The sequence below is a fragment of the Orcinus orca genome, chromosome 13, assembly GCF_937001465.1.
Source record: "Orcinus orca chromosome 13, mOrcOrc1.1, whole genome shotgun sequence".
Taxonomy (NCBI): domain Eukaryota; kingdom Metazoa; phylum Chordata; class Mammalia; order Artiodactyla; family Delphinidae; genus Orcinus; species Orcinus orca.
This window is the reverse complement of record NC_064571.1, coordinates 13,010,110-13,071,057: the sequence shown is the minus strand read 5'-3', so window position 1 is coordinate 13,071,057 and position 60,948 is coordinate 13,010,110. Positions and strand designations below refer to the sequence as shown.

Here is a 60,948-nt window from a genome sequence, read left to right as displayed (position 1 = left end):
CCTCTGTTTTTATCATGTGCTGTTTCAAATCTTTTTGGTGGGGGGACTTCTCTAGTGGCGCAGTGGATAAGACTCCGCGCTCCCAATGCAGGGAGCCTGGGTTCAATCCCTGGACAGGGAACTAGATCCCACATGTATGCTGCAACTAAGAGTTCGCATGCCACAACTAAGGAGCCCACATGCTGCAACTAAGGAGCCGGCGAGCTGCAACTAAAGGAGCCCTGGAGCCGCAACTAAGGAGCCTGTGAGCTGTAACTAAGGAGCCCAGTTGCTGCAACTAAGACCTGATGCAACCAAATAAATAAATAAATATTTTAAAAAATCTTTTCGTTGGAATTTCAGGATGTACATCCTTTGACGAAAACTTTTAAAAGACATTCTTAAGCCTTGCTTTTCATATGCTTATTCTGTCTCTTCGATCATTGTAAATTCCTTCAAGAATCCCCCCTATAAAAACTGTCCGGTACCTAGAATGGGATCTGCCTTGAAACCACTCAATGTCCTTGGCCTTTTAGAGGTCTGCCTCCTTGGAGAAGCCACAGTGGGACAAAAGGACAAATATGCCAAACAAGAATTGCGGGTTGTGGTTTGCCCTGTAAAGGGAATCACACTTACACAGACTATACTGAAAAACGCATTCAGCAAAATTTCCCTTTACGCCATAACTTTTAGGAATATCCCTATTGTGTAAAGTGAGACTTTCCTGTGATTTCCTTTGGGCCCCCCAGTGAGTTCTCCTTTCCTGTGACACGGTAGAGTAGAAAATCCTGTGGATTACGTGGCAGGGAGTGGCACTAACTTGAGGGCTGATGTAATCAAGGAAGAACTCAAAACTTATCTGCAAGGCTGGTTCCTAAGTCTCCTGTGTTGGCTGTAAAAGCTAATCATGTTTGCTTGTCCTGTGTCCCTGTGTCCTTATGTCCCTTGCCCTCTGAGGGTTGGAGGCTTCCAGTTGGCTTCAAAGTCAGCCTGACACTTCAAAGTGAAATCTGTCTCCAGCAGCCCTTGGCCAACTAGCCACCCCGACCCTGCAGCCCTGCATTCTCTCTGCCTTAGAATCATCAGCCCCTTAGAGCCAGAATGGTCACTCCACTGACACCCCTCCAGGCTCAGCTCCACAGTCCCTCTCCATATAGCCCTCCTGGGGGTTCTGTTCCTCTAGATTGACATCCCCAATCATCACTTCTATTTGATTCCATGAATTCTATCACGTTAAGAGTGATAAAATGCGGCTTCCACTAATTGACTACTAAGTAGGTGCTTTCTCTGAAAATTCTTCCTGAATTCTCAAAGCAATACTCTAAGGTAAGCATTATTATCCCCATTTTTCAGGAGAGAAAACTAAGGTAATAAGAGATTAGTAATGGCTACCTGGCCATCCAAATAGGAAGTTGCCAAATAGGAGCTTGAACCCCGTCTGCTGGACACAAAGCTTATGAGCTTTTTTTTTTTTTTTTTTTTTGCGGTACACGGGCCTCTCACTGTTGTGGCCTCTCCCGTTGCGGAGCACAGGCTCCGGACGCGCAGGCTCGGCGGCCATGGCCCACGGGCCCAGCCGCTCTGCGGCACGTGGGATCTTCCCGGACTGGGGCATGAACCCGCGTCCCCTGCATCGGCAGGCGGACTCTCAACCACTGCGCCACCAGGGAAGCCCAAAGCTTATGGTTTTGACTTTTGTTTTTTCCACATTATAATTTTTAAAGGTATATCTTGGTTATTCTGATAAAAATTCTTCTAAACCAGAGCTTAACATTACCCTCTCCATGGAGCACGGGTCTAGAAAATGTTGACAAGACAATAGTCCAGGTGCTATTGACCTCTTGAGTCATTGATGGTTGGGTTACTGTTGGTTTAGAAATGTCCTGTTACTCTAGGTCAAATGACTGGATAGTCCATGTGCATGAAGACTGATCTCGAAGAAATGAAACGTCCTGAAGTGGCTGCTGAGCCCTTGTCCAGCAGAGGCGCCACGCAAAGCATAGTTTATTGAATTCTAATTCTTTAAAGCTAGTATCTGCTGTTCTTCCTGTATTGGATTTACTGGAATATCCAATTTGGGCCGCTCTGGAAGCACTCACCTGGTGCTTCATGGTGACTGCATGCATAATTCTGTTCCCTCCTCCAGGGTAGACTTTCCCCAGTCTCGGATCCCAACGAAGCCACAGGCATCGGATAATTCATCTTCTTCTTGACTCTTCACTCAACAAGCAATACTCTGACCTACGGTGTGAAGTTCCTGCAGGGGTTATATTTTGAATCTACAAAGGAATTCCCTGTCTAGTAAGGAGCATGAAGAGAGTCAAAGCTGCCCTTTGAATAGCATGAAGTTTAAATAATACTTCAAAATGTAGGGGATGATTGAATTAAGAGTAAGAAGTAATTTTAAAAATTTATTTATTTATTTATTTTATTTTTATTTGGTTGCACTGGGTCCTAGTTATGGCAGGCGGGCTCCTTAGTTGTGACATGCATGGGGGGATTGTGTTCCCTGACCAGGGATCAAACCCAGGCCCCCTGTATTGGGAGCACGGAGTGTTAACCACTACGTCAGCAGAGGAGTCCCAAGAAGAGATTTTCTGGTCAGGAAAAGAATCAGGATAGTTTCATGAACAGAGAACAAAAAAATATACTGTTGTTGAAGAAAGGCGTGTCATTTGGGGAGGAAGGATAGAGAGGAGGATGGAAGAGTCTATGTAGGGGAACCGGAGATGGGAGCTGGAGAGGGAGGCCACAACCAGATGGTGATGGGGAGGCTGGACTGTATTCCCTAGCCTATAGTTTCCCCAAATGGGATATATATCAGTACAAGAGATGATTTTAGATGGGATATAGATGGACAATTTACATATTAATAGTTTTGCACTTAGTCGAACATGTATTAGAAAAATATACATCAACGTATGACCTCATGAATATTATTGCCTTGGATAAGGTCAGGTTGTTTTTTTTAAGGAGTCATTTAGAGAAAAATAGTACATAACTAACAGTACAGGAGTCCAGGGTGGAGAACAGATATTACCCTAGGTATTTCAAATGCAGGAATTGAATATGGGAGATTGGTTACCAAGGTGATGGAAGAGCTGGAAGAGCAAAAGGGAATTCGAAGCCGCTGATGCCTCTGGGCTGGAACCCAGGGGTCTACACCTGGTTCTACAAGGTTGGAGGTTGCTGGTACCTTCAGTTCTGGATCCACCTTGACCAGGCTGCTGAAATCTAGAGCCACTGCACTCCTGCTGTCACAGCAGCAACCACGAGAACTTCAAGTAACTGCTGCGGAAGGAAGAGTGTCTTCTCCTGCTGATTTCCAGTTGCCCTCTGGTTGGGTGATTGCCATGCCCTACGTCCTAACAGAAAAGCAGCTGGCAAAGGAGTTCAGAAAATATTATCTGTAGACTCCAGCCCCCAAAACACAGAGCCGAGTGGTGAAGTGGGGGGAAGGGGCCAAGAGACACAGGCAAAAAAAAAAAAAAAAAATCTGGGCACAGGACATAAGGAGATGTGACAGCAATAAAGTAGGGAAGCTGATATGCTAGTGACAAAATTTTAGATATTGCTATGCTAGGTGATGGAAAGTCAACCAAAGTTCTTAAGCAGAGGAATGCTAATCAGATTGTGATTTTGGAATATTACTCTCTAGGTAGCGTGAAAGACGGGCTGGATGGAGAGAGAGCTGGAGGTGGAGAAATTGGTTAGGAAACTCCTGCAAAAATTCTGGCAGGAGAGGAGAGGAGCTGAACTTGGGAGGAGGTGAGAGTGTATGAATTGGAGAGCTATTCTGTGATTGTAACTGAGAACATTTGGGGATCCATTAAAGGTGGGTGAGAGGGAATGGGAGGAGTTGAAGATGCTCCTGGAAGCCCCAGTTTGGCTTACCATGGCGATGTTAACGCCATCCACACAGGTGGGAGATGTAGGGAGAAGACAGTCATCCTTGCCCCTTCCCTTTCCCCTCCTCCTAGCTGGAAGTATTTCCTCCTCACTCTGAACTCTAGTCACTATGCCTCTCTTACTGTTTGTACCACTCTATCTTACAACCTTTCCTAGGTTTTTTTTTTTTTTTTTTTTACATCTTTATTGGAGTATAATTGCTCCACAATGGTGTGTTAGTTTCTGCTCTATAACAAAGTGAATCAGCTATACATATACATATGTTCCCATATCTCTTCCCTCTTGTGTCTCCCTTCCTCCCACCCTCCCTATCCCACCCCTCCAGGCGGTCACAAAGCACTGAGCTGATCTCCCTGTGCTAGGCGACTGCTTCCCACTAGCTATCTACCTTACATTTGGTAGTGTATATATGTCCATGCCTTTCTCTAGCTTTGTCACAGCTTACCCTTCCCCCTCCCCATATCCTCAAGTGCATTCTCTAGTAGGTCTGTGTCTTTATTCCTGTCTTATCCCTAGGTTCTTCATGACATTTTTTCCCTGAAATTCCATATATATGTGTTAGCATACTGTATTTGTCTTTCTCTTTCTGACTTACTTCACTTTGTATGACAGACTCTAGGTCTATCCACCTCATTACAAATAGCTCAGTTTCATTTCTTTTTATGGCTGAGTAATATTCCATTGTATATATGTGCCACATCTTCTTTATCCATTCATCCAATGATGGACACTTAGGTTGCTTCCATGCCCAGGCTATCGTAAATAGAGCTGCAATGAACATTTTGGTACATGACTCTTTTTGAATTATGGTTTTCTCAGGGTATATGCCCAGTAGCGGGATTGCTGGGTCATATGGAAGTTCTATTTGTAGTTTTTTAAGGAACCTCCATACTGTTCTCCATAGTGGCTGTACCAATTCACATTCCCACCAGCAGTGCAAGAGTGTTCCCTTTTCTCCACACCCTCTCCAGCATTTATTGTTTCTAGATTTTTTGATGATGGCCATTCTGACTGGTGTGAGATGATATCTCATTGTAGTTTTGATTTGCATTTCTTTAATGATTAATGATGTTGATCATTCTTTCATGTGTTTGTTGGCAATCTGTATATCTTCTTTGGAGAAATGTCTATTTAGGTCTTCTGTCCATTTTTGAATTGGGTTGTTTGGTTTTTTTTGTTATTGAGCTACATGAGCTGCTTGTAAATTTTGGAGATTAATCCTTTGTCAGTTGCTTCATTTGCAAATATTTTCTCCCATTCTGAGGGTTGTCTTTTAGTCTTGTTATGGTTTCCTTTGCTGTGCAAAAGATTTCAAGTTTCATTCGGTCCCATTTGTTTATTTTTGTTTTTATTTCCATTTCTCTAGGAGGTGGGTCAAAAAGGATCTTGCTGTGATTTATGTCATAGAGTGTTCTGCGTATGTTTTCCTCTAAGAGTTTGATAGTGTCTGGCCTTACATTTAGGTCTTTCATCCATTTTGAGTTTATCTTTGTGTATGGTGTTAGGGAGTGTTCTAATTTCATTCTTTTACATGTAGCTGTCCAGCTTTCCCAGCACCACTTATTGAAGAGGCTGTCTTTTCTCCATTATGTATTCTTGCCTCCTTTATCAAAGATAAGGTGACCATATGTGCATGGGTTTATCTCGGGCTTTCTATCCTGTTCCATTGATCTATGTTTCTGTTTTTGTGCCAGTACCATAATGTCTTGATTACTGTAGCTCTTACAGTCTGAAGTCGAGGAGCCTGATTCCTCCAGCTCCGTTTTTCTTTCTCAAGATTGCTTTGGCTGGGCTTTGCTGGTGGCACAGTGGTTGAGAGTCTGCCTGCCGATGCGGGGGACACGGGTTCACGCCCCGGTCTGGGAAGATCCCACGTGCCGCGGAGCGGCTGGGCCCGTGAGCCATGGCCGCTGAGCCTGCGCGTCCGGAGGCTGTGCTCCGCAACAAGAGCAACGGGAGAGGCCGCAACAGTGAGAGGCTCAGGTACCACAAAAAAAAAAAGATTGCTTTGGCTATTCGAGGTCTTCTCTGTTTCCATACAAATTTTGCGATTTTTTGTTCTAGTTCTGTGAAAAACGCCATTGGCAGTTTGATAGGGATTTCACTGAATCTATAGAGTGCTTTGGGTAGTAGAGTCATTTTCACAGTGTTGATTCTTCCAATCCAAGAACATGGTATATCTCTCCATCTGTTTGTATCATCTTGAATTTCTTTCATCAGTGTCTTATAGTTTTCTGCATACAGGTTTTTTTGTCTCCTTAGGTAGGTTTATTCCTAGGTATTTTATTCTTTTTGTTGCAGTGGTAAATGGGAGTGTTTCCTTAATTTCTCTTTCGGATTTTTCATCGTTAGTGTATAGGAATGCAAGAGATTTCTGTGCATTAATTTTGTATCCTGCTACTTCACCAAATTCACTGATTAACTCTAGTAGTTTTCTGGTAGCATCTTTGGAATTCTCTGTGTATAGTGTCATGTCATCTGCAAACAATGACAGCTTTACTTCTTCTTTTCCTATTTGGATTCCTTTTATTTCTTTTTCTTCTCCGATTGTTGTGGCTAATACTTCCAAAACTATGTTGAATAATAGTGGTAAGAGTGGGTAACCTTGTCTTGTTCCTGATCTTAGTGGAAATGGTTTCAGTTTTTCACCATTGAGAACGATGTTGGCTGTGGGTTTGCCATATATGGTCTTTATTATGTTGAGGTAAGTTCCCTCTATGCCTACTTTCTGGAGGATTTTTAATATAAATGGGTGTTGAATTTTGTCAAAAAAATTTTTTGCATCTACTGAGATGATCATATGGTTTTTCTCCTTCAATTTGTTAATATGGTGTATCACATTGATTGATTTGCATGTATTGAAGAATCCTTGCATTCCCTGGATAAACCCCACTTGATCATGGTGTATGATCCTTTTAATGTGCTGTTGGATTCTGCCTGCTAGTATTTTGTTGAGGATTTTTGCATCTATGTTCATCAGTGATACTGGCCTGTTGTTTTCTTTTTTTGTGACATTGTTGTCTGGTTTTGGTATCAGGGTGACAGTGGCCTCGTAGAATGAGTTTGGGAGTGTTCCTCCCTCTGCTATATTTTGGAAGAGTTTGAGAAGGGTAGGTGTTAGCTCTTCCCTAAATGTTTGATAGAATTCGCCTGTGAAGCCATCTGGTCCTTGGCTTTTGTTTGCTGGAAGATTTTTAATCACAGTTTCAATTTCAGTGCTTGTGATTGGTCTATTTATATTTTCTGTTTCTTTGTGGTTCAGTCTCAGAAGGTTGTGCTTTTCTAAGAATTTGTCCATTTCTTCCAGGTTGTCCATGTTATTGGCATAGTTGCTTGTAATAATCTCTCATGATCCTTTGTATTTCTGCAATGTCAGTTGTTACTTCTTTTTCATTTCTAATTCTATTGATTTGAGTCTTCTCCCTTTTTTTCTTGATGAGTCTGGCTAATGGTTTATCAATTTGGTTTATCTTCTCAAAGGACCAGATTTTAGTTTTATAGATTTTTGCTATTGTTTCCTTCATTTCTTTTTCATTTATTTCTCATCTGATCTTCATGATTTCTTTCCTTCTGCCAACTTTGGGGGTTTTTTTGTTCTTCTTTCTTTAATTGTGTTAGGTGTAAGTTTAGGTTGTTTATGTGAGATTTTTCTTGTTTCTTGAGGTGGGATTGTATTGCTATAAACTTCCCTCTTAGAACTGCTTTTGCTGCATCCTATAGGTTTTGGGTCATTTTGTTTTCATTGTCAATTGTCTCTAGGTATTTTTTGATTTCCTCTTTGATATCTTCAGTGATCACTTGGTTATTTTGTAGTGTATTGTTTAGCCTCCATTTGTTTGTATTTTTTATAGACTTTGTCCTGTAATTGATATCTAGTCTCATAGCATTGTGGTCAGAAAAGATACTTGATACGATTTCAATTTTCTTAAATTTACCAAGACTTGATTTGTGACCCAAGATATGATGTATCCTGGAGAGTGTTCCATGAGCACATGAGAAGAAAGTGTATTCTGTTGTTTTTGGATGGAATGTCCTATAAATATCAATTAAGTCCATCTTGTATAATGTATCATTTAAAGCTTGTTTCCTTATTTATTTTCATTTTGGATGATCTGTCCACTGGTGAAAGTGGGGTGTTAAAGTCCCCAATTATGATTGTGTTACTGTCAATTTCCCCTTTTATAGCTGTTAGCATTTGCCTTATGTATTGAGGTGCTCCTATGTTGGGTGCATAAATATTTACAGTTGTTATATCTTCTTCTTGGATTGATTCCTTGATCATTCTGTAGTGTCCTTCTTTGTGTCTTGTAATAGTCTTTATTTTAAGTCTATTTTGTCTGATATGAGAATTGCTACTCCAGCTTTCTTTTGGTTTCCATTTGCATGGAACGTATTTTTCCATCCCCTCACTTTCAGTCTGTATGTGTCCCTAGGTCTGAAGTGGGTCTCTTGTAGACAGCATATGTACAGGTCTTGTTTTTGTATCCATTCAGCCAGTCTATGTCTTTTGGTGGGAGCATTTAATCCATTTACATTTAAGGTAATTATCGATATGTATGTTCCTATTACCATTTTCTTAATTGTTTTGGCTTTGTTATTGTAGGTCTTCCCCTTCTCTTGCGTTTCCTTCCTAGAGAAGTTCCTTTAGCATTTGTTGTAAAGATGGTTTGGTGGTGCTGAATTCTCTTAGCTTTTGCTTATCTGTAAAGGTTTTAATTTCTCTGTCGAATCTGAATGAGATCCTTGCTGGGTAGAGTAATCTTGGTTGTAGGTTTTTCCCTTTCATCACTTTAAATATGTCCTGCCACTCCCTTCTGGCTTGCAGAGTTTCTGCTGAAAGCTGTTAACTTTACGAGGATTCCATTGTATGTTATTTGTTGCTTTTCCCTTGCTGCTTTTAATATATTTTTTTGATAGTTTGATTAATATGTGTCTTGGCATGTTTCTCCTTGGATTTATCCTGTATGGGACTCTGTGCTTCCTGGACTTGATTAACTATTTCCTTTACCATATTAGGGAAGTTTTCAACTATAATCTCTTCAAATATTTTCTCAGTCCCTTTCTTTTTCTCTTCTTCTTCTGGGACCCCTATCATTAGAATGTTGGTGTGTTTAATGTTGTTCCAGAGATCTCTGATACTGTCCTCAATTCTTTTCATTCTTTTTTCTTTATTCTGCTCTGCAGTAGTTACTTCCACTATTTTATCTTCCAGGTCACTTATCCGTTCTTCTGTCTCAGTTATCCTGCTATTGATTCCTTCCAGAGAATTTTAAATTTCATTTATTATGTTGTTCATCATTGTTTGTTTGCTCTTTAGTTCTTCTAGGTCCTTGTTAAACGTTTCTTTTATTTTCTCCATTCTATTTCCAAGATTTTGGATCATCTTTACTATCATTACTCTGAATTCTTTTTCAGGTAGACTGCCTATCTCTTCTATATTTATTTGGTCTGGTGGGTTTTTGCTTGCTCCTTCAACTGCTGTGTATTTCTTTGTCTTCTCATTTTGTGTTTGGGGTCTCCTTTACGCAGGCTGCAGGTTCATAGTTCCCGTTGTTTTTGGTGTCTGTCCCCAGTGGCTGAGGTTGGTTCAGTGGGTTGTGTAGGCTTCCTGGTGGAGGGGACTTGTGCCTGTGTTTTGGTGGATGAGGCTGGATCTTGTCTTTCTGGTGGGCAGGACCATGTCCAGTGGTGTGTTTTGGGGTGTCTGTGAACTTATTATGATTTTAGGCAGCCTCTCTGCTAATGGGTGGGGCTGAGTTCCTGTCTTGCTAGTTGTTTGGCATGGGGTGTCCAGCACTGGAGCTTGCTAGTTGTTGAGTGGAGCTGCGTCTTAGCACTGAGATGGAGATCTCTGGTAGAGCTCTCGCCGATTGATACTACATGGGACCGGGAGGTCTCCAATGGACCAATGTCCTGAACTTGGCTCTCCCAGCTCAGAGGCTCAGTCCTGACACCCAGCCGGAGCACCAGGACCGTGTCAGCCACACGGCCATGTACGCGGGGAATTTCTTGCCTTTTGGGAAGTCTGAGGTCTTCTGCCAACATTCAGTAGGTGTTCTGTAGGAGTTGTTCCACATGTAGATGTATTTTTGATGTATTTGTGGGGAGGAAGGTGATCTCCGCGTCTTACTCTTCCGCCACCTTGAAGGTCCCCCTCTCATTCCTTTTTTAGCTTTAGATATTATCAGTGACTCATTATCATGGAAGATTAGGATCATGAGGCTTATGTGGTGGTTTTCAGGTGCGCAGCTGGGCACACCTGTGTCGTCTTGCTGTCAGGGAATGCCCCAGACGTGCCCCATATCAACTGCCACAGAAAGTCCAGCCGCTGGGGAAGAAGCTTTTTCTTCCTGAAGGAGGATGTGAGCAGAACATCACAGTATCCTCCGCATTTAGAAATTTTTTTTCTCCTCACTGGGTGGAGCGTGGGCGGGACACTCAAAAGTGATAGAAGGTGGTCCCAGCTGGAGATCATGAAAAAAATTTAAGTATAACATCACCAATCTGTACACCAGGTACCTGGCCAGGAGGTAGGGGGGACACAGTAAGAAAAAATAATTCTCATGGCAAAATTCTAGTTCTGCCAATTTTCTAGGAAAACATCAGGCAGTAATTTCCAGTCTACCATGGACACCAATATTCCAGTATTTGCTTGATTTTTCAATCCTTTAGGCGCATGGATATGTATGTCATATACAATTTTATGAATTAAAGTAAAAAACAATGGAAAACCCTATTGCCATTCCCAGGACGCCTCCCCGTGCCTCCCTTCCCCGCATCAACCAAAATCGGAACTGGGGCTGACAGCAGTAAGCCACGGTAGCCGGTCCTCTTGACCGAATACTGCCATCTAGTGGCAATGAATGTAAACACCCTGGTTTATGCTGGAATCAGGAACCAGAGAGTTGGAACACAGGTTGGCAGTACCAGGCGCGAGAGAAGGGAGCCACACGCTCTGTATCACTCAACTTTCTGCATGGCGTGAATGGGTAGAAAGAAGCCCACTTCTGTTCCATCTAAAGCTGTAAATCCGAGTCGCTCAGGCTAGACCAGGGGCCTCCTCCTCTGTGAAGCCGTGGCTGCATCTCCTGAGCCCCAACTCTGTGTGCTGAGCCAGGCCTGTGCTTGCTTCCCCTGCAGCACTTCTCGGTTGGGCTGTGTGTGTCTTTCTGTCTGTCCCTACCCCGCTGCTCTGCAGACTATGGGATCCTGATGGGCAGAGCCTGGAGCCTGGCCCAGTGCCTGGTACTTTTTTAGGTGTCCAATATACATAAAATATCTTTAATCATACATCATATATATATATATTATGGAATAAAAATGAGTGAATGGCAGAGTAAGTGTTCATCACTTTAATAATGTCAGTTCCAGAGAATGAGAGCTCTACTCCTCTTAAATCATTTTCTAAATGTGGAGGATACTGTGATGTTCTGCTCACATACTCCTTCAGTATGGAGGCTGGGAACTGCTGGGAGAAGACCTTCGACCCACAGCCTTCTTTGGAGGTTGTATCAGCTGACGGTACAATTGTAGACAGCGATTGTATCAGCCTCGTCCAAGGTCATACCTCCCCCACGGGGTAGCCGTGTCCAATGACTGACCAATGCAGGAGTGATTTATAGAATCATATCTGATTCCTGAAGACACTGTGATGTCTCTAAGATCTGCCCCCAGGGACCTAGTGTGCCTCCGTCCCCAAGCCCTGGCTAACTTGCTCCATTTCTGCACCAGGGGAAACCTCCTACAGCTTGGGATACACCTCCAGCATTTTTGCTCCTTCCTTTCAGGTAGCTCAGCTGAGCATCATAGGTTTTTAAAATGTTTCCTGTGTTTTAAACTGTTCCCCTTCCCTCTGTGCCCCTGTGTGACTCGCATTGTTTCCTGGCCCTGGTGCTTTCCCTCCTTCCCTTGGCAGGTGTTTTCCTGACTCTGCTTGTGGAGTCGTGTTGTGAGATAGATGGTCAACAAGTTCCGAGTCTCCCACAGAGTATTCAGACAAATACTTCCCACCTTCACTCTCTGCCTGTCATTCTACTTAGGAAGAAGCTGCTAGACCAAGGTGGACAAACGTTTTCTGTAAAGGGCCAGATAGTAAACATATTAGGCTTTGCGGGTGTGGGTGAAAAATGTCACCTGTCGTATCAGTAAACAAAAGATGTTGGGGCCATCAAGCCGTTGGCCACTGCAGCTTCCACCCACTGTGCACCCTGAGGGGACTCAGGATGGAGAAAAGCAAGATAGTGTCCCTAGACAGCTGCGGTGCACATCGAGGGAATGATTTCAATGAGCCCAGACTTTTACATCTTCCCATACATAGAAAAGCGCTCAATTCATTAACTTGAGATGTCTGGTTTCCTTTAATTAATAGTAATCTCTTAATGTTCCGACTACCTGGTCTTTGTTGCAAAAACTCCTATATATCCTGGCTTCTCCCTTACCTCTTCAGAGCAGTCCCTCAGAGCTATCTGAGAGGCTGCCTCCCGGGCTTAAGTCTTCAGCCAGTCCACCGAATGAAACACAATTCTCAACTTCTGTGCATTTTTTTTTCAGTTGACACAGGCCATAGGGTCTATGGTGCAGATTCTCCACTCTGTTGTCTTAGTGCAAAAGCAGCCACAGGCGGTACTCAGATGAATGGGCACAGCTGGGTTCCAGTAAAACTGCATCCAGAAGAACAGGCCGTGGGCCAGATTTAGCCCGTGGGCTATAGTTTGCTGACCCCTGTCCTAGACAGTCAACATCTCCTCCCAGCCTCGCCTTGATCTATGACTGACCTGCCCGACTCGTGTCCCATGTTGTCTCAGGCTTGTTCTCTGTGACCCTGACCTGTGTCATCCACATGCCGTGGATAATACCTGTGTCAACTTGACGGTCACTTATCGTTTTGTAACTCACCTGAAGTAATAAATTATTATATGTTGACCTTACTCTTTTGTCTTTCTATAATTTGTTGAGAAAGACAAAATAGAGTAACCACACTCAGAGCAGCATTTTTTGCGGTACGCGGGCCTCTCACTGCTGTGGCCTCTCCCGTTGCGGAGCACAGGCTCCGGACGCGCAGGCTCAGCGGCCATGGCTCACGGGCCCAGCCGCTCCGTGGCACGTGACCACTGCGCCACCAGGGAAGCCCGCAGCATTAGTTATTAAAAAGAGTTAACTGATTGTTCTCATTCCCGGTCAGGGTGCTGGTAAGAACCTTGGGACCAGGAGGAAGGGAAGGTGTCAGGGTAGAGAGAGGGAAAAGCATCTCCGTTGCTGTAGTAATGTCTTCCTTAAGCAAATACTTTACGGGGCATTTACTATATGACAGGCACTGTCTGAGCACAGGGGATACATCAGAGAATGGAACAGAACTATTCCCTGTTTTCCTGGGAGCTTCCATTATGGTGAGGAGAAACCAGTGACCCTCTAGAGTGTCTGATGGTGATATTTATGGAGAAGAGTAAAGCAGCGTAGAAGGATAACTAAGTACTGTTTTAGACCAAGTGGTTTTGGAAGCCCTTTCGCATTAGGAGACCTTGGAGCAAAAACCTGACTGCACCGAGAGGAAGAGCATTCTGGGAAGAGGACAGAGCAGTTGCAAAGACCTGGAGTGACACCATGTTTGTCACGTGTTGGAAGAGGTGGGCACCATTGTGGCCCGAGCAGACAGAGCGAGGAGGAGAGTATAGGGGATGAAGTTAAATGTTAACGCTCTTATATTTCTAATTGCCTCTAAAAAGGAGCTGTTGCTCCAATTATTTCCTGAAATATGAATCCAGGCTCATTGTCATGAAGGACGTCATGCTCTATACTAAGAGCTCATGACGTCACTAACCCCTTCACGAACTTCCGTGTTGGACATTTTTAGGTGTCCAAAGGCCATTTCGAAGCACTGTAAGGTGAGCATTACCCTGAGTCAATCTTCCTCACCACCCGTGAGAGGGTCCCCATAAAAAGCTTCCTCTCTATCCCCCCCAAACACTTTTCCTATTGCCATTTTTGCCTTTATTCAAGGCAGCTTGTTAGCTCATTATTCTTCTTTTATTATTTATTTATTTATTTATTTTTGGCTGCGTTGGGTCTTTGTTGCTGCGCGCGGGTTTTTCTCTAGTTGTGGCGAGCGGGGGCTACTCTTCGTTGCAGTGTGCGGGCTTCTCATTGCGGTGGCTTCTCTTGAGGAGCATGGGCTCTAGGCACACAGGCTTCAGTAGCTGCAGCACTTGGGCTCAGTAGTTGTGGCTCGCAGGCGCTAGAGTGTAGGCTCAGTAGTTGTGGCGCATGGACTTAGTTGCTCCGCGGCATGTGGGATCTTCCCGGACCCGTGTCCCCTGCACTGGCAGGCGGATTCTTAACCACTGCGCCACCAGGAAAGCCCTCCTTGTTCTTCTTGAGGGTTTTTTTTTTATTACAACGGTCAAATGCAAAACTTCTCTAAATATGCCAACAGATCACTTGAATCAGAGTCACCTGGGGCACTAGTTAAAAATAAAGATTCCTGGGTCCCTGCCACTGACTTTCTGAATCAGAATATTAGAGATGGCACCCGGGAATCTGCATTTAAAACAAACTTCTTAGGTACTTGCTACTCAAAGTGGAGTTCTCAGACCAGCAATATTGGTCTTGCCTGGACACTTGCTAAAAATGCAGAATCTCACGCCCCACCCCGGATCTACTGAATTAAAATCCATATTTAACAAAATCTTCAGGTGAAGCTTTGGTATATTAAAGTTTGAGAAGCACAGGCCTAAATGATGTTTATACGCCTGGGAGTGTGAGAACCACTGACCTAACGCCATCAAAAGGTTCTTAGAATAGGGTCTACATTCGGGTTTGGGCCATGGGAAATGGTTGCTTGGCTCACCCAGAGGAATAAGAAAGTTTCACAGCCTGCAGATTCCCTTTCTGCATTTAAGATCACTTCAGTCTATGCGGATTGTCTAATTCTCAATGTATGGAACTGCAAAAGTGCGTTCTCATGCTGAAGCTTGAAACTTTCTTGCTGACCATTGTTTTCCAGGGATGTTTAACACGGCCACCACTAGTGTGATGGAATTTCACACTAGTATCCAATCAACTTTTGTAGGCTGGCCTTTGCTAAATGAGTTACCAGCGACATCCAGATGGCTAATATTTTAAACAAGTCAATTTTGTTTTCTATGCATTTTATTCATTCATTCAATAAGCATGTACTGAGTGTGGCCAGTAACTGTTCTAGGGGAGAGAGTGGTGGATACAACAAATAAGGTCCATGCTCTCATAGAGCTTCCATTAGAATAGAGAGGAGAGAAAGACAGCCAACAAGCACATGAGTCTGAGAGCAATAAATGCTATGAAGAAAATAGAAAAAAGAGCAACACGAAGTAATATTAACTGCAGAACTGTTTGTACCCTTCTCAAATGTATTCTACAAGTTTATCAAAAGTTATTGAGTAAAACCAGTTATCAGAACATTAAAAGGCATCTGATTGTTATTAATTAGGCACAATTACTGCTATTCCAAATAAATTCAGAAATGGAGGAAGTTATTTAGTATGATAGAAAAGGGTGCATAACTAATACATATAAGAACCATACAGGGACTTCCCTGGTGGTCCAGTGGATAAGACTCTGCCCTTCCAGTGCTGGGGAGGTGGGTTTGATCCCTGGTCGGGGAGCTAAGATCCCACATGCCCCGGCGTGGCCAAAAAAAAAAAAAAAAAGAACCATACATATAAGAAGCGTCCAGCAATAGAAGATGCTTTGTTGGTTACGAGTATTGTAACAAACTCTGCGGCATCTTATGGCATTTTTGCCATGGGTCTCAGTTTCCCTGGCCTTTGAGTTATTAAGTACACTTGATGCAGGGGATGGAAACTCTTTGCAGGTCCCTGCCTGACCTATATTCCTCTCTGGGAATGGCCCCTCTGGCCGCTGTGTGAATTCCATGACAACAATCTCTAAGCTGAGCAGTGACCAGTCAGACTTTCTCTTTCAGGAATTTGAGACCCACTCAGACTGGAGTCAGTCGACGGCAGGTGCGTGGACCTATATGGATGTGGACACCATGTGTGGGCCAAAGTTTGGAGGGCAGGTAACTTGAGTAAGCAGAGACCACAGGTTTAGGAGAATGTCATAAATAGAAGGAAGGTAGCAGAAGTAACGGCAACACCAGAGGGCGGCCATTCCCTCCATCCCCATGACGCCCAGTGGGACCACCTACAGTGACCAAGCCCGGCCTAGAGGCAAGTCTAAACCTTATCCGGCATCTGTCACATCCAGTTCCACAAATTTTGCCATCTAAGTGGGTCGGGTCCCGGGAGCAGGGACGTGAGTCCAAGGGCATTTGGCTATATCTGGAAGACATTTTTTCACGTCTTGCTTTTTTTCTTTAAAATAAATTGGGGAGGCATTTTACCCTAGAATATATCTGTGCTTAATAAAAAGTGTTTTCCTACAATACGATGTCATGTATCCCTGTGGATTCTGAATTCCTGATTCACTAACCCTAGTTTGAGAAACAGTTCGTCAGCCTTCCAGTTTTCGTAGGTGGGAAGCATGAAGCCCAGAGACGATAAGGGCCTTTTCTTCTTTGCATCTTGCGCTCAGTTTTCTACCCTGAAACGTGCGACGATGTGGTGCTTCCGGGTCTTGCAAGGAAGATTTAAGAGACTGTGAATAAAGCGCTTAGCAAAGTGTCAGAAATGCAAACTAAGTGAAGAATAAATGGTTTCCCTCTCGTTATCATTCCCTGCCGCTCCCTCCTCCACCTCTTCCCACGCCGCTTTCTTCCGCCTTTAGCCTCCCTGCCAGGTGGCCAGGCTCATCCTCCGACCGGAAGCCTGGCCGCTGCCCCCGCGTCCGCGCGCACGTCCGGAACCAGGCACTCTCGCCGCGCCCGATCCGCCTCCCGGGCCGCGCCCCGCCACTCCCAGAGCCTGGCACCAGGTAAACGCGCCTGGCCCGGACCCCGCAGCCCTCCCACTCTCCCGCCCAACCAGCCGATTCCGGGGCGGGGATTGGGGTTCCGCCCCCCCGCGAGCGGGCGCCCCAGCTGCCGAGCCTCCAGCACGAGCGCGCCGGCCCCCGGTCCCCTTTCCGGGTCCTCTTCCGGCGATCGCGGCACCCTCTCCGGGGTAATCGGTAGCGAAACTTTTGAGCTCTGGAACTTTCGCTCAACCCGGATTTCAGCGTGGCTGGATCGGCCTCCCTAACCCCTTTCTTCAGTTTCTAGTTCGGGCGCTGCGACTTGGAGGAACCTGGGAGGGTTGAGGGTTCCCGATGCTTTGCACTTTTGGCAGGATTTCTGCAATTCTCAGAGAGCCCCGACACTGAGAAGTCTGCGGGGTTTTCAGAGGCTGGGAGTGGAGCCTTATCCCTAAGACCTTATCAAAACCGTCTTGGCCCAAGACCAGGCCAGCCGGAGGACTGGTGCCCAGTGACCTTGGAGAGGCCGGCGCCTGCCGTGGGCGTATCGGGGCCTCCACCCCACGGACCGCAGTACGAGGTCAGCGATCGGCTGCCAGGGGTTCGGCCGCAGAGGTTTAAGTCTTCCCCATGGCCTCACCCCTGCTCAGAAATCTCTTCGCCTCCTGGAGGAACCCTTCTTGAAACGTTTCCTTGTCTTGCGGCGCTCTCGTTTCCCTTGCTTTTCATCCAGATTATTGGTGAGAGTTTTTCTGACCTGTCTCCACTCTGGAATACGGCCCAGCGGAGTCACAGGGGCAAATTATAAAATCGTGCGCCAGAGGCCACTTAGTTCAGTCCCCGTCGGATGCTTGGAGCCCCCATACAGCCCCCATACAGCAGTCCAACCAGAGTGCCTGATTTTTTTCGTCAGCTTCTCCACGTCCTGTGGCAGCGGCTTCTACTTCAGGGCTTCTCTCTCCAGTTTACCTTACACTGAACCCAGTGGTGTATAGCGCATGTAGCTTTGCCGTGTTGGCCTCAGAAGGCTGCCCCTTGGGGTCTTTGGATAGAACGGCGGCGGCGGCCCTTCCTGGTGCAGACAGCCGCCCGTGTGCTTATCAGTCCACTTCTTCCCACTGACATGTGCAGAGCCCGGCCTCAGGCCCTCTCCTTTGTTTCTGGGCCAGGTGGAGGCGGGAACGGAGACCAGCGCCCCGGGAAAGTGCATTCCGCAGAGATTTTCTTTCGCACTTCTCTGTAGCTCTGACTGCCCTCATGCTTGCCACGGCTTCTCTGTGTCAGAGTCACAGTCTAGGGAACCAGAATTCCTCCAGGTCAATGCTAGCTCATTCCCTTTCTCATAGGTGGAAGGCTTCAGGTGGCTTTGTCCCCAGAGGGCAGGGGTTCCCCTCTGGCCCTGGCACAGAAGTAAGTCCAAGCTGGTACTGAGAGTCAAATTCATCCCCAGAGGTGTTGTGGGGATTTATAATCAGAATTCACAGCCATGATCCAGAGAAAGGTGTTCCGAGCTCAAGCCTAGCTGCTTAACATGGTTCTTGGCTCCTGGGAACCTAAGTGATGTGAAGTGTGACCAAAGTTAGGCCTGGGGTGCCCTTGGACCCTATCCCCTTCCATGCTAATCAGAGTTCTGCCAGGACAGGACCAGTTAGCCGGGCCAGATGATAGTAAGAGTAGCATATCAGCACTTCTAACTATTTTAGGATCGGGCTGAGAGGTAGGGCACTGCTTTTCACCTGGGATGACTAACCGTACTAGTTTTCCTGGGACTGAGGGGTTTCCTGGGACTTGGGGCTTTCAGTTGTAAAACTAGGAAAGTCCCAGGCAAACTGGGATGGATTGGCCACCCTGTTCTTCATCCTTGCTTCATATTAGACCCACCCAAGGAGCCTCATGTAGAGATTTCAATTTAATTGATCCAGGTAGAGTCCCAAGTAGGGGTATTTTTTTTAAACACTCCCAGGCCGATTGCAACAAACTACCAGAGTGGAGAACCATTAGGTTATAGGCAGCATTGCTAAAAATCCATTGAAGGTGATGATTATTTTTTTAGCAGAAGTAGATACATCTCTCAAAAGGGAGTGTAATCAAGTGTGTCATCCTCTCCTTATCGAGGGGGGTATCAAAATGACACGTGCCTTATTATTGTTATTCCTTCTCCCCACCCCAAGGACTTCTTCCTCATCAGTGAGGACCAAGTGTTCTCCTTTCCCAGAATGCTCCCGTACCCCCTCTCCCGTGGCAGTAGGTCAGTAGAATGACCTCATTTTGATTGGAGAGGTCAGGATTTGCGCAGTCTCAGGTGAAGCTGGCCTGAGATTTCACAGAGCCCCAGCCTCCCATGGATCATGGCCCAGGGGCTAGCCGAAGGGGCTGGGTGTACTTCAGCATTGTCCCATGGGGTACTGAGCTTGGAGATCAAGTGTCTCTGGGACTGTTCTCTCTGCAGGCCTCCAGGATCATGTGGTACGTCAGTACTCGGGGGATGGCCCCACGCGTTGACTTTGAAGGGGCCCTTTTCTCTGGCTATGCTCCGGATGGGGGCCTCTACATGCCCGAGAAGCTGCCTCAGCTGGACAGAGACACCCTGCGTCAGTGGAGTGTGGCCTCCTACCCCAGCCTGGTGAAGGAGCTGTGTAGCCTCTTCATTGGCCCCGAGCTCATTCCAAGAGATGACTTAAATGGTGAGCAGACCCTGCCTTTCTACTCTCCCATCTCACTCTTCTGCCAGCCCAGCCCACCGTGGAGTTGCAAATCCATCATTTAACCCCTAGGAGGTCCCTAGCCACATTTCCGAAACTTTGGAGTTTTTTCCAGACTCTGGAATCCCAGAATTGGAAATATCCCCAAAGTGTTCATTCATTCCAGCTCCCACCTCCAGTGAGATGAATGCCAAAGTGATCTGCGGAGATTTTTTTTTTTGCTTATTTTTTAAAAACTCTTTCAAGGGATTTTGCTATTGTCCTGAGATGCTTGAATGTGGGGTATTTCCTTCCTGCATATAAAACACCCAGACCCTCAGATTGCTGTTTTATCTCCTTTAATGGTAATTCCAGAAGGGACTTTGAGAGTGTTCTGGTCCAGCTCATTTCAGACTGTTATGTGCCTACAGATTCTCTGTGGGAATATCTTTAAAATGCAGGTTCTGATTCAGTAGGTCTAGGGTGGGCCTGAGAATTCTACATTCCTATCAAATGTCCAGATGCTAATAGTGCTGCTGGTCTGTGGACCAAATGTAATGGTGAGAGTTTGGGGCTGAGAAGAAGAGGACTCAAAATGTAGTTCGATGACCCGCACTGATGGTGTTGCCTGGGTACATATTAGAATTCTCAGACTTCTCTGACCTACAGACCCCAAACCTGCATTTTAAGATCCCAGGTGATTGGTTCACTAATTAAAGTTTCAGAAACACTACTCTAGATGACCTTAGCCTTAGGTAGGATTCTAAGTAAACCATCTCAAGGTGCTGGCATCACAGGTGTGAGATTAAGTAATGCAAAAACAAACAAATAAGTCTCTGTCTTTAGGAAGGAAAATTAGAAGAGATGAGACATTTGCTTTGTTTCTTATGCAATTGTTTAATTGAATCTCATTGGAATACATGCACACAAGAAATCCAAATGATGAAGAAATTTATAAAGTAAAAAATGAAAGTCTTATAGCACCAATTCTGGTCTCTGGGGCCATTACTATGAGGAATCCAGGAACAGTTTAGTTCATGCCTTTTCAGACATTTTTCCTAGGATTAAACAATTATATTCATACACAGTATCCTTCATGATAAAAACTTCTGGTCTTTTTATCTGGTAACAAGGGAAAGAAACTTCAAATGTAAAAGTGTAAAGAGACTGAGAGTGAACTCGAGGGACAAGAGAATGGCCTTTAATCACCGTCCAACGTCCCCTCTCTCCCCTCGCAGATCTGATCGACCGAGCCTTCAGCAGATTCCGACACAAAGAGGTGGTCCATCTATCCAGACTGAGGAATGGGCTGAACGTGCTGGAGCTGTGGCATGGGGTCACCTACGCGTTTAAGGACCTGTCCCTGTGCTGCGCAGCACAGTTCCTGCAGTACTTCCTGGAGAAGAGGAAGAAACACATCACCGTGGTTGTAGGTGTGCATCGTGGCCGTGCGCCCTGGAGCCCTACCGTGCCCCAGCTTGCCAGGGTCCAGCCACAGGATGCCCTCCACTGATGTCTCTCGGGGAGTGTGTTATTGGTTCTTCCAGAGCAGGGTTCTTTTTCTTAAATTGAAGTATGGTTGATTTATAGTACTGTGTGTGTGTGTGTGTGTGTGTGTGTGTGTGTGTACAGCACAGTGATTCAGTTATACATTAACTATCTATCTATCTATCTATCTATCTATTCTTTTTCAGATTCTTTTCCCTTATAGGGTATTACAAAATACTGAGGACAGTTCCCTGTGCTCTACAGTAGGTCCTTGTTGGTTATCTATTTTATGTATAATAATGTGTACATGGTAATCCCAACCTCCTAATTTATAGAGCAGGGTTCTTAAACTTTTCTTGTGCCACAGACCCTTTTGACAGTCTGGTGGAGGCTGTGGAACCTTCTTAGAATAATATTTTAAATACATAAAATACACAGAAGATACAGTGCCAAGCTCACAGATGCCCTGATTTCTATCCGTGGACCCCTTGGAGGTTCAAGGACCCCAGATTAAGTACTGGGTTCCTACCCTCCAGGATATTGCCTCACTTGGCGACAGTGCTTTAGGGGCCATTGCTTTCCTTCTCCATCTCCCTCGTCCTAAAGAGGAGGGTTCCTCCTTCTTCCCATCCAGGAACTTCTGGGGACACAGGGAGTGCTGCTATCGAGAGTGTTCAGGGGGCAGAGAACGTGGACATCATCGTTCTGCTGCCCAAAGGTCGCTGCACAAAGATTCAGGAGCTCCAGATGACGACAGTGCTGAGAGAGAATGTCCACGTGTTTGGAGGTGAGTGGTGGGACAGAGGCTCCGGGGACAGCATGGCTTTGCCTCGAGTGGTCTGTTTTGGGAGATGGGCTGGAACAAAACTAGTCAATCGACTAGCTGACCATCCTTCCTCCTCCCCTTTCTCTCTCCTTCCCTTCCTTCATCAGTCATATTTAGAGGTTGGTGTATGCCTTGACTTAGCTCTGAGCAGGCTCGTGGCTACACAGTTTCAGAAACTACTGGAGGTGACAGGTGTGTAAACCAATACTGACAGTACAACCGAGGAAGTGCAGGTTGAAAATCATACCCCAGAGAATGCCACTTCCCTGCATGTGCACCCTGCTGGTCCATATCTACAGGCAGCTACCCAGAGTCATAGCCTGAGCCAACTGACTTGGGTTCTGTCCCAGGGCACTGAAGTTCAGACGGCAAAAACACGTTTAATAATTATTTTTAAGAGAATGTGCCGTTGCATGTTGGCAGCTCATGCCCTCCCTTGCAGTGTTGAATCAACTAAGCTATGCACTTGGTTAGCAGGTCTAAGTATTTAAAATAAGAAGCTACTCAGTGGGACCCATCGCTAGTGACCCCCCTTCCTGAGCCACATCACGAATCGTAGCGTTCGTGTTTGCAGAGAGGCAAAAAGCCATCTCCTTAATATCTGGCCGTCTGTTCTGAGTGCGTTTAATCATTACGGAGTTCAAGAGTGTAGGAAGGCGGGATGGGTTTGAGTGGAGTCATACTTTTTATTTTTTATTTCTACCTCTGACACCCTACGACCCCCCAGGTAGCCCCAAGGAAGGGGTTGGAATATGAGCAGTAGGGGTCTTGGTGAGGTTTTGTGCACTGTGGCCTTGGGCAAGCTGTCCAGGTGGCCTGGCTTGGTTTGGTCACTCACCTGGCAGGACAGCAAATGTGGTGGCAGAAAACCTTCCTTCTATAACTGGCCTGGCCTCCTGTTATAAGCCCATAGGTGATGTTTTTATAGAACACCAATTTTGTCAGGGACCAAAAGAACAGTGAGAACGAACCTTACCCATGGGAGTAGCATGAATATTCTTTGTCTGTTTGTTCAAGAGCAAACAAAAAGCCCCTTCTACTCTTTTCTTTAGCAAGCACGTACGCATTCCACTGAAAAGTTTATGGTTTAGCTGAGGCGGGTGTTGGCAAAAATCTTACACATTAGCCTTAGTAATGAATTACCCATATCTGGCTGCATTTTCCTGCAGTCACGACAAGATTTTAATGTACAAGGTTCAGGTTCCTGAGTGTCCCTGTTACACCCTAAGCACCAAAATTGCTCTTTATGAATCTAGGACTGTCTTTACCTAGAATCAAAGCAGAGAAGAGCTTTTCGTACCTCTAATCTGCACCTACGCCCTTCTCTCCTTGTCCACAGATGTTGGAAGGCTTTGACCTAAGGGCATGTGTAGAAGTGCCCTTCCTGACCATGGGGTGGAGAATGGTGCACATTTGAAAAATAGTGGCAGGGACTTCCCTGGTGGTCCAGTGGTTAAGACTCCACGCTTCCAGCATAGGTGGCGTGGGTTCGACCCTGCTGTGTGGCATGGCCAAAAAATTTTAAAAAGAAGAAAGAAAGAAAGAAAGAAAAGAAAAATAGTGGCAGACACGTAGATGGTGATGAACACAGTATGTCATAAATGTGCTATTGCCTGAGGCCAAGGGCATTTCTGTTTCATACGTGTTCCGCGCTTCAAGAAAATAAGGCAGGAACCTTTAAAGGACTTAGCTTTTGTTTCTAAAACGGGACTGTTCAAATTCTTCCCTTCCTTTCTGGAATCTTCTGATTTGGTTTCCAGGAGGACGTGTGTTAGTTCAGGAGCTAACGGTGGGCATGTGTTTTCTGTTGGGCTGGTGAGCTCAGGGAGTAGAGATGGGCCACCTGGATTGCTGTGTGTTGGACACTAATGTTTTCTAAAGTCATGCATTTCCATATACATTGTATACTTGGTTCTTCTTAAGCACAGGATAGTCAGCAAGGGCTAGTTATATATTACTTGGGATGTTTTTGGTTGGAAGTAACAGAAAATCTAACTCAGACTGGCTTGAACAGGGATAGTTTTCAGCTCATGTCCCTGGAAGTCTACAGGTGGGATAGGCTCCCGACTGGCTGGTTCACTGGAGCCAGGTTCTCTGCTCCATCTTCCATTCAGCCTCATTCCTCTTGTGGCATATGATGGTAACCAAGTCTCTCTTCCTGTGGTTCTCTCTTAAAAACAGTGAATCTTTTCCTAGCACCCCAGCAAATATCCCCCCTGTACATGGATCTGGAGTCAGTCCTGCAGCCTCATTACTGCTACACGATGAAGGGTGGAATGAATAGTAACCTCAGTGCCGGCCTTCCCTGGTGGCACAGTGGTTAAGAATCCGCCTGCCAGTGCAGGGGACACGGGTTCGAGCCCTGGTCCCGGAAGATCCCACATGCCGTGGAGCAACGAAGCCCGTGCACCACAACCACTGAGCCTGTGCTCTAGAGCCCGCGAGCCACAACTACTGAGCCCGTGTGCCGCAAACCCGAGCACCTAGAGCCCGTGCTCCGCAACAAGAGAAGCCACCGCGGTGAGAAACCCGTGCACGGCAACGAAGAGTAGCCCCCGCTCGCCGCAACTAGAGAAAGCCCGTGCGCAGCAACAAAGACCCAACTCCGCCATAAATAAATAAATAAACAAATTTATTTAAAAAAAAAAAATAACCTCGGTGCCTACTCTGGCATTTCCCCTGATAATCTTCCCCCACCGTCCTCCAAGTCTGGACCCAGTGGAGAAACAGACCCAGGTTTCAGACAAGAGAACAATATTGGCTGGATTGCTGGTTGGGCTGGGTTGAGGGATGCAACTTGGACTAGGGACCCACGTGGGAAGAGCGACTCTTTCCCTCCAGCCCCTGATGGAGGACGGTGAAGTAAAGCCCAGCCTCTCACCATCTCACAATCTGATAAACCATCCCCGGAGACTGGGGAAGAGGGCATGGAATACAAAGAGGAATTCTCCCCCAATATCCCAGAAAGCTGACATTTTCTTTCGTTTTAGATAATGGTAGAAACATTGGAAATGTGACCCCAAGGATATGAGACATGGTTTGAGTGAAGGTCCCAGCAGGATGGTCTCTAGGAGTACATGCTGACCTTATGGGCACGTCCTGGCCCCCGGGGGGTCCTTCATGATAACTCCCTCTCCTCTCTCCTCTGACAGTGGAGGGGAACAGTGATGAGCTGGACGAGCCCATCAAGGCTGTGTTTGCTGACGTGGCCTTTGTCAAGGAGCACAGTCTGATGAGTCTGAATTCCATCAACTGGTCCCGGGTCCTCGTGCAAATGGCCCACCACTTCTTCGCTTATTTCCGGTGTGCACCAACCTTAGACTTGCACCTACTGCCCCCCGTGGAGGTGGTTGTACCATCGGGGGCTGCCGGTAGCCTCGCAGGTAAGGAGACCCCTGGGCGGAAATGGGCTTTCCAGAAAAACGCCTGTGGTCCCCATCCTCCCAGCTGCACTTTGGTTGAGGATAAAGGTTGGGTCCTAAGTGATGGGAAATGACACACAAGAAGCTTCCAGAAAACTTGCCCCAACTCCCTGGGGGTGACATCCTGGCCTCTTGCCACAGGGAAAGGAGCATGGGTTAACCCCGAGGTGCTCCGGCTGCCTGATCTGATGTGTTTGCTCAGCAGAACGTGGGGAGACTAGGCCAAGGTTCAGCCGCTGGCCCGGCTGGCAGTGCCCTCTGCCAGGAACGTGGACTTTCCTCCCAGCTCCAGCCAGCTGCCCGCTCTGAAGATAAGGGCTTGCCTGGCACGGCGTGTTTTCCCTGGAGACCGTGTGATGTGGAAAGAGTACTGGACTTAGGCTTCTGTGCCAGTTCTGTCCTTTACTCGCTAAACGTCTTGTCTCTTAGATTCAGCTCCTCAGCTATCAAAGATTGGAACACTTATCATATCTCTCGCAGAAATAAGATTCTTTATGCGTGTCTGTGAACTTTATGAGGGTCAAGAGCTATAGAGCTACGTGGCATTCAAATCATTTCCTATAACAATACTTAACATTTATCAAGCACTGACGATGCATCAGGTACTGCTCTAAATGCTTCTCTCGTATTAACCCCTTAAATCCTCACATGCGCCTGTGAGGGGGACGACACTATTATTTCCATTTTGTAACGAGGAAGCTGAGGCACAGAGAAGTTGGTCAGCCTGCCCCTGGTTACACAGCAGTCAGTCCCAGAGCCAGGATGGCAGCCCAGGCAGGCTGGCTCCAGAGCCTGAATCTTCACAAGCATGCCTCCTGATTGGCATGACTTTTTTTCTGATGGTTCTGTTAGTGGCATCGCTTCTGATGGGCATCCGGGACAGCTTAGGTGAGACCATGAAAGTATCTTAGCGGTCAGGAGTCTTCCGGACTTCAGCTAACACAGGGATGGAAAGAACGGCAGGCTGGCTGTTAGACAAGGATGGCTCAGCCTTCTTCCCCATCCATGGCTGCCCATTTGCATCACCCTCCAGGGAGCGATGCCACCTGCACACGTCCCAGTATCTGCCACAGTGCCTGGCACAAAAGCAGTGTTTGCAGAGGGGACTCCGATCTAGCCCTGCTCCATCAGGAACTAGCTGCTTGACCATAAGCCCCTGCATCCCTTGAGCCTCCGTCGCTCCTCTGTCATACAAGGATATCATGATGTTTACTGAGGATCACGTGAAATAAGACTGTGAATGTGCTTTGCAAAATTAAGAGTGATGTTGGGTGGTGCGGTTATCCTTAACTCCTTTCACCTACTCATCAGAGATAGCCATTCATGGCAGTAGGAACCTTCCCCCAAACCACGTTGCCTTTCTGGGCTTTCCATCTTTCAGGGTGAGGAATTCCTTGTTTGTTCCATGCCAATAGACACCGCTATTAGGGCTGCTCTGTGCCCCCTCAGTCCCTTTCCAGGGGACGCAGTCTGAGGGCGCTGGTTCTAGGAGACTGAGTCAGGGGACTCAGCATGTGCTCTAGACTTAGACAGACCTAGTTCAAATCCTTCGTCTGCCACTTAGCAGGTTTTGGATGGGTCATTTCAACTTCTCAGAACCTCCATTTTCTCTCCTGCAAATGGTGGCGAGCACGGGAACAGTGTCAGGGCACAGTCACCTTCTCCTACTCTTTCCCTCTTTTTTTGGTAACGGCTTCATTGCTCTATGATTCACATATCATACAATTCACCCACTTAAAGTATATAACTTAATAGTTTTTAGTATACACAGATTTGTGCGGCCATCACCATAATCAGTTTTAGAACATTTTCCTCACCCTAAAAGGAAGTCCTGTTCCTTTAGCAGTCATTCCCCATTTCCCCTCATCCCTCCCAGCTTTAGGTAGCCACTAATCTATTTCGTCTCTATAGATTTTCCTATTCTGGACATTTTATATATATAGAATCATCCAATATCTGACCTTCCTTCACTTAGTGTAATGTTTTCCAGGCTCATCTATGTTGTAGCATGTATCAGTACTTTATTCCTTTTTACGGCTGAATACTAGTCTATTGTACAGCTATAGCACATTGTGTTTATGCATTTATCAGTTAATGCACATTTGGATTGTTTCCGTTTTTTAGTCGTTATGAATAATGCTGCTATGAACATTTGTGCTTAGGCCCTGCTTTCAGTTATCTTGAGTATATAGAAACTAGGAGTGGATTTCTGGGTCATATTGGAACTCTGTGCTTAACTTTTTGAGAAACTGCTGGACTGTTTTCTGAAGTGGCTGCACCATTTTACACTCCAGCCAACAGTGTATGGGGGGGGGGTTCCAGTTTCTCCACATCCTGACCAAGACTTGTTATTATCTATCATTTTGATTCTAGCCATCCTAGTGGGTATGAAGTGGTACGTCACTGGGGTTTTGGTTTGTGTTTTCCTGATGACTAATGATGTTGAGCATCTTTTCATGTATTCATTGGCTATTTGTATATCTTCTTTGGAGACGTATGTACTCAAGTCCTTTGCCTAATTTTTAATTGGGTTATTTTTATTGTTGAGTTGTAAGAAATCTTTATATATTCTGGCTTCAAGTTCTATGTCAGGTATATGATTTGTAAATAGTTTTTCCTATTCTGTGGGTTGTCTTTTCATTTTCTTGATAGTCTCCTTTGAAGCACAAAAGCTTCCAAAAGCACAAAATCTTCTTAATTTTGATGAAGTCCAATTTATCTACTTTTTTTTCTTGTGTTGTTTGTGCTTTTGGTGTTGTGTCTAAGAGACCATTGTTCTCCTCTCTTAAGCTGGGTTCATCGCTCAGAAGATGGGCCTGCCCATCCACCTGGTCGTGGCAGTGAACTCCAATGACATCATCCACAGGACCGTCCAGCGGGGAGACTTCTCTCTGTCTGAGGCCGTCAAACCAACCTTGGCATCAGCTATGGACATTCAGGTGGGGCCTGTGAGGCGATGTGCAGGTCTGACCCAGGTGTTGGTTGGGTGGAGGTGGACAAGGGCTGAGGTCAGCGTGACCCTCGGGACCCCGCCTTTCTGCCCAGGTGCCATACAACATGGAGAGGATCTTCTGGCTGCTCTCTGGCTCTGACAGCCAGGTGACAAGAGCCCTCATGGAGCAGTTTGAAAGGACCCGAAGTGTGAGTCTACCCAGGGAATTGCACAGCAAGGTCAGTTACCACCCATACACCACGGAGAAGGGAAAGGGTGCAGCCACAAGACCAGACTTGGGGTTTGAAAATCTGTTCAAGGAAAGGGGATGCTTGTTTCTTGAGTACCTACTATGAGCCTGGCACACCTGCCGTCACTTCATGTGGATTTCTTTGTTGAATGAGGAGAGGCAGTAGAGGTTATTGGTTTAGAGTCAGGTGGGGCTTAACTCCAAGCCAGCTGTGAGACCTTGGACCAGTTTCTTAAATTCCGTGCTTCAATTTCCTCATCTATAAAATGGGGATAAAGAGAATGCCTGCCTCATAGCATTGTTGAATTTTAAGTCAAATAATACCCATGAAGAACTTTGTATACTGCCTGGCAATATAGGGCTTAATATATTAACTGTTGTTTTTATTTATTATTGTTGATTTCCAATAATAACTGGAAGCCACTTTTCCCATCCAGTATGAGCAGAGACTATTGTTCTATTAGCTTTTTTTAAAAAAAAAAAAAAGAAAGAAGGAGAAATTTTATCTCCTCAGATGGGTAGGAGCCTAGGGAGGGATTGCTTTTATTTTAAGGTAACCTGGCGATGAAAACTTATTTAATATAAAAAAAGAATTTCATATGTTGAATTTGCTTTTAATTTTCTCTGCCACATTCCCACCAAATCGTCATCCAGACTGTGTATATCTCCAATGCCTAGGACCTCACTACCTCACATCAGCTGTAATCATTATGAAGTTCTTTATATCAAGCTAGAACCTGTTACTTCTTAGCTTGTGCACTGGTGAGCCATCTGATCCCCATACTTAAAGAGAATCTTCGTTTACCTGCTAAGCCTTCCTTTAGCTGTCCCTTACATGACGTAATTTTCAGTGGTCCATGTCCATCTTAAAGGGTTGTCTCCAGAACTAGATACACCCACACAGACTGGAGTGGAATTTCTGTCTTCTGGAATCTATGCTTCTTTTGATGCAACCTGTCTTAATTAGTTTGGACTGCTATAACAAAGTACCACAGACTGGCGGCTTAGAAACAACACAGATGTACTTCTCACAGTTCTGGAGACTGGAGGACTGAGGTCAGGGTGCCATGGTTGAGTTCTGCTGAGGGCCCTCTTCTGGGTTGCAGTTGTCTGCCTTCTCATATGTGGAAGGAGATTTAGCTAGCCCTCTGACCTCTTCTTATAAAGACGCTAATCCCATTCATGAGGGCTCCACCCTCGTGACCTAATTACCTCCCAAAGGCCCCACCTCCAAATACCATCATATTGGGATTAGGGCTTCAACATATAAACTTGGGAGGGACACAAACATTCAGACCATAACACAGCCAAAGTTCAACTTATTTAATGGTTTGTATTGACATCCACAATCCTTCTCCTCATGTAAATGAGGTGCTCCATGAAGACAGACACCATATCCCCCAATTCTTCATTCTCTCCCCCGCTGTACACGTAGAAGATATTCCAACTGCTGGAGCAACATTCATTCATTCATTCATTCACTCACTCATATTACATATTGACCATGAGTCAGGAGCTATGCTTGGTGCTGGAGATACAAAGATAAATAAAACACACGCATTGTCTTCTGTGAACCCTAATGGGTCAGGAAGGTATCTAAACAATTTATAATGCCCTCTGGTCTCTATTGGTTGCAGTTGAGTATATGCAGGGTTTTGGGCACATTGTAAGCATGCGTGAATTTTCAGAGAATGATCAAATAAACCATCTACACCAAGGGAGCACTGAGAAGGGAGTCTTCCTCTGTCTAAAGGTAGTGGGGAGTTTTCCTAAAGGAGGTGCCACAAGAGCTGGGTGGGAACTGACGGGAAGCTATTCTCACATCCACAGGAAGGGGGCGTGCCAACAACAAAGCAGCAGGAAGGCTTGAGTGCCCTTACCCTGTGTTCCGTCCCATTGTTGAACAAGACTACATACACTAATTTGCTGATTCATGAGCCAAATCCTAACTAAATGTGTTGACCTGAAACTCAAAGGTATCCTTCCCCTAACTTGAGTGAATCCATTTGAAACTGGGAAACGTGGGAAACCAGATTTTTCTCTGAGCTGGATCTGAGCCATTCAATCTGAACGTTTCATTCGAGTTTCTGGTGAATATCTGGCTATGTTACGTGGTGGGAATTTTCTCCCCTTTTCCCCACTTCCCCTCAGCCCTGATTCCCACCCCTCTGACCCTGAAACCTGTCAGCTTTCAGAGGCAGTAATTTCTCAGTCAGTGTCAGACGAGGCCATCACCCAGACCATGGGCCGCTGCTGGGAAGAGAACCAGTACTTGCTGTGCCCTCACTCGGCCGTGGCTGTGAGCTACCATTACCAGCAGGTGGACAGGAGGCAGCCCAGGTACAGGTGGTGGGTGCCTGTGTGTCGGGGGGACCCCTTGGCTTTCAGGGGTCCTCCTCTTCCCCAAGCAGGGGAGAGAGGAATGTGAACAAATGGACATTTTTTTTTTTGGCTGCCCCTTGCTGCACGTGGGATCTTAGTTTCCTGACCAGGGATGGAACCCACGCCCCCCTGCAGTGGAAGCACAGAGTCTTAACCACTGGACCGCCAGGGAAGTCCCACAGATGGCTTTTATGAGCATGATGGGTGCTGCGTGGAACTGTGTCTTGAGACTGTGGTCCTGGAAGGGGGAGCTGGGCCTCCAACAAGGAGGAGCAATTTGCTTGCAGAGATAAGTTCAAGGGACCAAACACGTCTTTTTCTCTCTCTCTTTCTCTGCACCCTACCTCTCCCCTTCCCCTGTTCCTTCTTCTCCCTCCTGGCCTTCGTTCTGTACCTGTCCCTCTGTCTTCTGTCTTCCGCCCCCTGTTCCCACCTGCCCTGCCTCCGCAGCCCTCCCCGCTGTTGTCTGGCTCCCGCCTCTGCAGCCAAGTTCCCGGAGGCCGTGCTGGCTGCCGGGCTGACCCCGGAGACTCCCGCGGAGATCCTCGCCCTGGAGCACAAGGAGGCGCGCTGTACCCCGATGCGGAAGGGTGACGACTGGACGTGGATGCTTCGGGACCTGATTGAGGACCTGAGCCGGCAGCGGCAGGGGCGCTTCCGGAACGCGCCGGCATAGCCAGGCTTCCTTTAGGCTTCGGACCCTGGGAGGTGTCCCCTCTGAGCTGCCTGGTGCACCTTCTCTCCATGCTTCGGACCCTGGGAGGTGTCCCCTCTGAGCTGCCTTGTGCACTTTCTCCCCATGCAGGTGCAGGAGTTTCTCAGGGGGCTGCCCAGCTGGGTCTGGAGCCAGCGGGCTGTGCGCTGTTCCCTGGCTGCTCTGTGCTCTCACCGTGGCTGGCTGGCCGTGTTGGGCCTGGTCACCGGGGAGGCGGGGAGGCGGGGAGGGAGTCGTGGAGGATTGCTGGGGGTGCACCCCCAGGGCCAGACAGTGCAGGAACATCACTGCTTCCTGTGGAACTCTAAGGGCCTGCAAATGAAAGGTCTGGGGCTCAGGGGCAACCTTGGCTCCAAGATTTTGGACCCCCAGATCCTAAAACCTGTGCAGGTGGGGCCCGCTGCCTCCATTACCACAGGTCTGGCTCTGAGCCTTAGTTTATCTGGTCCCCAGGTCAGATCCAGACGTCTTGGCCACAGGGCTTCCACCCTGTCAAACGTTGGGAATCCCTGGAATAAAAGTGCAGGTTCAGTGCGATGGTGACTCTGCGTGCCCTGTGGGCAGAGCCCGGTGCCTGTCAGGTGGTAATGGTGGTACCATGGTGTCCCTCATCCATCTGCTGCCCCAGGTTGCCAGCAGGGCAGGTGGCACAGGAGCTGGGGTTCAGGATCACCAGATCCAGGCCATGTAGGAAAGCAGGGACCTCAAACTAGGTCAAGTTGCCCTGTTGCTCATGTACCAGGTTCACCATCCTTATTAAACCAAGTCACAATCATAGCAGCGAGAAGCAATGGTCCCTCTTTAAACACTAAATAAAGTCCAAATGCCTACATTTCCACAGGTACCTCCATAATCACGCTGCTTCAGAGAAGTCAAGTTGTTCTTTCCACTGAAGACACGACTGACGCTCTCCCCTCTCCATGCCTTTGACCCTACACTTGCCTCTGGGAGACTGTCCTTCTTTGATGAACCCACAAGTCCCATCTCACAGGCTATTTGTCTTGGTTCCTGGTACTTGTTTACTGTGTCTTTACTCGTCAGCGCAGCTGGAAATAAGGACTCCTGTTTCCTGACTCTGGCAGAACTCCAGCTGTAGCTTTCTTAAGCTGTGTATTCCCTTCTGCCCTGTTTTATGGTTATCCACTTGAGACATTATCTTCCTGTCTCTAAGCTCCTTGAAGATAGGAACAATTGTTTAACGCAAGGGCTAAAACTTTTTGGATTTGCCCCTATTGATTAAAAATCTTTTAATATGTTCTCCCAACATATGTGTACTAAATTATGTATAAACTACACAAACCGTGAGCTAAAATAGACATGAAGGAATAATAACAACACCTATATTTATCTTTTCTCCCCATTCTCCAGTGGATCGCCTGTGGGCCTGTCTTTGGCAGTCCTGGTTGAACACAGTGCCTGGTACATTCCAGAACCAGCAGGAACCAGGGGCGTAGCTCCCCTGTGATTGCACATCTGCCAGATACTGTGCGATGACTCTCAAAGTGTGGTCCCTGGGTTTATCCAAAATACACTGTCCTGGCCCCTACCCCAGACCTTCAAAGGCAAATCTGTGGGCGTGCGTGTGCCATCTTCAGTCCTTACAAGTGCCCCAAGTAAGTTTCGACCCTCTCACTCGGGAAACCTTGGCCAGAGGCTTTAAGTGTATGAATAATTCTCTTCCACAGGGAGATAGCCTTTTCACAAGGGCGTGCTTTCTTCCTGCTACTGTTTTCATGATCTAGCCTGCACTGTCCAGTTCAGGAGCCACTAACCATATGTGACTGTGGAGCCCTTGCAATGTCAATAGTCTGACTGAGGAACTGAATTTTAAATTTTATTTAAGTTTAACTTACATTTAAATTTCAAAACTATTACTTGATTCAGTCATTGGAAAGCTTTTAGGTATGATAGGAAAAATGCAGATATGTGAATCTGCCTTTTGAGCTGTGAAATTTATGAAGTACATAAAATACAGATAAGTATTTCCAATGAAAATTCAATGTTCTGATTGACATGTGTCACAACTGTAAACTGCATATTGGATTTCAAAGGCTTCCAATGAAAAAAATCTAAACTATCTCATTAATAATTTTATACAGATGACCTGTTGAAAGGATGATATTTTGATGTATTGAGTTAAATAAAACACGTTATCAAAATTAATTCCGTCTTTTTCCTTTTCCTTTTCCAGGGACATTTAAAGTTATATATGTGGTTCGCCTTTGTCTCGCGTTGTATTTCTACGGACAGCAGTGATCTAGGCTTTGGGTACACATGAACACACGGCAGATAGTTGTGGATTTAGTTATATTACTGGGTTCAAATCTCATGTAGATTGAGGGAGGGGGTTAGACAAACGCAAACACGTGTACGTCAACACAAGCCTGAGGCTCTGGTCTCTGGGGGCCCCTCTGGAAGGCAGTTAAGGCAGGCACCGCGTGGAGGTATTTTTGGCCACTAGAGGGCGCTGTTACTACCACTCTGAGGGCCGCTGTGAAAGGAGCCAGTGGGCATCTGGCCTCCAACGCTGCCTTTCCCGGCCCCCCAAGTCTAAAGGAGCTTCTGGGCCACCCAGCTTGATCTCTGCCTGCTACCTCCACATCGGAACCACTAGCCGCGCATCTACTTGATGCCCAGGGGCTGAAAGGAGAGGCCGGAGGGCATCCTCTTACTGGAAAACTTGACATCGAAGCATGGCATTCAGTACGTAGACGGCAGGAATGCTGGACGCACAGGAGGATGGGCGAGCATTCCTAAGGGAATGACCGTGACCCTTACAGCCATCAGCACCTGACAGCTTCCAAGACACTTTAATATCCACGAGAGCATACCTGATGGAGCCCCCAGGACCCATTTATCTATTAGGCAAGACCAGGCTGATACTTCGGGGTCATGAGATACTTAGAGGCCCGTGAAAATATTTTTATTTCTATTAAAAGAAACAATGAATATAATCCGGCTTGGATTATATTCATCTTTATACCAACAGTTTAGTAAAAAAGAACTTTAAATAGTTTTTGTAGAAGAACCCCTTGAAAGCAAAAGTGCCTGGAGCCCACGAAAGTCATAATGCGGCCCTCATAGGACCCGCTCTACGCCAGGTAATACTTCACCAGAATCAACTAATTTAATGCTGACAAGGAAGCTGTGAAATACGTGTTGCTACCATCTGTGTTTTAGAGATGAGGTAACCTGTCAGGGTGGTACCGCAAGGGAGCAGAGGGGCTGGGACTTGAACCCAGGCATGTGGCTTCAAGTTTGACGTGTACTTTCATCTTATCATGTTGCATGGAGCTGGTCCATTCTGCTGTGGCCCGCCACTCTCCATCCTGCCCCAGGCCGTGGCCCTTCGGCGGGGTCCTCTTCCACCCTCCCTTTCATGGGTGGATTTGGGAGCGTGGCCATGATGCTCCAGGAGGTCCACCAGGGGCTGCTGCAAACCTGCTTCCCAGGTCTCTGCACGGGCCCTGGCACCCACCTGCTGCATGCGGCCAGAGCCAGTGTTTCCTTATTCTTTGCTGCCGCATTTCTGAGGGTCTCAGGGCAGTGCTGGGAGTTACAGGGGGTCACAAAACCCTTCACCTTCTGGAGGCTTCGGAGTGATATCCAACTCTGAGAGCCCACTGCACCTGTGAGAGGAGACCCAGAATAAAGCCATTGGACACAGCACAAACAGACATGAAACATGAACTACAAGATATTCTGGCCACAGGGAATCTTAGGGCTGAATGGAGGAGAGGACAGGAATGAGATGAAGTCTGAAGAAACATCCACCCCTGTGAAAATATACACAGGCACACAAACACAGACAGACACACACACACATGCAAATACATACCTACATACACACTCATCCCCCTCAATGGAAAAAGCAAGGATCCTGGTACCAATTGAAATTAGAATCAGGTTGAAGTTGTCCTTCTGAGTCATCCGCTAACTGGCGGTGTGACCACACACAAGCCATTTCATCTCTGTGAGCCTCAGTTTCCTCATCAGCTCATTGTAACACTTACCTCGCTAGTTTATTTTGAGGATTGAGATCATGTATTTCCAATTCCTAGGTAAATGCTAAAATGCCATACAAGTGCTTCTTACTAACATAATTTAGTCTGCAGTGAACAGTTTAGTACTTTTAAGCTATCTTGCGTTTTTTACTAATTGCTTCCCGGATTCGTCTTCTCTTGCCTCTTCCTGAAGGATGAAGTTCCTTCGTGGCCCTGCGGTGCTGGGACAGCTCTGGGTGCAGGGTTGGAGTTGCCCTGGCCTGCTCAGTGCACCCAGCGACAAGCCCTGTGGGGGTCATTTGGGGGTTGAATGTCATGGATTAGTCAGTAGGGGCTCTGCTGGGCAGTTAACAAGCCTCATTAATTTGCAATGATGAGGATGGTGCGATGATTCCCTTTCCTGAGCACTCATGATGGGCTGAGTCCTTTGTAAAGCTCGTTCCAGACATTGGCTCCTTCAGTCCTCACAAGGACTGTATGAGAAAGTACCATTAGGGGCTCCATTCTAGAGATGAGGAAATGAAGCTCAGAGAGGTTAAGTAATTTTCCCAAGGCCACCCAGCCAGTGAGTCCTGGAGGAAGGATGTGAGGCTGAGTTAACCTCAGAGCTAGACTAGGACAGGAACTTTGGGCCCGATGGCTTCCAAGTTTTCTTCAATCAGAGTCTGTGAGCTCGATGGCGAGAGGGCTGCGTCTGAGGGTGGAGGAGAAGAGAAGAGGACCCATCACTAGGAGACGGGCCATCTGGGGAGAGGGACACAGAGCCAGTGCCTTTGCAGGGAGCTCTCCTCTGGCTCAGGCTCCCTCTTGGAGCTGGGTTCCTCTCGGGGATGCTGGAAGCTGGGCTCCTCGCGGGGGTGCTGGTGTCTGCTGAGTGGATTGGGTATGGTTACGGGACAAGAGGGAGGTGAGAGTAATTCTGTGGGATTGTCAGCTGCTGGCAGAGAGGCCCAGCCTGGTGGTTCCCACTGGAAAGACTCAAACTTAGATGGATGAAGTCAGGGAGCCTTTGTTGAGTTTTCTGTGTCCCCAAATAAATAACGGGTGAGCAACACAGGAAGGGCTGGGCTATTAGCCTCCTGGAAAGAGGAGAGGGCCAACTTCTCTGTCCTGCTCACTGCCTCTGTCCAAAAAAGCATCTCCCCAGAACTCCCTTTCAGGCCCAACCCATCAGTTTATCCATTCCACAACCTGGGCATCTCCCAGGTGCCAGCTGGGCAAATGCTGAAGGCCACTGTTCCGACTGCCTACCAAGTGCTGGGGAGAGAGAAAAAGTAGGAAAAGATGGGGCTGGGGTTGACTTATGCAGAAGGATAAAAGTTTGTGGCAGCACCCAGGGGCTGTCCCAAGGCTGTGAGGGACTGGTTACTGGTTCTCCAGGGCAGGAGCCCAGGCAGTCCCCCTGCGGCCCCCTCCCACACTGACCCTCAGTGTTGCAGTGATTGGTTTAGAGCCTGCTCCCCTGCTACTTAAACAGTCCTTAAAGGCTGCTGTCAAATACCCCATAAGCCAGGACCTGGCGTCCACACCTAGCCTTCACTGAGTATGGAACAGAACAGGCGGGAGGAACTGCAGGCCCAGAGGAGGAAAGGTGACTGGGCAGGAGAGGGTGGGGCTGGAGTGAAGAAGGCTGGGCTGGGTCTCCAAGGGTCTGCTAGGTACCAAGGGGATGCTCCTCGGTTCGGGACTGTTCCCTTCTCCTCTTCAGTGGTTTAGCCATCACAAAGATCTATTATAAGAAGGCAAGGGACCTCCTGTTGCAGCAGAAGTGTCTGTGCACTTGCTCCTTGGGGAGGGGACCTTCTTTTCTCTGAATGAATGTGCAGGCCTTAAGTCACCAAGGCCAAGGTCCTGTAACAGGTGCAGAGCCAAGAACTGAGGCAGGGCTCTGTGTGGGTTAGGCCAGGGTGAAGCCCCTGGAGCCTCCCCTTGGTTTAGCTGCTAGGGGGACCTATTGAGTGTCACCTCTCCAGCCTCCCCTTGGTCTCCTAAGTCGCTGGAATCACTGGCTTCCACCATCCCTGACCCAGGCCTCATCCCCAAGCAGGGACAGCGCTTGTTTATAAAACGGATGCAGTTTAAGTCCTGAGGGTTCGGAAAGGTCAGGGCGCAGCTCTGGGTAACCTCCTGCAAATGGACGTCCCTTCGAGCTGCGTTCTCGCCCTCTCTCCCCGCCCCCCCCTCAACCCCCGGACAAAAGCGCCCTCCAAAGTCTTCTTCAAGCCCGGAATGGCCAGCAGAGAGCAGCAGAACACACCCAAAGGCCCTCTCCCTCCAAAGGTGACTGACCGCACCCCACAGGCATGCAGGTCTGACCTTGTTCTCTAGGAATTAGAGCCCCTGAGGGTCAGAAAGTGGGGTGGGCCCCAGAGATTTTTCTTTTTTCTTAGCTCATTGTTTCTCAAATTTAATATTGGGAAGTTCCTCCTTTAAAGCTTAAAAAAAAAAGGTATATATATATATACTCACATATATATATATATATATATGTATATATATATATATACTCACGAAGTATATATCACATATAATTCCAGTGTTGTCATAAACAGTTTTTGCTTTGTAATAATGCTACTGCAACATGTACAAACATGAAACTACCTATGAACCCCTTATATTGATATCTCCCAAACAAGGAGAAACAAACATTCAAATTAAATGAGAACAAATCTACAAACAAAATCAGTAAAATTCAGAGTAATCTCATTAATGTGTGTAATCCATCGTGTACTGCACTCAAATTTCTGGTGCCCTGTGACAGTGGCACTGCACTCCTCAGACAGGATTTTCGCTGTTGTGGCTTGTTTAGCATATTTACTTTCCTTTTGTGGTGGAATAACTTTGCTCCTTCATCACTTTTCATACATTAACCACCGGGAAACATCCCAAGCACAGCACGTTGTGATGTCATATAACCTTTATGTGGCACCAGCTCATCATATATTTGCCACATCTGTCTGCCTCTCCTTACTGGCTTGTGACAATTGAGATGGTATTGTTGCTTGCAATTGTAAATACAGGTACAAATGCAGACACTGAAATTATGTGATGACTTACTTTTTTTTTTTTTTTTTTTGTGGTACGCGGGCCTCTCACTGTTGTGGCCTCTCCGGTTGCCGAGCACAGGCTCCGGACGTGCAGGCTCAGTGGCCATGGCTCACGGGCTCAGCCGCTCCGCGGCATGTGAGATCCTCCCGGACCGGGGCACAAACCCGCGTCCCCTGCATCAGCAGGCGGACTCTCAATCACTGCGCCACCAGGGAAGCCCGTGATGACTTACTTTTAAGGTGGCTGGCAGATGATGCAGAAAATATCTTAAAAAAATTATCAAATGAAATCACACACACAAATACACCATTGATTAAGAATTCTTAAACAGCAAGAGTACTTACTGTATGATATTACTTATATGTGGAATCTAAAAACTAATACAAACTAATGTATATGCAAAACAGAAACAGACTCACAGACCCAGAGAACAAACTAGGGGTTACCAAAGGGGAGAGGGAAGGGGGGAAGGAGGAAGTTAGGGGTATGGGATTAAGAGATACAAACTACTATGTATAAAATAGATGCACGATAAGGATAAATTGTATAGCACAGGGAATTATGGTCATTATCTTATAATAACTTTTAATGGAGTATAATCTGTAAAAATACTGAATCACTATGCTGTGTACCTGAAACTAATATAATATTGGTAAATCAACTATACGTCAATTAAAAAAAAAATAAAATAAAAAAAAGAATACATGTCTGGATCCCTGTTTGACAAACATTATCTCCCCCAACCCTTGCTTTTTACAGATGAATGAACAGGCTCAGAGAGGAGAGTTGACTTAGCCAAGGTCACACAGCTAATCAGATGGGGCAGCTTGAGGACTCTGAGACTCTCTCATTTTACACAGTAATACTTCCCATTACAGGCTTGACCCAAGGAAAGGAGTTTTAGGGATTCTCTTAGGAATTAACCATTGCAGCCTGGGTAATTTCCTGCACATTTCAAGCAGCCATCTTTCCAAGCTTGGAACAGGAAAGAAATTAGATATACACAGCCACTGCCACAGATAGGAAGAACTTGTCTAAAGCCCTACCAGACTCCATTTTCTGATATATATACATGTATATATGTATGTGTGTATATATATATATATATATATATATATATATATATATATATATGTATGTATATATATATATGAAAGTTTATGGAGAGAACAAAATATATACTTATTAAGCCTTTAAGATATTGAGGCCTTATTGGATACTACTTTTACGGCTTGGGGAAAATAGACTATCTCTTCCCCAACTCCAGGGGCAGGTTTTTAATTTGAGGTCTTTTAACTCCCAAAGGTCCATGGATAGAATTCTGGAGGTTTGAGAACCAGATGGGAAAAAAACTGCATCTTTATTTTCCCTGGCCTGTACCTGAAATTTAGCACCTCTTTAAAATATAAATGTTGGCAACAAACCAATTAACACTAATAGCACCTGGGACTTTTTGGAAGATAAAAATCACAGACATTTTCACATGGCGTTATAGTAGCAGTTGTAGGTGTCTTGAAATAGCATTAACACTCATCACTACTTTAAAATAATATTAGATCTGACACTATATTATGTTATTTAATTATTATTAAAGAGTGTATATTTCTATATTACATATATTTAAAAGTATTTTGGTAACTGTCTTTCAGTATAATTAGTTTCCTTTCTTATCCCATGTATTTTATTTTGTGCATTTGAAAATATTCCTCCAGGCTACTGAGGAACACACAAGAAAATCACTCTTCATTTGGGGAAAATAAATCTGTAAAGTTACCATTTCTTGTTCATCAATTATAAATTGGGCACATCCTGGGTTCTATATGGTACATGATCGCTAACTCTTATAACACTGAGCTGGACATTATCATCCCCTTTTATACATGAGGAAACTGAGGCTCAGAGAGGTGCCTAATATCACACACTCCACAAAACATAATAAATATGTCCAGTACTGTAATAGAAATAGGGACAAAATGAGAGTAACAGTGTCTGGTTTTGTTCACTACTGTATCCCCCATGCCTGGCGCTTCTAAGTTGCTCAGTAGATATTTGTTGAGTGACTAGATGAGAAGACATCATGTAGCCCCCGTGAGGATGACAGAACAGAGATCAGGACAAGGTCCTCAGCCCTCAGGGAGGCTGCGAACCTCTGAGCTGAGCAGCTCTGCAGCCTCCCACCTCTGGACTTCTAGTTAGAGGAGATAACAAGGCTGGTTATATTTAAATCCATTTTAGTTGAGTTTTCTGTACTTTGTGGCTAAAGGCATCCTAGTGAAAGGATGTGTATGAAGAGAGAGGTGGGGCCATATCAGGAAAGACTTCCACGCTCTTCTAAGAAGTTTGTGGTTTATCCTCAGAGGTGATGATGGGGGTGGGTGGGGTGAAGGATTACATGATTGGAGGGAGGGACTGAAATGGTGTGATTTATGCTCTAGAAAGTATATTTTGGAGGTGGTGTGGAGGATGGGATTGTGCAAAATGGTTAATAAAATGGTAGAATAGGGCAAAGATGGCAAACAAGCAAACTGGGGTGGGACCTTGTTCTGCTCTCAGCTTGAGGGAAAAAAGAAATAAAGTAAACATGTTGAAATTTGAAATTTACTGTAGAACTCAGCTTCCAGGGGACCCACCATGGAGTAGATCCAATCTCACAGATGGCAGAGAGGACAGGCTGCTGAGAGGATGCTCAGAATGGTGACCTGAGATCCTGCCAGCACCAGGACCATCATCAAATAAAGGGTCAGTCTGGGAATTCCCTGGAGGTCCAGTGGTAAGAGCTCCACGCTTTCACTGCCGTGGCCCATGTTCAATCCCTGGTCGAGGAACTAAGATCCCACAAGCTGCACCTCATGGCCAAAAAATAATAGAAAGGGTAGGTCTGCCCAGTGCCATTTAGTACCAGGAATCTTCCCTTCTAGTCTATACAATTCTTTGAAAGTTGATAATCTTTCTATGATTTAAGTGGTTACTCTTAATGAGCCAGAGTACTCCCCCGCCCTGCCTTTTTTTCTAGGTAAAAGAAAGTTGCTATGTTTGGGTGTGTGGATCTGTGTGTAATCAGCTCAAGGGGCTGGGGCAGAGCGTTCTAGTCATCTAGACCTGTCTTGGGGACAGAGGTGGTGCTTGTGGTGGACAGGGGAGTGGCTTGGGCGTAAGGAGAACCGGTTCCTGCTTCTGCTTCTGCCACTGTCCGGCTGTGGTCTCAGATGTGCCTCGTCCACTCTCAGCGCTGTGAATGGTGGGGTTGGCTCCACATTCTCTGTGTTCTTCCCAGTCCCAGTGGCCCTGGACTCTGACAACCTTCCGTTGGGCTGCATCGTTTGCTTGCATTGGTCCTTCAGAGGGAGGGGATGGGTTTCCAATGTTTCTAATTAAACCGCTGTTCTCAGTGTCAAATAAAACGTTGGTATCAGTGGCCAGCTGAACATTCAGCATTTATAAAACCCCTACTATGTGCTCAGTACTATGCAAGGCATGAGGAAGCATCTTGAAGAAGAAGGAAGCTCCTGTTCTCCAGTAGTTGCCAGAAGACCTGTACACACCCACACACATCCACACACACACACACACACACACACATGCACACACACAAATGTGAAGTGCTGGGAGCCCTGGGTAATTTCCTGTGGTGGTTCTGAGAATGGGAGAAATCACTGGTGCAGTGTCGGGCAGTTAGTAAAAGCTTCTAGAGGGAGTGAGTCAAGTGTGTTTCAGGTTTGGGCTAAGGGAATTCTTATCAGCTGTTATGGACTGAATTGTGCCCCCCAGATGTTCATACGTTGAAGTCCTAAACCTCAGTGCCTGAGAATGTAACTGTATCTGAAGACGGGGTTTTTAAAGAGGTAATTAAGGTAAAGTGAGGTCATTAGAGTGGGCCCTAATCCAACATGATTGGTGTCTTTATAAAAAGAGGAGATTAGGACACAGCACGTACAGAGGGAAGACACAGGGAAAAACCATCTTCAAGTCAAAGAGACAGATCCTCCCCTTATGGCCCTCAGAAGGAACCAACCCTGCCAACACCTTGATCTCAGACTCCTAGCCTCCAGAATTATGAGACCATCAATTTCTCTTGTTTAAGCCACACAGTTTGTGGTCCTTAGTTATGGCAGCCCCAGGAAACTAATATATACCTTAAAATACCTTTTTAAAATAAATAAAATAGCATCCCCCCATCTTCAAATAAAATGTATGGTCCTTATGTTCCTGTAAGATACCAATGCTTAGTCTGTGGCCTAACTCTACCCACTTGGAAAGTCATGGGCTTGCATTCATTCATTCATTCATTCGTCCAATAATTTTTTAAGGCATGCCGACTATAAGCTAGACATGGTTTTAGGTGCGGGGATATAACAGATAAAGTACCTCCTCCTCTGGAGCCTTCATTCTGGGGAGGGAGGGGGGCAGGCAATAGAGGAATAAATAAATAAGCAAGATAATTCCAGACTGTGATAAAGGCGTGAAGGAAAATAAACAGAGGGGTGAAGATGTGATGGACATCAGAGGGGTAGGGCCAGCTTTTGGTGGGTGGTCAGGAGACGATCTCTAGGAGTTGACACCCCAACTGTGGGGACTGGGTAGCCTAGCATAAGAACATTCCAGGGGGAAGTCACAGCCAGAGCAGGGGCTTAAGGGTGGTGCATGCTTGGGTGTCTGAGAATCCCCAAGAAGGTAAGTGTGTTTGTGGCAGGGTCTATAAGGGGAAAATGGGATGAAATGAGCTCCTGAGCCCGGCAGGGAGCCCATCATGCAGACCTTTTCAGGCCCAAGCGAGGCTTAGGACAAAATGGTTTAACTTGCATAATTAAAAGTCTGTACCATATGATTCAGCAATTCTACTTCTGGGTATATAGCCCAAAGAACTGAAAGCAGGGACTTGAACAAGTATTTGTACACCCATGTTCATAGCAGCATTATTCACAGTAGCCAAGACAAGGGAACAACCCAAGTGTCCATCAAGAGATGAATGGGTAAACAAGTGGTATATCCCTACAGTGGAGTATTATCCGGCCTTAAAAAGGAAAGAAATTTTGACACCTGCTACAGCATGGACGAACCTTGAGGATATTACGCTGAGTGAAAGAACAAGACACCAAAGGACAAGTACCATATGAGTCTACTGAGATGAGGGGGCTTCCCTGGTGGCGCAGTGGTTGAGAGTCTGCCTGCCGATGCAGGGGACATGGGTTCGTGCCCTGGTCCGGGAAGATCCCACGTGCCGCGGAGCGGCTGTGCCCGTGAGCCATGGCCGCTGAGCCTGCGCGCCCGGAGCCTGTGCTCGGCAACGGGAGAGGACACAACAGTGAGAGGCCCGCGTACCGCAAAAAAAAAAAAAAAAAAAAAGAGAGATGAGGTACCTAGAATAGGCATTTTCATAGAAACAGAGAGACAGTGGTTGCAGGGGAGATCGAATGGGAAGTTAGTGTTTAACGGGTACAGAGTTTCACTTCGGGATATGAAAATGCTCTGGAGGTGGATGGTGGTGACAGTTGCCCAATACTGTAAACGTACTTAATGCTACTAAACTGGACACTTTACAATGGTTAAAGTGGCACATTTTCTGTTCTGTGTATTTTGCCACAAATGTAAAAAACTCAGTCTGGTTGCAGCTCAAGAGCAGAGGGAGGGAGAGGCTGGAAGAAAGGGCGCAGCCCAGGCCACTTCCCCATTGCTCTGCACCCTATAAGGCTGGCTCTAGGATTCCCACCCAAGGACATTCCCGGGTCCCAGGGCCATGGATGTCGAGCCTCGGTCCAAGGCTCCCCACGTAGGAAGCACACCGTGACCTTGCCTTTGGTGTCACACTGCTGCTGAGGTGGGAGGTTGTGAGGTGGGGGCCTGTGCCACCAGCTGCTGCCCTGACCCCTTGCAGCCTCCCCGGAATGCAGCAGCCTGAGCGGCCGGCATCAGACAATTCCTGCAGCCTCCTTCCTGCGCCGGCCCCTGGTGCTGCCTGGGCAGGCCTGCACGGGGGAATAACCCTGCCCCGAAAATAAAAAAAAAACAGGCGAGAGAGGGAGAAAAGCAGCACAATTAAAATCTTAGTGTATGAATAATTACATTTTTAAAATCCCAACATTTTTTTTTTTTTACATCAAAAGGAATTCTGTAACCAGAGGTTTAATTTGCAGATTTAGTGGCATTTGGCAGGTTAAAAGTAGGTGCTGTGAAGTGAGTAAGCGTGGGATTTGGGGCTGGAAGCAAAGAATGGGGGAATCTGCTGGGCCAGAAATCCCGGCTTTGAGCTCCCTCGGAGCTTTGTGGCCTTATTTCCTCTGCCCACAAGCCACGCTGGACCGCACTGCTCTCGGGGAAAGAAAGCAGGGAAGAGAGAGGGAGAAGAATTAAGTCCTCCAGTCCTCCTTCAAAATAGCTTTCTTGGATGTTTTTTGTTTGTTTTTTTTCCCCTGATTATTCACTCATTGCAAAAAAAAAAAATCCTGAAAATATACAAAAGCGAAAAAAAAAAAACAAAGATCACCTGAAATTTCACTGCTTGGAGGTAGTAACAGTACCTTTTCCTCTTCTCTAAGACAATGCGGATGAAAAATCCTTTGGGCCAACTGGACTGGGCTTCACAACAGGCAGGTCTATTATCCTTACCTCTCTCTTATTTTTCTTTCCCTCTTCTTTTCTGGAAGTCTCCCTCCTTTTTCTTCCCCACGAAAACCAAAAAAACAGGAGCCTTGACATACGAAGGTCAGGAAGGGAGATTATGGTCCAAGAACCTTTCCAAAAGTGATGCTGGCTGGCGGAGCAGCCTCAAGGAAGGGGCCCAGAGGTGGCCATCTTGGCTGAGGGAGGGGTGCAGCTGGGTGGGTAACAGAGAAGGGTTATTCTAGGGCGGCCCTTTCAGAGGAAGGGAAGGGAGAGAAGCAGGCATGGACGGTGTTTATCTCCCAAATCAACTAGTCATTGGTGGCAGGCTGGCACCAGGAAGGGGGCCCTTGGTGAGGTGACTCCCCTCCACTGAGACAATTTCCACATAGGGTTAGGACTCAGGGCTGTCTGTAGCGGTGCTCCCAACAGCTGGGGTGTGGGGCGTATTCCCTTGTACACCCTTCGGTCCTAAAAGGGGTGTGTGTGTGACAGGGAGAGAGAGACAGACAGGATTGCTGGAGCTCACCAAGGCCCAAATCTAAAACCAGTTAGAAGGCAGCTGCCCCTGGACAAACTTTACCAGTGGTCTCTGTGAAGACAAACACAAGAGACACCAGCTGGGCTGTCCGGAAGCTCACCCAGATAGGAGCAAAGCCATGGGGCAATCCGGCAGTTTGCGGGAGCAGGGCAGGCAGTTTTAGGAGACATGAAGGGAAAACGCAGAGTGGTAACAAAACAAGCTCTTCCTGAGGAAGCCAACTCCACTGGCCCTGCAGCGCTGTCCTCAGCACTTGTGGGTGGAATCTTCTTCTCACAGACTCTGCAGATATGTGGCAAATACTAATGGCTACCACTAATTTAACATGGCTGTCTCATCCCCCAAGATACGGGGGTTCCGCCCTTGTACTAAAGCCAGAAAACAAAGACTAAGAGAAGATGAGGAAATTGCCCTGGGCTCCCAGGTAGGAAATGGCAGGGAAAGAGGTTCAAACTCAGGTCTCTCTGACTCCAAGGCCCTACACACATCCACCAGCCCTTGTGACCATGTTTCTCCGACTTACATCATCATGAAATACTTTTTAAAAGCGTAATGGACTGAGGAGACACCAAGATGATTAAAAGGCAGTAATGTGCTTGGATCACACCAGGCAGAACGTGGTCTCGCAGATTAACTAATTGTAGCAAGAAATTATGAAAAGGAGTTTTGTATTTTTCATTTAGAAGAGAAGTTCCAAATTCTGTAAATTAAACCAACTTAATTTTCTTAATAATTAAATAGAACACACCTTTAAATATGTATTTTTATACTTTTATTATAATGTATGATAGGAGCAAGGATGTGGGTTTGGATCTTTGTTATGAGTTTTAACATCAGGTCCATCTCTGTTACCACTACAGTGTAGCAAAGGCTAAAACATCAAGAACCCAATTTACCATATTTGTGTTGTGTTTTATCGTAGTTATTATTAGTAGTACTGGCAATTAATTACTTCCTTTTCAAGAGCTCTTCTCCCAACTTTTTAGAAACTCTCTTCATTTGGAGGCTGCTTAATTTTGTGATTGTATGATTCAAACCCAGCTTGGAAGCGCACGATTCTTTTTATTTAAGACTTCCTTCTTCTAGATCCATGCGGATTGATACGGGACAGCAGATATGTTTAGGATACAGGAAACATTGAAACACATCATGAATACCTTTGGATCTTATAAGTCTGAACATACAATATAGGCTGATGCTGGTCACATGTCAGGAGTTGTTTTTGCAATAAGGGCGCATCGTTTTCTGCTGCAAATGCCTCTACCCTGTTCCTGAACCCTAAGAGTTGTGCTGTCACACAGCATAAGGGTCAATTGTTAGACACCATACATCAATGGAGGCTGTTCTGGATGTTGCGTGTGTATGATTAGGTAATGCTTTCCTCCATTCTTCAATAAGGCTCATCAGTTTTGAAAAGCAGATTATCACATAATAATATCAATGGCACCTCTATAAATGTGTCCAGTATTTTTCTTAAGCAGATATTTTATTTTTTTAATTTTTTTAATTTTGTTTTTATTTATTTATTTATTTATTTATTTTGCGGTACGCGGGTCTCTCACTGTTGTGGCCTCTCCCGTTGCGGAGCACAGGCTCCGGACGCGCAGGCTCAGCGGCCATGGCTCACGGGCTCAGCTGCTCCGCGGCATGTGGGATCTTCCCGGACTGGGGCGCGAACCCGTGTCCCCTGCATCGGCAGGCGGACTCTCAACCACTGCGCCACCAGGGAAGCCCTTAAGCAGATATTTTAAACATTTTTTAGAGCAAAAATATGGCTACTAGAGCTTTGAGCTTTTTTTTTGGTGAAACACCTATTGACATCCCACAGCACACAGGCTGAACCTTAGCCCCCATAAGAAATTGGTAAAATCATGCTAATTTGGTCCAGTGTGCAAAAAAGTAGCAAATACTTGGTAAAAGACACGCCCCCTAGAAATGCATTCTAGAGAAAAAACATAGAAGATTCAGGGAACTGCTCTATTGATAAAGTTATTAAGGGTCCAGTGATTTGAGCCATGGTCAGGCTAACTCTCCAAAGCAAAGGACAACTTACTGCATCTTAAACTCCCACTACTGAGAAAGAAACACAGTGCTTGGCAGACTTCTTGGGGTTTTGAATGTTATATATTCCATACTGGGGAATCCTGTTATGATCCATTTATCAGGTGATGCAGAAGGCTGCTAGCTTTGAGTGGGGTCCAGGGCCAAAGCAGGTTCTACAGCAGCTCCAGACTATAGTACAAGCAGCCCTGCTTCTTGGCTTGTACGACCTGGGAGATCACACAGGGTAGAGAAAGATGCCAGGTAGAACTTCTGCACACCCCAATAAGAGAGCGCCAACACAGCTCTTAAGGTTCAGAAACAGCGTAGAGGCATTTACGGCAGAGAAGTATGCACCATTATTGCAAAAACAGCTCCTGACATGTTACTGGGTTCTTGTAGAAATTTAGCCTCTGACCATGCGAGGCCAAGAGGTCACAAGGCCGTGAGCTGGATACTGTGAGAGCCAGCAAGTCATAGGCTGCGGGGGGAGGCAGCAGAAATCTATGAAAGTGATACATTGGGGATTGGGCGGGTCCAGGGGGACAAGTGAGCTGAAAGTGGACGGCCCGGACACACACGCCTCTTACCACTACTGCTCCAAACATACCTCCCTCGGCTCACACCTGTGGTCTTATACAGGGAGGAGGTGCTCCCTATGACCAGCTGACAAAGCAGAAAAAGAGCCCCGTATGGATCACAGATGGGTCAGCTCAGTGGTAGCTATGAGCCCAAAGAGGACTGCTGATACACTATGACCTCTCTCAAGGGTGGCCCTGAAAGGTAGTGGTAAGGAGACCTCCAATGGACTCTCGATCATCCTCTGTCAGACAGAGGAAAGAGTCAACGCAGACTCCTGGGCTGTGGTCAACGGCTGGCTGATTTGTCAGGGCCCTGGAAGGAGCAAAATTGGAAGATGAAGGACAAGAAAGTTTCGAGAAGAGGTCTGTGGATAGACCTTGGGGGCTGTGTGCCAAGTGTGAGAATCTTTGCATTGACCGGTTAATGCCCGTCAGACACCATCCCCTGTGGAAGAGGGGAATAAACAACTGTGTGATTAGGACTTCAGCCAATAGCTGTCAGCCCACTTCTGTTCTCAGCCACCCCCGTGTTTGCACACTGGCTCATGAGCAGAGTGACCCTGGTGGCAGAGAGGGAGTCATGCACGAGCCCAACAGCATGGACTCCAGCGACACCTTGTCGCTCCCTACTTTCCATAAATAGCTTTGTGATCTACATCCGATCCAGCCTCTAGATCCAAATACTAGGTTACAGGGAATACAGAAGAGGGAGGAAAGAAAAACACTTTAAATCACGCCTGAGAGATGTAATCAAGAAACCCAAACTATGGGGAACGCCATAGGAGAAAAACACCTGAATTTCTTCAACAAATAAATTGCAAGATGAGAGAGAGCATAGATTAAAAGATTATTTTAAAACTTAACAAACTGGGCTTCCCTGGTGGCGCAGTGGTTGAGAATCTGCCTGCCAATGCGCGGGACGCGGGTTCGAGCCCCGGTCTGGGAAGATCCCACATGCCACGGAGCAACTAAGCCCGTGCGCCACAGCTACTGAGCCTGCGCGTCTGGAGCCTGTGCTCCGCAACAAGAGAAGTTCGCGACAGTGAGAGGCCCGCGCACAGCGATGAAGAGTGGCCCCCGCTCGCCGCAACTAGAGAAAGCCCACGCACAGAAACGAAGACCCAACGCAGCAAAAATAAATAAATAAATTTATTAAAAAAAAAAAAAAAAAACTTAACAAACTGTAAAGTGAGGTCCTTACTTGGATTATGATTTTTTTAATGGAAATAATTCTGACATTTACCAAATAATTGGAAACGTGAAAACCTGATAGCTATTTGATGATTCTAAAGAATTATATTTAATTTTTAAAATATGATAATGGTATTGTGGTTATGTGTTAAAGAGAGAGAGAGAAAAGAATCCTAAGCTTTTAAAGATATACACTGAGGGACTTCCCTGGTGGCACAGTGGTTAGGAATCTGCCTGACAATGCAGGCGACACGGGTTCGAACCCTGGTACGGGAAGATTCCACATGCCTCGGAGCAACTAAGCCCCCGTGCGCCACAACTATTGAGCCCATGTGCCACAACTACTGAAGCCTGTGCAGGTAGAACCCATCCTCTACAATGAGAAGCCACTGCAATGTGAAGCCCGTGCACCACAGTGAAGAGTAGCCCCTGCTCACCGCAACTAGAGAAAGCCCGTGCGCAGCAACGAAGACCCAACGCAGCCAAAAATAAATAAAGTTATTTAAAAAAATAAAGATATACACTGAAATATTTGTGGATGAAATGGTATGATGGCTGGGGTTTGCTTCAAGTAAAACCAGAAAGAGGACATTGGGCTTCCCTGGTGGCCCAGTGGTTGAGAGTCCACCTGCCGATGCAGGGGACACGGGTTCGTGCCCCGGTCTGGGAAGATCCCACATGCCGCGGAGCAGCTGGGCCCGTGAGCCATGACCGCTGAGCCTGCACGTCCGGAGCCTGTGCTCCGCAACCAGTGAGAGGCCCGCGTACCGCAAAAAAAAAAAAAAAAACCAGAAAGAGGACATAGATGAGGTATAGATAAGGTCAAACTGGCCAGGGCTTGATGGTTATTGAGGTTGGATAATGGATACTTGGGGGTTCATCATACCTTTCTGTTCACTTTTTGTTCTTGGTTTGGTTTTGTTTTGTTTTGGTCACACCACACGGCATGCGGGATCTTAGTTCCATGAGCAGGGATCAAACCCCCCTGCAGTGGAAGCAGGAAGTCTTAACCACTGGACCACCAGGGAAGTCACGGACTTTCTGTATGTTAGAAATTCTCCACTTAAAAAAAATGTTGTGTGATTGAGACGTGTTACCTTACCTATAATACAAAAAGAGGAATCCTTCAACCTCCCTCAAGAAATGTTATGAGAGTAAACTAAGATAATAGATATGGGAAAAAGATTGAAAAGTTAAAATTGCTCAGCAAATTAAAATGAAATAATATCACAGATGAAATTGTAAGTGGAGCTTGACTTGAGCCCGTGTGTCAAGAAGGGAGGACCTCTCCCTAATCCCAGGACTAGAAGGATGCTGTTTCAGGCTGGGCTCCATGACTCTCTAGGGGTCCTCAGAGTCCCTGCAGGGGCCTCAGTGGGAGGCCTGTGGGGAGGGGCTCCTGGCTCTTACTTCTGCTGTCTCTGAAGCAGCTCTGCTTTGATCTGTTTGTTATAATGAGCTCAGGACCAGATTAAGACTTTAAAGGCCCCGAATACTGAGAAGATTGTGATGCCTCCATGCCTACACACAACTGGATTTTAATCACTGACATTAAAGTAGCTCATTTCTAGTTTTGCTGATGGAAACATTCTAGCTGCGTTTATTCAAGTGGAACTTTTCTCTCTCCCTCCTCCCACCTCACCGGTGTTCTGAGCATATGCTTAGAATGCCTTTTGGGGAATCACAGCATTGACTGGGGTTTCACAGCACGTATCATCTAAAAGGGAAGTTTCATTTGTTTAATCTTTCGATCGAATCTAATGTCTAATTAAATCCTCTCTCCAATAGCTCACCAAGTATTTCTCCACCTTTGGCTTAAACACCTCCTATACTGGAGATTTGCTATCCACTCAAGGACCCTGGCAGATTTTCAGACTATTATTAGAAAGTCTTATGTTGAGGCCAAACATGTCACCTTCGAGCTTCCACCATTGGTTGGTCCTCTGCCCTCAGGGCTACGCTGAGCAAGCTTAATCCTTCTTCCACTGTCTGCCTCTGCTCAGCCAGGAGCTCAGGCCCAGTTCTTGGAGTCAGCCTGTCTCCTCCGTCTCTCCAACCCTGCCTCCTCAAATAGTCTCCCCAGACAGTAATAGTAATAACCATAACAATAATAGCGGGGCTTCCCTGCTGGCGCAGTGGTTAAGAATCCACCTGCCAATGCAGGGGACATGGGTTTGATCCCTGGTCCAGGAAGATCCCACATGCCACGGAGCAACGAAGCCTGGGCACCGCAACTACTGAGCCTGTGCTCTAGAGCTCACGTGCCGCAACTACTGAAGCCCATGCACCTCAACTACTGAAGCCCATGCGCCTAGGGCCCGTGCTCCGCAACGAGAGAAGCCAGAGCAATGAGAGGCCCACACACCGCGACGAATGCAACCAGAGAAAGCCCGCGTGCAGCCATGAAGACCCAACACAGCCAAAAATGAATAAATAAATTGATTAAAACAAAACAAAACAATAAGAGCCACAATTAACTGAACTCACCAAAGTCACACAGCTGGAGGATTTTAGAACCAAATGCTAGTTTGTTTGATTCTGGGGTCTATGCTTTTAGCCTCTGCGTTTTGCTTTTAACCTCCCTTCTAATATGAAACAAACTCGAAGTTTTACCTCTTCAGAACATTCAGAAACCATTGGTATAAGAAAAAAGTTTCAAGGGCCCTCCAGCTTTTGACAGGGAGCATTACCTAGAGTCTGAAATACTGAATCAAGGAGTCTTCACTGGTCAGTCGAAGGCCGTGCCCCTGAGCTGGACGGCCGTGGTGCGTATCTGCTCTGCTCTTCCTTTACTGAGGCATCTCTTAGGTGCAGAGGCTGAGCTGTAGCTTGCGATGGCCTTTAGGCAGCAGGGTTGGATCTGCTGTCTGCTGTCTGGATCGTCACTGATATCTGCAGAGATGTCCTGTCCACCTGGGTGATTTGTGCCCTGTCGGAAGTTCATGGCCGAGGTATGAGATAGTATCACTGGTACCTCATTAAAGCCAAGGAAGCTGGGGGCTTCTGGTTGGCTAGCTTGGGTCCCAGGCCAGTGCTCTGGCTGTAAGAAAGGCTGGGCAAACAATTTCATGCGTTTCTGCTTCCTTATCGTGAGGTGGGCTCTTCTCACCAAGATTCATAAGGAGGGGAATTCTTCCAACATAGGAAGAGAGAATAGATGTGATGAACTGAAAAATGACCACGCCTCCATAGTTATGAAATTCCCCAGGTCTTTTCGTTTAATGAATCAACACGTATTTATCAAATCCAAGGTCCCTGTAAGGCACAGTGAGTGGGAAGGGAACTGTCACCTTTAGTTGAAACCTCCAAAGAGCCTGAGGTCTTTCAGCTCCAGCTTACACCAAGCCTTAATTGGACTCTTTATTTACAGGACCAGAGGTCAAATTGGGGGTGGAGGAAAGATGAAAGTGACTTGCCTTATCCTCTCAGACGTAGAATGCCAAGCTCAAATCCCCAAACTCTCACCCTACAGCCAGGGCTTACACAGGGCTGTCAAGGTGACATTCCTAAAACACAGGTAAAATTGTGTCACCTCCACAGCTCAGAAATCCTTGATTAATCTCCATTACTCAGACACTAACCCATTCATTCACTCAAAGGGTATCGGTGCCTATTATGTGCCAGGTACAGTGCTAGACACTTGGAATATAAAGATGAAAGCCATGGGCCCGGCCCCCAAGGAGCTCAGGGTGTAGCCAAGGAGAAGGATAAGAGCACAATGTCATGCAGGAAGATGGCCAAGTGTCCTTGGTGCCTCTTGCTGAAATGCCCTCCCTGGAACAGCAACCCCCGTACTTGTATCCTGTAAATCCCGTGCTTCCTTCAGATCAAATCTAGACTCCTCCCCGGGAGATCCTAGATGGTTCTCTGTGTGTTGTGAATGCTGGAATCCCCCAGAGAGCTCTCTGGGGAGGTGGGGGGGGGTGGGCTATGCCATCTTTACTGTGTGTTTCCTGCAATGCCCTGCAGAACATACTCTTAGCGGCTAATAGGATGACCCTTCTGATTTCTTTTCCAAAAAAAAATGAACACATGTCTGGTAATGCCTTTCAGGAAGATGAAAACCCATTTTCTTTTTTTTGTACCCGAATGTGATGGGGCTGCTCCCAAGGTCACATTTGCCACGTGCCCTGCACCTAGAAGGCACCCAGTGACGGTCCATGGGGTTTGTTTGGAGACTCATCTTCCATCCCAATCAGGCCTGCGTGGGGCTGGGCTCCTTAAGTGGGGGGCTCCCTAAGCTGACTGGGGGCTTAGAGAGAGCTTTGCTGCTGGGGGGATGTTCCACCTCCATCAGTTTTTTTGTTTTTTTTTTTTTTTTGCGGTCCGCGGACCTCTCACTGTTGTGGCCTCTCCCGTTGCGGAGCACAGGCTCCGGACGCGCAGGCTCAGCGGCCGTGGCTCACGGGCCCAGCCGCTCCGCGGCATGTGGGATCTTCCCGGACCGGGGCACGAACCCGTGTCCCCTGCATCGGCAGACGGAATCTCAACCACTGCGCCACCAGGGAAGCCCCACCTCCAACAGTTTTAAGCGAGGAATCTGGACCCAGAAGATGAAATGGTTTTCTGCCTGATGGAACTTGCCACTTCTCAGATTGGCCAGAGAGCTTTGGTCTCCGGCCAAGTGCACGGTGGGCTTCCCTGCTTTGATGTGGTTTTGCAAGGAAAACATCTGCAAATGAGCAACAAGCAACACATTTTTCTTTTCTCTGTCAGTGCACCTTGAGTTTTGAAAAAGCAGTGCTAATTAGCCTCTTGGAGCTGGTTGAGTCTGGGAGGCCACCGCCCTCTAGAGGACAGAGTGGATACAGGTTTCAGAGTCTGAATATCAGCATAGATTTAGATTAATTTAGGATTTCCAAGCAGTTACTCAAATGTTTGTCATTGGTGGAAAAGGAGGAGAGGGGAAATTTGGAATCAGGAGAACTAGGTCCTGAATCAGTCATGCTCTACCTCTTAGTTAAGGTGCATAATTTTTATGTCTGAGCCTTGGTTTTCTGATCCATAAAATGGAGATATCAATCAAAGTACCACCTCAGTACTGATAGTCTCCAGTGAAATGATGCCTGTGGAAGCCTGTGTGATCTGTAAAGCACAGATATTAACCAGGGAGGAATACCAATCCCAAAAGAATTGTTCATTGATATTAGAGGCAAAACACATTGATCACTTATTTTTGGAAGAGGCTTTTAGTTGAATTAGATATGCTTTATATTGCAATGGCCTAAAAAATAATAGTGCCTATAGAAATAGATTTAATATTAAAAACATTTCAGCTTGTCTTTTTTTTTTTGATTGTGGGAAACATTTCTTATTTGAGACAATTGTGGATTCACAGGAGGTTGGGAAAAAAATGAATAGGGAGGTCTATGCACCCTTTACCCAGGTTTCCCCAAAGAGAACGTCTTGCAATTCCTCTAGTACAGTATGAAAACCAACAAACTGGGAATTCCCTGGTGGTCCAGTGGTTAGGACTCCACACTTCCACTGCAGGGGGCACAGATTCTATCCCTGGTCAGGGAGCTAAGATCCCACAAGCTACACAGTACAGCCAAAAAAAAAACCCAAAACAAAAAAACACCAGCAAATTGACATTGGTATAATGCACAGAGCTTGTTCAGACTTCACCAGTTTTACAAGCTCTCATTTGTATATTGTGTATATAGTTCTGTGCAATTTTATCCCCCATGTAGCTTTGTGTAACCACTGCCCCAATCAAGATGCAGAACTGTTCCATCACCACAGGGCTTCCACATGCTGCAAGATTCACTCTCCCCTACACAGTCCTTAACCCCTGGCAATCGCTAATCTGTTCTCTATCACTATAATTTTGATATTTCAAAAATGTTATATAAATGGAATCATACAGTATGTAACCTTTTGAAATTGGCTTTATTCACCCAGTTTAGTTCCCCTAAGTTTCCATGCAAGTTGTTGTATGTATCAACAGTGTGTGCCGGGACTCCCCTGGTGGTCCAGTGACTAAGACTCTGCGCTCCCAATGCAGGGGTCCCGGGTTCGATCTCTGGTCAGGGAACTAGATCCCACACGCCACAACTAAAAGATCCCACGTGCTGCAACGAAGATCCCGAGTGCGGCAACTAAGACCTGGTGCAGCCAAATAAATAAATATTTAAAAAAAAAAACCCTAAAAAGTGTGTACTTTTTCTTTGCTGAGTAGTATTGATGGTGTGGATGTACCATGGTTTGTTTAAGCATTCACCCACTGAAGGGCATTTGCGTTGCAATTATTCCTGATGAGAGAAGGAATAAATATTTCCTTTATTGGTTCATTTAGTAAATATCTAGGGAGTTGCCCCACGTGCCAGGTTCTACGGTAAGTACTTGTGATGCAGCAGCAAATTAGAGAAAGATGATAAACCCGTAAATAAAGAGGATGATTGCAGAGGTGATAAAGAATGGGCAAGAAATAAACAGACTAACAGGCAGAGTGCACGTGCCTCCTTTAGAATGGAGGTTGGCGGTCGCCCCTCAGAGGAAACAGCATTTAAATCTAGACCTGAATGGGGGGAATCAATAATTCAAAAGCTCCAGTAAAGAGCCTACGAGGCAGCAGGCAGAGGGAACAGCAAGTGCAAATACCCTGAGGCGGGCAAGTGCGTGGTCGCTGGAGGAACAAAGAAGAAGCCAGGGAGGCTGCAGCAAAGGTGGAGGCCCGGGAAGGAGTGGTGGGAGAAGCAGGTAGAGCCTGTGCGCTGCAGGGACGAGTTTGGATTTTATTCTAAGCCTGTCAGGCAAGGGGAGGCATGATGCCCTTAACGTTTTAAAAGATCACTCTAGAGTCTACAGACAAATTCTCTTTTCAGCCTCCGGGAGGAACTTTGCTGAGTAACTACTCATTTATTATTCACAAACCCCTGAACAAGAATTGAACGCTAACAGCCTTTGCTGCCGCTTGCCACTGTGGGACTCTCCACCCCGCAGTCGAATGGGAAGGTAGACAGGGTAAAATATTCTTCTGCAGCTCCAAAGCCAGCGGCTCAGCAAGAACAGATTTATACAGAAGCAGAATCTGCAAATGCTTTCTTTATAGATACCCCTTTGGCCTTCACGTGACCTCCATGAGAACTTGCTGCACTGCTCCCCCATCCCACTGTGCACCTGGCTCCCACCCCCTACTCCCCAGTTAGTGGTGGAGGTGAGAGAAGGGAGCGTGTGCAGACAGAAGAGAGGGGAGATACTCTAGCAGGTCTCAGGGAGCTCCAGGTCGGCCTGAGGGATGGGTGGCTGGGTTGGGACAGAGAGAGAGAGACAACAAGAAAAGACCAGTGTGGGCTGATGTGAGAGACAGGCAGGAGAAGGACCGGGAGGTAGGGCACAGAGTATCCCATCGCAGCCTCGGTAGTGGGGAGCGGTCACTTTGTCCCTCTGGACCTGGGGTCCTCACCAGAGGCCTGTATGTTCTGGTCAAAGGGTACTTTCCAGCCTGGGGACAAATCAGTTCAGGACAAATAAGGATTTCTCCATGTCTGACTTGCCTGAGTGAAACTGAGGAGGGAATTGTGGTTCAGCAAACGCAGGGACTATTTCCTTCCTTCAAAATAGTCTGGGAAAGAGTCTCTAAACTGAACTATCTCTAAAACTCAACAGCAGAAGTTGACCACATGCAGAGAGGCTGCCCGAAAGCCTCCGACTCTGGGGTAACTCACATTAAGAGAAGTTGATACGCTGGGAATTCCCTGGCGGTCCAGTGGTTAGGAGTCAATGCTTTCACTGCCTTGGGCCCGGTTCGATCACAAGTCGCACAACGCGGCCAAAAAAAAAACAAAAAAAACTTGATATGCAAAACTTTAATTTTTCTAACTGATAAATGAGGACGAGTTTGGCAAAGTAGAGCTCACAGGCCAAATCTGGCCCACAGCCTGTTTTTATCTTTTTAATTAATTAATTTAATTTATTTATTTCTGGCTGTGTTGGGTCTTCATTGCTGCACAAGGACTTTCTCTAGTTGCAGCGAGCGGGGGCTACTCTTCCTTGCAGTGCACAGCATTCTCTTGTGGAGCACGAGCTCTAGGCGCATGGGCTTCAGTAGTTGTGGCACGCAGGCTCAGTAGTTGTGGCGCACGGGCTTAGTTGCTCTGCAGCTTTGGGATCTTCCCAGACCAGGGCTCGAACACTATTGTAAACAGTGTTGCAGTGAACATTGTGGTACAGGTCTCTTTTTGAATTATGGTTTTCTCAGGGTATATGCTCAGTAGTGGGATTACTAGGTTATATGGTAGTTCTATTTTTAGTTTTTTAGGGAACCTCCATACTGTTTTCCATAGTGGTTGTATCAATTTACATTCCCACCAACAGTGCCAGAGGGTTCCTTTTCACCACAGCCTTTCCAGCATTTATTGTTTCTATATTTTTTGTTAATGGCCATTCTGACTGGTGTGAGGTTATACCTCATTGTAGTTTTGATTTACACCTCTCTAATAATTAGTGATGTTGAGCATCTTTTCATGTGCCTCTTGTCCATCTGTATGTCTTCCTTGATGAAATGTCTATTTAGGCATTTTGGGATTGGGTTGCTTGTTTTTTTGGGATTGCCCATTTTGGGATTGGGTTGCTTGTTTTTTTGATATTGAGCTGCATGAGCTGCTTGTAAATTTGGGAGATTAATCCTTTGTCAGTTGCTTCGTTTGCGAATATTTTCTCCCATTCTGAGGGTTGTCTTTTCATCGTGCTTAGGTTTTCCTTTGCTGTGCAAAAGCTTTCAAGTTTCATTCGGTCCCATTTGTTTATTTTTTTTAATTAATGTTTTTTTTTTTTGCGGTACGTGGGCCTCTCACTGTTGTGACCTCTCCCATTGCGGAGCACAGGCTCCGGACGTGCAGGCTCAGAGGCCATGGCTCACAGGCCCAGCCGCTCCGCGGCATGTGGGATCTTCCCGGACCGGGGCACGAACCCGTGTCCCCTGCATCGACAGGCGGACTCTCAACCACTGTGCCACCAGGGAAGCCCCCATTTGTTTATTTTTGTTTTTATTTCCATTTCTCTAGGAGGTGGGTCAAAAAGGATCTTGCTGTGATTTATGTCATAGAGTGTTCTGCCTATGTTTTCCTCTAAGAGTTTTATAGTGTCTGGCCTTACATTTAAGTCTTTAATCCATTTTGAGTTTATTTTTGTGTATGGTGTTAGAGAGTGTTCTAATTTCATTCTTTTACATGTAGCTGTCCAGCTTTCCCAGCACCACTTATTGAAGAGGCTGTCTTTTCTCCATTATATATTCTTGCCTCCTTTATCAAAGATAAGGTGACCATATGTGCCTGGGTTTATCTCTGGGCATTCTATCCTGTACCATTGTTCTATATTTCTATTTTTGTGCCAGTACCATACTGTTTTGATTACTGTAGCTTTGTGGTATAGTTTGAAGTCAGGGAGCCTGATTCCTCCAACTCTGTTTTTCTTTCTCAGGATTGCTTTGGCTACTCAGGGTCTTTTGTGTTTCCATACGAATTGTAAAAAAAAATTTTCTAATTCTGTGAAGAATGCGATTGGTAGTTTGATAGGGATTGCTTTGAATCTGTAGATTGCTTTGAGTGATATAGTCATTTTCACAATATTGATTCTTCCAATCCAAGAACATGGTATATTTCTCTGTCTGTTTATGTCATCTTTGATTTCTTTCATCAGTGTTTTATAGTTTTCTGAGTACAAGTCTTTCACCTCCTTAGACAGGTTTATTCCTAGGTATTTTATTCTTTTTGTTGCGATGGTAAATGGGATTGTTTCCTCAATTTCTCTTTCTGACTTTTTGTTGTTGATGTATAGGATTGCTAGAGATTTCTGTGCATTAATTTTGCATCCTGCAACTTTATCAAATTCATTGATTAGTTCTAGTAATTTTCTGGTGGCATCTTTAGGATTTTCTACATATACTATCATGTCATCTGCAAACAGTGACAGTTTTACTTCTTCTTTTCCAATTTGTATTCCTTTTATTTCTTTTTCTTCTCTGATTGCCGTGGCTAGGACTTCCAACACTATGTTGAATAAGAGTGGCGAGAGTGGACATCCTTGTCTTTTTCCTGATCTTAGTGGAAATGCTTTCAGTTTTTCACCATTGAGTATGATGCTTGCTGCGCATTTGTCATATACGGCCTTTATTATGTTGAGTAGTTTCCCTCTATGCCCATTTTCTGGAGAGTTTTTATCATAAAAGGGTGTTGAGTTTTGTCAAAAGCTTTTTCTGCATCTATTGAGATGATCATATGGTTTTTATTCTTTAATTTGTTAATGTGGTGTATCACATTGATTGATTTGTATATATTGAAGAATCCTTGCATCCTTGGGATAAATCCCACTTGATCATGGTGTATGATCCTTTTAATGTGTTGTTGGATTCTATTTGCTAGTATTTTGTTCAGGATTTTTGCATCTATGTTCATCAGTGATATTGGTCTATAGTTTTCTTTTTTGTTTTTTGCGGTACGCGGGCCTCTCACTGTTGTGACCTCTCCCGTTGCAGAGCACAGGCTCCGGACGTGCAGGCTCAGCGGCCATGGCTCACGGGCCCAGCTGCTCCACGGCATGTGGGATCTTCCCGGACCGGGGCACGAACCCGCGTCCCCTGCATCGGCAGGCGGACCCTCAACCACTGCACCACCAGGGAAGCCCTATAGTTTTCTTTTTTTGTGATATCTTTTTCTGGTTTTGGTATTAGGGTAATGGTGGCTTCGTAAGATGAATTTGGGAGTGTTTCTCTCTCTGTAATTTTTCAGAAGAGTTTGAGAAGGATTGGTGTTAGCTCTTCCCTAAATGTTTGATAGAATTCACCTGTGAAGCCATCTGGTCTGGACTTTTGTTTGTTGGAAGATTTTTGATAATGGTTTCAATTTCATTACTTGGGATAGGTCTGTTTATATTTTCTAATTCTTCCTGGTTCAGTCTTGGAAAATTGTACCTTTCCAAGAATTTGTCCATTTCTTTGTGGTTGTCCATTTTATTGGCATATAGTTGTTTGTAGCAGTCTCTTGTAATCCTTTGTATTTCTGCAGTGTCAGTTATGATTTCTCCATTTTCATTTCTAATTTTATTGATTTGCATCCTCTCCCTTTTTTTATTGATGAGTCTGGCTAAGGGTTTATCAATTTTGTTTATCTTCTCAAAGAACCAGCTTTTAGTTTCATTGATCTTTGCTATTGTGTCCTTCATTTCTATTTCATTTATTTCTGCTCTGATCTTTATGATTTCTTTCCTTCTACTGAGTTTGGGTTTTCTTTGTTCTTCTTTCTCTAGTTGTTTTAAGTATAAGGTTAGATTGTTTATTTAAGATTTTTCTTGTTTCTTGAGGTAAGATTGATATAAACTTCCCTCTTTGAACTGCTTTTGCTGCGTCCCATAGCTTTTGGTTCATCGTGTTTTTGTTGTCATTTGTTTCTATGTATTTTTAAATTTCTTCTTCGATTTCCTCAGTGATCTCTGGGTTATTTAGTAGCACACTGTTTAGCCTCCATGTATTTGTGTGT

At 46.1% G+C, this 60,948-nt stretch overlaps 1 protein-coding gene across 9 annotated transcripts; it reads left to right on the top strand.

Annotated features, from left to right (window-relative positions):
- The first annotated feature begins 16,691 nt into the window (after positions 1 to 16,691).
- Positions 16,692 to 33,632, top strand: THNSL2 (threonine synthase like 2). Of its 9 annotated transcripts, none has more exons than XM_004286647.4 (10): positions 16,692 to 16,794; positions 19,223 to 19,457; positions 20,693 to 20,887; positions 21,577 to 21,729; positions 24,921 to 25,151; positions 27,981 to 28,129; positions 28,236 to 28,361; positions 30,561 to 30,712; positions 31,205 to 31,462; positions 31,518 to 33,632. In XM_004286647.4, exons 2-9 carry the CDS (start codon positions 19,235 to 19,237, stop codon positions 31,428 to 31,430), a joined length of 1,455 nt encoding a protein of 484 aa, XP_004286695.2. In that variant the 5' UTR covers positions 16,692 to 16,794; positions 19,223 to 19,234; the 3' UTR covers positions 31,431 to 31,462; positions 31,518 to 33,632. The 9 variants fall into 9 exon arrangements, with proteins under 9 accessions (XP_004286695.2, XP_033273950.2, XP_033273949.1 ...); XM_049695888.1 differs by lacking the exon at positions 16,692 to 16,794 and adding an exon at positions 16,819 to 16,982; XM_033418057.2 differs by lacking the exon at positions 16,692 to 16,794 and adding an exon at positions 16,819 to 17,353.
- The last annotated feature ends 27,316 nt before the right edge of the window (positions 33,633 to 60,948 follow it).

What these genes read in the sequence shown, in the direction of transcription:
- THNSL2 (XM_004286647.4), top strand. Translation starts at nt 19,235, where the DNA reads ATGTGGTACGTCAGTACTCGGGGGATGGCCCCACGCGTTGACTTTGAA. An exon ending in TCCAAGAGATGACTTAAATG is followed by an intron (nt 19,458 to 20,692) that starts GTGAGCAGACCC and finishes CTCCCCTCGCAG; the next exon opens with ATCTGATCGACCGAGCCTTC. An exon ending in GTGGACAGGAGGCAGCCCAG is followed by an intron (nt 30,713 to 31,204) that starts GTACAGGTGGTG and finishes CTGCCTCCGCAG; the next exon opens with CCCTCCCCGCTGTTGTCTGG.